Source organism: Phacochoerus africanus, chromosome 5 (genome assembly GCF_016906955.1).
Source record: "Phacochoerus africanus isolate WHEZ1 chromosome 5, ROS_Pafr_v1, whole genome shotgun sequence".
NCBI classification, from domain to species: Eukaryota; Metazoa; Chordata; class Mammalia; order Artiodactyla; family Suidae; genus Phacochoerus; species Phacochoerus africanus.
Window position 1 is genome coordinate 81,083,439 of NC_062548.1, and position 72,089 is coordinate 81,155,527.

General features: G+C 39.2%; 1 protein-coding gene across 2 annotated transcripts; it reads right to left on the minus strand.

Moving 5' to 3' along the window:
• Positions 1 to 203: 203 nt before the first annotated feature.
• ACTR2 (actin related protein 2) lies at positions 204 to 38,230 on the minus strand. Of its 2 annotated transcripts, XM_047781925.1 has the most exons (10): positions 38,067 to 38,230; positions 30,025 to 30,135; positions 27,647 to 27,661; positions 23,516 to 23,731; positions 20,345 to 20,417; positions 16,744 to 16,880; positions 14,848 to 14,997; positions 10,428 to 10,573; positions 6,481 to 6,613; positions 204 to 2,853 (listed from the first exon to the last, which is right to left on the minus strand). In XM_047781925.1, exons 1-10 carry the CDS (start codon positions 38,112 to 38,114, stop codon positions 2,683 to 2,685), a joined length of 1,200 nt encoding a protein of 399 aa, XP_047637881.1. In that variant the 5' UTR covers positions 38,115 to 38,230; the 3' UTR covers positions 204 to 2,682. The 2 variants fall into 2 exon arrangements, with proteins under 2 accessions (XP_047637881.1, XP_047637882.1); XM_047781926.1 differs by lacking the exon at positions 27,647 to 27,661 and having other exon boundaries at positions 38,067 to 38,228.
• Positions 38,231 to 72,089: the final 33,859 nt, after the last annotated feature.

The following is a 72,089-nucleotide window of genomic DNA, read 5'->3' on the forward strand; positions in this document are numbered from 1 at the left end:
ATCATATCAGAAAGAAAGGTCGTATCAAAAGCAAATTATTTTTGGTCAAATAGCAGAATGACACTGAACTGAACTTGGCCTAACAACTAGCATAAAATTGTTGATCCATTTTGCATTAGCAAAAATGAAAATATGGATAAAAATAAGCAAATGAAACCAAAGAGAAATACTATTAAGAGGAAAAACAAAGACAAAATTCAAAATTTACTTTGAAAAATCTGATTTTATTTTCTGAATCAAAAAGAAAGGTATTCATGTTAAATTTAGAATGTTTAACTTTCCATTGATCTTTCAAAACACTTTCCAGATATTAATGGTGCTCAGAACTGTGTAAAAGTTAACATCCAATACCATATTTTAATGAAAAAAGTTTAATTAAATGTAGGACGTATTTCTAAGAAATCCTTCTCAAAGGTCAAGGCATTGGCAATTCTAATTTTAAAAGAATTTTAATCATTATTGGAAACCAAGTGGCAATGGTTTTCAAGAGCTATAAATCAGATTTCTTTTAAAAGAGAGAAAATCGTAATTTCTAAGGGGCTCATATCTGTCAACTCCAGTTAAACATAATACTTTTCCACCCTACCCCCAAATTACTAAATGCATTATTTCACCTTGGAATAGGAAAACTATAAGATGTAATTTAAAATTATATTCTCTGTATATATTAATACACCATTTTGTCATGTTTGCCCACAGAATTATAAAATTAAAACCAAATTCTATATTCAAGGGACAGATGACAAATGCTTTATTTAAGAGTCTATCCCATTCTTTGTTGTCTGCAACTCTCATATTTTAAAATCATGACCAAAGGTCAGGAGTCGATCCGTTTACGTGAAATGAACAACCAACAGATACAGGTCCTCCATTGGTGTCCTTGAACAACTGTATTTAAAAGGCTGGGGGATTTACAAGAACATGATTTAGGAACACTTTAGAATTCCATAGTGGCTCTGACACCCAGGTCCCTAAAATCTAACAGACGTTATGTATAGGCTATTCACGTGTACTGAAGCATGTCCAGCATGCAGGCAAACTCCTTTTATTTGTTCAGATTGAGGTAAAAAAGACAAAAAATTTGTAATAACAACAGAAGCTACATAATTAAAACTAACTTCCTTTTGCGCTTACTTCACATGCACTGATTTTTAAGTTTTTTTCACAAAAAAGACGCTAGAGCCAATGTCTCCAATTTCAGTCGCCCCCAAAAGTAAGCTGCTTCTTTCAAAGAAAGTATTAGTAAAGAATGTTTTGAAATGAAGGAAAAGACTTCTCTCTAGAATTTGTATTTTGTACTTAGCGTGACACAATTTCTTACTACTTTATTTTTCAAATTTAGAAGGAATTCAAGTCTGGGTACTGTTTGCTTTCTTTGCTTGTTTTGCTTTTTTTCAGATACCAGAATTCATAAATACGATTTTCTAATAGGAAAGCCTGATATTTACAAAATACTAACGACTCTTCTTTCAAGCTTAAGGTGGCTGAGACTTAGGAGTTATGATTTGTTTTTCAGTACAAAACGCATTTAAATCTTCATTTTTGGGGAAACATTTTAAATAGTTAAATTTTACTCCACTTCTAGGTTTCAAATCACACCAACAAAAAAACTAGTGACAATTACCCAACTCACAGGTCCCCTATTTCAATGTTATTTTTTACCCAATAATTAAAACCTACTGCCAATAATTATTCATATATATCTGTGTGTTTTTGTTCAATAAGCACTGGTCAGTTGTATCAAAGAATCATTTGCAAGAATGGTACTTGGCACCGGGTGACCTTAATTAAACAGAGGCACTTAGAAAATACCAGCTCTTATGCACTTTTTGTCTGTAATTTGAATTTCTAAAAGCATTTTTTCAATGTTACTTTATCACTGATAGATTTTAGGGAGTCTAATCCCAACTGACATGGCTGATCTTGAAAAACAAATCCCTAAGCCACACGGTAATGGGACACTAACTACCCTTGCTTTACATGATGTGGAAACAGTTCCAGGCAGACCAACCTGCCAAATCCAAGCACTGTAAATAAAGTTCACTGACGTACCCCAGAGCAGAAATGCTCAAAAATCGAAAAATTAAAAGACTACCCCTTCCCTCCACACAAAAACCCACCCGAAACACTTAAGTTCTGAGCCTAACATTTCCCTAAAATGTTAATACCAGAAGCTTTCAGGTATTTAAAGCTGCAGCAGTAACTGTAGAAAGCGCCACAACAGAGGGAAACGCCTGAGTGGGTTCGGCAGCCGCCCACCCGGCCCTTACCACCCCCACCCCAATAATATGTAAAAGCTCCTGTTAAAGTTATTTTTCTTATGCTAATAAAGGCATACCACCTAGTGTGCTAAAGACTAAAACTAGCAGCAGTAGAGCAGTAAAGTGAAAAGAAGAAGCCTAAGGAATGATCTAAATGCCTACTTAGAAGAAACAAAGCAGCAGACAAGACCCTTGCCCTCTTGTCGTATTTGCAGGGAAGTGGTGGAATTAAGTAGTCAGATTTACCCACATTAACACAAATTTAACAAAGCTTCCCCCAGACACCAGAATAAAACCTGACCTTTCCAGTCATAAGGGCACAGAGAGGCCTCTTCCAAGTCCTGGCGTTGAAGGAGTTCAGAGATTGGCAATAAAGAAAAAGAGAAAGCAGTAGGGGTGTGATGGGAATGGGCCTCGCAGTTTATCGAACAGTCACCCCGAGTTTCTCCAGCACACGAACACCCTTTTCCTGGTATTCCTGTCGGGTCATCCAGAAGTTGTCTTTGTCCTTCATGATGTCCGCTAGAACGGCACCCCCCAGGAATACCATGTGCTTCCTGCGGGGTGGGTCTTCGATGCGGATCTTGAATTTCTAAAGGAGAGAGAGATGATAACATCACATGTGCACAGTGCTTTCTGCCTTAGGAAAATGACTTTTTCATATAGTCTTTTGTTGAATCCTCACAAAAGTCCTGTGATATAAGTAGAACAGCAGGGTTTGGCAGCTGAGGTAGAGAGAGACACTTGGTAATTTGCCCAAAGTTCACAGCCAGGAGATCACCCATATCCCAGTGTGCTTATGTAGTCCCCATTTACACCTGTGCCCCATCCTTCACTGCACCCCTCATCACCCTCAAAAGTCTAATTTGAACAAAGAATTCTGTGGTCACACTACCCAGGAGCCCAGGTACCAGAGCACCGACTGTGACAGGTTTCCCACCAGTGGAAACCACCTGGCCAGCTGCTAAATGAAGAGTCTCGATAAGAGGACTTCTAGAGTTTCTTCAAGGTCTAACGCTCCTGTGACAATAGTACAGAGCAAAAGAGTAAGACTGAGGTTCTTTTCTTATATGCAAAGAATTCAAATGAAATGTTCTCAAAGCCAAACATGGTCAAAGTAAATCATGGGGGATGCTGGAAAAAATGAACACAGTCACCAAAATTAAAGACAAGTGGGAAAATGTTTATATTCTGTAGCCACTATTAAGTGTCCAACAAGGACGGCCCTTCATCTGTATGGGCAGTCAACACCTGAAAGAGAAATCTTAAAATGAAGTAGCAGTTTTATTTACAAAGATACAAATCCTCCAAAAAGACTCAAAATAACTCTGCCGGTCTTAAATTGTCTTTACATCACATAAACGAAGCATCAGATCTCTCATTATATATGATACGGAAAAACACCAGTTGGCTTATTAATTCATTCTGAGGCTAACCTACTGTCTTAACTGTTCTAGTTACTTTTTTACTCTTCGGCAGGGAGGGGTCAGCAAACATTTCCTGCAAGGAACCAGAGAGTAAATACTCAAGGCTCTGTGGGGCTCTCTGGCAGTACCTAAACAGACAACATGTGACAACAGGTAACACTGTGTAGGTAAGAGAATGGGCCCGGCTGTGTTCCAAGAGACCTGGCGAGCCCCTGAGGACAGTGCTGGCCCGCAGCCCCCTCACCTGGCTGCTGGTTCTCTCTCACTACCTTCCTAACCCAGAGGCCAGGCAACAGCAACTTCTGTTCCTCACGGCTGTTGCTCTCTCCCTCCTCCCTGCAACGCCACGCTGTTCAGAAACTCATCGCCATCGGACTATGCCACCCAGCAGCCCTCTTTGCCCAGGTCATTTCTTCTCACACCTGCTCTGCTGGGCGTGGGCAGGATGCGCTCTCTCCACCCTGTCCTGACGTCATCCTTAGTGACCTTGTCCTTCTCCCCCTCACTCGGCAGGATACACAGCTGGGTGCCACTCTGCTCTACCCCTGCTCTCCAGCAACTGAATACGGTGTGAGAGGAACTCAACAGCTAGCTTGAGAAGGACCCTCACCACGACTGAGCCCCTGGGAACTGCAATCCCTTAACACTTCTCTCTTCCACTCTCCCGGAAACCATCTCAAGCCTCCCCCTCTAACGTGATAAACCCTGGCCACCTCCTCCCCCTCCCAATCCATCTTGCTACCTCCACCTCCTTCAACAATCCTCTCACCCACACAACCCTTAATGAGCCCTTAAACAAGTCAGATCCTACCATGTCTCTGCTCAGGACTCTCCTGAGACTTTCTTTCTCACTAAGAGCTAAGCCAAATTCTTTCCCACAGCTGAGCCAGACCTGCGTCCTGACAGCCGTTCTGAGCTCACCTCCCAGTCCCTCCCTGCACACTCTGCTCCTGCCACACCTGCACATCCCAACCAGAGCTGTTCCTGCCTGCAAGATTCTCCTCCCACAGAGTTGGGCTCCCTCGCTTGCTCCCTTCAGGCCTGTGCTCAGAAGTTACCTTGTCCCACCAGAGTCCTTCCCTGATGACACTGCACGAAGGAGCAGACCATCTCGCCCATCACCTCCACCTTCTCGCCCCTAACCTGACTTTCCTTCACAGTGCTCATTACTGCTAATACATTATTCACAGGCTAAAAACGGGGACTTATTTTTGCTCATCACTGTTTTGTTTCTCTCAGCACCTAGACAAGTGTTTGACACCCAAAAGTAGTTCAAGAAATATTTGCTGGGGAGTTCCCATTGTGGCTAAGCAGGTTAAGGACCCAACACTGGTTCTGTGAGAATGTGGGTTCGATCCCTGGCCTCACTCAGTAGGTTAAAGGATCCTGAGTTGCCACATGCTGCAGCATAGTTCGTAGTTCGCAGATATGGCTCAGATCTGGAGTCGCTGCAGCTGTGGTGTAGGCTGGCAGCTGCAACTCCGATTTGACCCCTAGCCTGGGAACCTCCGTATACCACAGGTGCAGCAGTAAAAAGGAAAAAAAATCACTCGAGACTGATTTTAAATTATATGTATAACTCAATAAAATCAGAAAAATGAGTGAAGTACTTAGACATTTTAATTTCAACAATGTGAGTCACAAATGAGATTTGTAACATTTGTATCTCCAATATATACATAGTGTCTCTGCAGGATATAATCTCATTATCTAAAACAACTGATCCAAGTTGGTGAGATGAACCTCAGAGTTTAACTCAAAATTAAATGACTCTTGGTGTTTAGTACGTATACCGTACTTAACACAGTCCAGGTTTAGAGGGAAAAAAAAGCCATATAACCATTAACTACTGCATACTAGTTTAAAATTTTCTTCCTACTCTACACATCAGCTACTACCAATTAAAGTCTGTTTCAAGGAGAGTTCCCTTGTGGTGTAGCAGGTTAAGGATCTGGCATTGTCACTTCAGCGGCTCAGGTTGCTGCCATGACATGAGTTCAGCCCCTGGCCTGGGAACTTCCACATGCTGCAGGTGAGGCCAAATAAATAAAGTCTGTTTCAAGAGCTGTAACAGTTGACAGGGATGCAAAAGAACTGGAGACATGGTGTTATACTACCAGACTGAGGAGATAAAACATGCAAGAAACAGCCAGAAAATAACAGAATCAGAAATATGAGACAGTCCAAGAGCAGCACGCTGATTACATAGTCAAAGAATAAGTTAAAAAATAAAAATAAAACCCAACGGAGGCATTTCTCACTGCATTTAAGGGCACTTTGGTTGCACCAGGCTGTTTTGTTACAGATGAACCAACATCTGGCCCTGAACCTAATCGCCTCTATCCACTGAAAACAGAGGTGACTCAACATTAGGACCACTCTGAGAAAAGCTCATCTTGGGGGGGTCCCGTCGTGGCGCAGCAGAAAAAAATACAGCTAGGAAACATAGGGTTGTAGGTTTGATCCCTGGCCTCACTCAGAGGGTTAAGTATCCAGCGTTGCTGTGAGCTGTGGTGTAGGTCACAGACTCGGCTTGGATCTGGTGTTGCTGTGGCTCTGGTGTAGCTCCAATTGGACTCCTAGCCTGGGAACCTCGATATGTTGCAGGTGTGGCCCTAAAAAAGCAAAAATAAAGGTTCATCTTGAGGGTTATCTACTTCCTTCTACCTGTTCCAGGCAGACTGAACTAGGAGTTTGTTTAGGAAGACCTCTTGCTCCCTCTGGTGGTTAAAAAGTATGTTAACAGTGTTTTAAAAGTACGTTAACAATTGGATTATTGACTTGATACTTACAGAGAGTTTTTCCACATCTCCCTTCAACACTCGTTCTAAGTAAAGCTGTTTAAGCTCTCGTTCCAAACGTGATGGCAGCCCAGGGTACATAGTAGATCCTCCAGAAAGCACAATGTGCTTATAGAATTCAGATCTAGAAAGACACAATAGGTGTTCATTACAGGTTTCAGATCAGTAAACAGTACCTCTGAGCTCCTTTATTTACATCAGCCTCAGGTGGGTGCTGGGAAAATTAAATAAAATTCAACATGTAAACCACAGGGCTGCATGTTTGCTACTACTACTGTTCACAGATAAACCCTTTTTATATATAAAGTATTTATTATCATTTATTATCACGTTGATGGCAATACTTCTAAAGCACATTATCTTCTTGCAAATGTAATTGAGTCTTTTAACAATGCAGTTTACACTACAAGCCTGTTGTGTTTGGACTGTGCTATCACAGTGCTTTCCTGGAGCCACAGAGGTGAGATTATTTACTACAATTAACCAGAGTCTGCCATGACTCCAGTTCTTGCTTTTGACTTTTCCCATTTGCCTTTTGCCATTTTTTGTTCCTTTGCCTTGAGGCTGTCAGCTATTATTTATGGTTAGATTGATGTGTTAGCTTCTTAGAGCAGTCCTCTCTTTCCTCCTTAAATATGATGTTGTTGGTCATGATACCAGATAATCAAAACTAAAATAATTGCATATGTAGAAAAAGTACTACAATCTGAGAGAGAGAGGAACTCTTCTCATAGTAAAGCTCAGGACCTGAGTCACATCTGTTTTGGTTTCACTCAAACTTGCCTCCAGGTTTTTACTTAGTTCCAGGTCCTCAAGGGCTCAAGCTATTGTAATTCTAGCTTCTAGAAGAAGTTTTGTATTATATTTAATTGTGGAAGTATGCAAATGAGTATAACATAAACTAAGTAGTTAAGGATCTGTATCCATGAACATTTTACATGTGTGCTTTCCACATGAAAAACAAAATCTGAGTTGTGCTACTTGCTAAACCTGATTCGAGTGCTTTGGGAATGCCAAAACGTTAATCACCACCAACAGGAATGCACATATAAATATAACTATTAATATGGCTATTAGTGATCATTAAATCAAGGGACTAAAAACATCTACCTATTCCCTACTGTGTGAATTTATTGAATTTATCATAATTATGAAGTCTAGACTAGATTTTTTTTACTATCTTCCATTAGATTTATAGCCTGTTGTAAGCCAAGAGCTACTTTTATTAATTTCCATTATTGTCCTGTCCCCCAGCCATCCCATAAAATTTTTGGCTATTTCACTCAAGGTTAAATAAACACTTGTTTAATAAAATGCTTCTGAGTGAATTTCTCAATAACATGATTATAAAAAACAGCTTTCTATCTATGACTCAACTCTAGATACAATAAAAGATTATACATCTTTTTATACAAATAAAACATTTTGTATGGCAAAAAAACATGAGACAAAAGAAAAATTACAAAATATCTGCAACAGGTATCACAAAGCTAATACAAAAAGAACTTCTTTGAAAACTGAGAGAAAAAAAATTACAAAAATTCTATAGAACAGACAAAAGGCACAAACAGGTAATTCACCAGGAAGACAGACAGAGAAAAATATGCTCAACTTCACACTTAAGGGAAACATAAGTTAAAACTACACCAAGATATCATTTCTCACTCATCAGACTGGCATCAAAGTATTTTTTGTCAGCTTTTTGGCTGACAAACTCTGAACAAGCTGTGGGGACGCACATGCCCTCGTACATTACTGGTGGGAAAGAAAAAGAGCACAGCCTTCACAGAAGGGAACTGAGCAATAACAAAACCACACACATTCACCCTTGGCCCCAACTACTCCCTCTCAGGACATTTTTTCAGAATACGCACATCCAACAGTACAAAGATAGTGTCCACAGGGTTATTAACTGCAGCATTACTTGCCAGCAGAAATATCAGAATCTACCTAAACAGGAATTCCTATGTGACTGAGCAGAAACGAATCTGACTAGTATATATGAGGACGCAGGTTTGATCCCTGGCCTCGCTCAGTGGGTTAAGGACCCGGCGTTGCCGTGAGCTGTGGTACAGGTCGAAGACATGGCTCAGATCCAGTGTTGCTATGGCTGCGGTGTAGGCTGGAAGCTGCAATTCCGATTCGACCCCTAGCCTGGGAACCTCCATATGCCAGGGGTGAGGCCCTAAAAGACAAAAAAAAAAAAAAAAAAAAAGAAAAAGAAAAAAAGAATCTACCTAAATAACCAAGATCCACTGAATAAATCATGGTATTATGTACACAGTAGAAAAAAGTATGCAACCAGAAAAAGAAATAAGGACAACCACTAGGAAGTGGCAAAGACCATTTAGGATAGACTAAATGAAAAAAAGCAGTGCTGAAGAGTATTTATAGTATACTACCTTTTGTATAAGAAAATAAGAAACACAGGGAGAAGATTAGGGTAGAAGACAAGGTGAGGGTTGAATAATATTTCTGAATATGCTTTTTTGAATAGTTGTGGGTTTTTTGGCTGCATCCACAGCATGTGACAGTTCCCAGGGCAGGACTCGAACCCACACCACAGCAGTGACCCAGGGCCAATGCAGTGACAATGCCAGATCCTAACCCACTGTGCCATGAGGGAACTCCACGTACAGTTTTGACTCTACTGTTAAATGTTCTGCCTATTCAAAAACCAAAATTAAAGATGAGTCAAGAATATCCTCTGTACTACAAAACAGAATGAAATCAAGTGTGCTCAAAAAGAGATGCGAGCACATCAAAGGACACGGGAGCCTGATTGAAGGGACTCTCATAGGCCAAATCAGGAACAATTTAGCACCAAAATAAAATAAGGCAGTAACAAATTATAATCCACTGAATAAAGTCATAAGTCCATACTGAAAACAAGGGAGAAGGAAAGCACTTCCTTATGCTAGAAAGCCCACTAATAAATGTAGAGGGAATAATGGAATTAGAAAAATCACCTTTTGCAACCACCATGTTAAAAATGGATTTAGACAAGAATTATCAAGAGATGCTGGGGGCGGGTGGGGGGGGGAAGAGTCTGATAAGAAACACGAGATTTAGAGTCTCAAAGCATTTTCCCACAAATTACTTACAAATCAGGAAAGAAAAAAAAAGAAAAGAAAATCTGTACAATGGAGCAAATAAGAAACTTCATCAAGAGCTTAACACTAATATCACCAATAAGGAACAAACATCACCTCTGGATATGATAACCTGAGAAGGACACATCCCATAAATAGTATTCTGGTAAAAAACGCATAGCCTAAATCTAATCATGAAAACATTCAAACCCAAACTGAAGACGTCAATGTCATGAAAGACAGGAATTACAGCAGATAAAAGGTGACTAAGAGACATGACGACTAAATACAATGTGTGGCCCTAGATTTGATCCTTTACTGGGGAAAAGAAAAACTGTGTAAAGGACATTCCTGGGACAGTGGACAAAACTGAAATATGGATGGGAGATAAAAGCATGTCAGTACTCAACCCCCTGAACTCAATAACTGCACCGTGGTTGTAAGAGAGCAGCCTCATTCCTAAGAAACACAAAGTGAATATTAAGGAGTAAAGAGGATTGATGCACTCAACCTACTCTCAAATAAATGGCTCAAGGGGAACAAAAGTGAAAGCATGACAGAGCAAACAGGCAGAACGTTAAAATCAGTAAAATGGGAAAACTAGACAAAGAGTATACAGGAGTTCTCTGTTTATTCTTGCAACTTTTAAATTTTAAATTACTTCAAATTAAGTTTATTTCAAAACAAGTTTAAAGAGGCATCTGAGACACAATATGTTGTTCACCATCCAGTGTCATCCTCTCAAAAACATGAGTGAGACAGGTGACAACATCCTGTCACCTGTCATCCTATTTATATTCCACCTATTTCTGATACATAACTTTGAAGCAGCCATTTCTAATGTACCTGGTATCAATGTCAGCCGCCTGGATTGTGTTAAAAAGCAATTCTGCAACACCTACTCCCTCAACATTGATCAAGTGAGGCTGAAACAAAGCTTCTGGTGCTTCAAATCGCTCTCCCCCAACTTTGATAATACGGCCATCTGGGAGCTAGAAACCAAGAACAACCAGATATTAGCAACAGGTTTTAAAAGTTCCCAGTGTTCTCTACACACTAGTACTTACAAACACACCTGTTCTATAACCAAAATTGTAATCAGTAATACATTTTGCCTAAAATACATTCTTGAAAAAAGACAAAAAAAAAGATAATAAAATACACTAACACAATTGTTTTTAGGATTTCTCTCGTGGCACAGCGAGTTAAGGATCCAGCCTTGTCCCTGCAGCAGCTTGGGCCACTGCTGTGGTACCAGTTCAATCACTAGCCTAGGAACTTAAATGCTGTGGGCTTGGCCAAAAAAAAAGAAGAAAAAAATGTTTTTATCATGTTCTGTTCCACCTTTTTTTATTTCTTTCCTTTTTTTTTTTTTTTTTTTAAGCCACACCCATGGCATATGGACATTCCCAGGCTAGGGATGGAATGTGAGCTGCAACCATGACCTATGCCACAAGCTGTGGCAATGCCGAATCTTTAACTCACTTTGCAGGGCCTTGCCTCAGCAGCGACCCAAGCCACTGCAGTCAGACAGTTAACACTGCACCACAGCAAGAGTTCCCTTTGTGGCTTAGTGGAAACGAACCCAACTAGTGTCCATGAGGATAAAGGTTTGATCCCTGGCCCCCTGATCAGTAGGTTAAGGATCTGGTGTTGCTGTGGCTGTGGTGTAGGTTGGCAGTGGCAGCTCTGATTCCACCCCTAGCTTGGGAACTTCCATGTGCTATGGGTTCAGCCCTAAATAAATAAAGTAGTTTCTTTCACCAAGTATTTACTCTAGAAAACTTATTTTGAGTTTCAAAACACTTTATATTGGGGTGAAACTTTGTTCAATCACTTAATCCAAAAAAATTCTAAGATCAAAAAAGCTTAAAGAATATTGATATAGAGTATTTTTTATTGGGGAATTCTGCCATATCCTACTTACTAGGTTCTATTAAAATAAGATTTGAACAAGTCAGATACTATCACAACATGACCTTGTGCAGAAAACTCCTTAAGTTACATGTTTACATTTAATTAAATGAGAGACGTTAAACAAAAACTCCCTCAAAATTCACTGGACTGATCCAAGTATAACAAACATGCTCATGTGTGGTATTTGACACATTTCTGTCAAATTAATTTTCTTTTTTTTTTTTTTTGTCTTTTTACCATTTCTTGGGCCGCTCCTGCGGCATATGGAGGTTCCCAGGCTAGGGGTCGAATTGGAGCTGTAGCCGCCGGCCTACGCCAGAGCCACAGCAATGCGGGATCCGAGCCGCATCTGCAACCTACACCACAGCTCACGGCAACGCCAGATCCTTAACCCACTGAGCAAGGGCAGGGATCGAACCCGCAACCTCATGGTTCCTAGTCGGATTCGTTAACCACTGTGCCACGATGGGAACTCCCAAATTAATTTTCATTAATATTTCTAACAGTATATTTAAACTAATATTATTATATTTAGATTCCAAAAATGACTTTCCAACATGACAAAGTATCACAGAGCAAGTTCCTCAATACATTTATTCTGTATTTGCTGTAATTGTTTACAATTATGTACAATCAGATTTTTCAAAAACTCTAGAATTATCTTTATAAATTCTATCAACTTTCTTTTAAAAAATTTACTCTTAAAAATAAACACAATCACCCTATGACTTTAAAAACCACATGAAATCACTCCAGATATATATACATGGAAAAACTTTACATGGCAGACTTACTTAGCAATACCTCTCCGTCGCCCTTCCAGCCTCTGATGCTGAGGCTCCTCTCAAAGCTCTGGCTCAGGCCAGCCTGGGGCCACCTGCCTAGGAACTACTCACCTCTTGGAACTGTTAAAACCCTATGTGCCCATTTCTTGTACCAAATCTTATCCTAGCCTTTGTCTGCTCTTACTCATCAGTTCACTGGGCTGGGTTTTTTTTTTTAATTGAAGTACAGTCTTTTTTTTAAATGTTGTGTTAGTTTCTGCTGTGCAGCAAAGTGATCCAGTTACATATACATTCTTTTTCATATTCTTTCCATTATGGTTTGTCAGAGGAGGATACTGACTATAGTTTTCTGTGCTATAAACTAGGACCTTGTTGTTTATCCATGCTAACCCCAAATTCCCAATCCAACACTGCTCCCCTCTGCCTTGGCAACCACAAGTCTATAGTTCACTTTTACTTATTGCATATTTTTTAACCTACCTCAAAACCTTTAAGGAGAGAGAGAAGAAATCAATACGTCTTTCATTTCTAGTTCCCTTATCCTTTGCCTCACGACACTTTCTTTCAAAGTCAGATAGATAACAAATTATAAATCTCCAGGAACTATCAAGAAGGCTTCAGGAAAGAATCCCAGGGAAAATATGAAGCTCATTAAATTCCAAAGTGTTAGCTTACTGACTATTTGGATGAGCATCTTCTAAAATTAAACAATGTAGCTTATAAAAATGTAAAATTATTCTGCATGGCCGAAATTGAAGGAACACTGTAAATCAATTATACTACAATAATTTTTTTTTTTAATTTATAATTATTTAGTTTTTTGGCCACACTGTGGCATGTGCAAGTTCCTGGGCCAGGGATCAAACCTCCGTTGGAGTTGCAACTTGCACCACAGCTGTGGCAATGCCAGATCTTCAACCTGTTGAACCACAGAGGAACTTCCTTTTTTAAAATTTTTTTTAAATTAAAAAAATTTTTTTTATTTTTTGTCTTTTTCTAGGGCTGCACAAGTGGCACATGGAGGTTCCCAGGCTAGAGGTCTAATCAGAGCTGTAGCCACCGGCCTACGCCAGAGCCACAGCAACGCAGGATCTGAGCAGCCTCTGCGACCTACACCACAGCTCACAGCAATGCCGGATCCTTAACCCACTGAGCAAGGCCAGGGATCGAACCTGCAACCTCATGGTTCCTAGTCAGATTCGTTAACCACTTATCTACGACGGGAACTCCCCTTTTTCTAAATGACTATTTTGTACATATCTGTGATATGCCAAACTTATATTAAATAGATGAACTTAAGACTACTTGCTTTTACTGCCTATTACTCAATATCATTTTAGTAAATACTGTATCAAAGATGCAATATGGAAAGAGTTTATACCCAGAAGAAAATGATAGACTTAAGATAGCAATACATTAAAAATTCAGGTAGGGAGTTCCTGCTGTAGCTCAGCAGTAATGAACCTGTCTAGGATCCATGGGGATATAGGTTCCATTCCTGGCCTCGCTCAGTCGGTTAAGGATCTGGCATTGCGTGAACTATGGTATATGTCGCAGATGTGGCTCAGACCCCACATTGCTGTGGCTGTGGAGGAAGCTGGCAGCTACAGCTCTGATTCGACCCCAGCCTAGGAACTTCCATATACCACAGGTGGGCCCCTCAAAAGACAAAAAAAAAAAGAGAGAGAAAAAAAAATCCAGGTAGGATTGGAGTTCCCACTGTGGTGCAGTGGGTTAAGGACCCAGTGTTGTCTCTGTGGGAGCTCAAGTCACTGCTAAGGCACAGGTTCAAGACCCGGCCCAACACAGTGGGTTAAGAATCTGGCAACTCTGCAACTATGGTACAGGTTGCAGCTATGGCTCAGATCCCTGGAGAGGAAACTTCCACATGCAGTGGGTGTGGCAAAAAAACAAAACAAAACAAAACAAAAAAACAATTTTCAGGCAGGACCAACTCCCCTGGTGTAAACTATAACTGGGTTATGTCTCTTTAGTTACAATTTCAAGTTAACATTTGTTTTGAATATTTCATTAAGAAAATACTGTCAGGAAGACTGCCACCTACTGAATTATTAAAGCAATCCTATAGGATGACTACTTCCCAAAGAATCTTAGAACAAAACACCAGCCCCATGAAATGCTGAAGAATACTGTAGTCATACGCAAATCAGTGTATATGAGAGGCCCTTCAGTAAAGTGAGACCGACTCTCTTCCAAACTTATCTGACAATGTAACTCCCATTTTGATTTTTGAGAAATAATATTACGTAAAACTCATACTGAAAATGCTATTCGAGATACTAGAATCTCAAAATAACATCTCATATCTAGTTGTATTTTAAGGTAGAAAAGCAGTATGATTCTTGCCTATGTTACATTATATGGTGTCCTAAAATATTTAAATCATAGAATCCTAATGTAGAAAGACATCAAAGGTTGCACATGTGTAACAACCCCAAACAAAAAAGCTGGATTCCAAGAAAACCTCTTTAAACACACTCCAATAATCATAGTTGTCCATTTTAAAACCACATATAAATTATGTGAATATTGGAAATACTCACCGTGTATGATTCAACTAATACTGTGGTTTCTAAGGCCAGTTTCTGTTCTTGCTCAATATTATACCCCACATAACACAATTTTTCTTTAATCATGCGAACCGTTTCAAAATCAGCAGAATGGTTGAAGGCATATCCTCGCAAGAGAAGTAGCTGGTACAAAAAAATAGCAGTAATTCACAATCGGAATGAGTTCAACTCTGCAAAAGTGACTAATACTCTCTAATATGTCATGTCGGTAACAAATGCAAAAGACAATGGATCCTTAGCTCTATTTCAGAAATGGGAATATTACTTACCATAAAAAGATGTATTTCAGTTTCACAGAGAATAACAAAATTAACAGTTCATGAATAATAAGTGAGCAAAAGGAGCACTTTGGCTTTAAAAATGAGTATAGAGTACCAATATTTAGATAGTTTTGATAAATAGGCAAGTCTATTAATAAACAATATTTTAGCACTGGATTCCTAAAATCTGCAATTTGTTCAAACAATGTCAAATTCATGAAAAACCCCCTTGGTCTTAAGAAGTTTTATCCCTAGCCTCTAGTATTATGTCTGACACATATTAGATGGGCAATAGCATTTGTTAAATAACTTATAAAGGAATTCAACATGCTGATGGAAAAAAATGTAGTATGCATCATAAACACACTGGACTTTTCATATATAAACTTAAAAAAAGTAATAAATCCCCTAATCTTTGTGTTTATGTTCAAAAGAAAATTTATGGGCACTCCTCTGGCAGTCACCCTCAGGAGAATTTGGGCTTAGAATGAGAGTATTACAATTCTCACTAACAACCTCATTATTGATATAAATGAGACTAAAGGAACTGAATGTCACAATTTACTGCATAGACATCACCTTAGAATAGTCTATCCACAGTAGCACCAATGACATAGGGACCTTACAATTCTTTTTTTTGGGAAATCTGTGGCAAGAAATAGATTTATTTATTTATTTTTTGCTTTTTAGGGCCACGTCCACGGCATATGGAGGTTCCCAGGCTAGGGGTCTAATTGGAGCTACAGCTGCCACCCTACCCCACAGCCATAGCAACTCAGGATCTGAGCCTCGTCTGGGACCTATACCACAGCTCAAGACAATGCCAGATCCTTAACCCACTGAGTGAGGCCAGGGATCGAACCTGCAACCGCATGGTTCCTAGTCGGATTCGTTTCTGCTGCGCCACCATGGGAACTCCAAGAAATAGATTTATTAAGATGCTTGTGAGAGATGCAAGTGGGCAGGCAAGTAGGCTCTGCCTGGACCTTATAATTCTTTGTTATGGGGGCTGCCCTGTTCATTGTAAGATGTTCAGGAGCCTTCCGACAAAGTTGTAACAACTAAAAAAAGTGTCTTCAGACACTGCAAAATGTCCCTGAGAGCCACTGACCTGGAGAGAATACACCAACTATAGAACTGGTACAAACAATATTCTAAACTTTCTTTTCTCTTCATATTACAAAAAACCCCACAGGTTTCCAAATGGTGGCCTTAAATACTTTCTCCAGCAATGTTTTAAAGAAAATTATAACTAATCATATTCAGAAGTAAACTTCAACATATACTTGTTCGAAGGAAGGTTTTATGGCAGAAAGGCTGCCTGAGTTGTGCAAGGAAGTTTTGGTCTCCCTCCATCTTTGACTACCTCTCAACTCATTCCTCGGGAAAAGCAAATATAATTATGCAATGATCGACTCGCGTTAGTATACAAGAGACCACATGTGTGCGTCTCATATGGATTTTTACATGAATAATGGGTAACCGCACCACTTCTCTAGTGATGCAGATTATCTAGAATCTAGAATCCTAGAATGATACATTCAATTTTGTGTTAAATTGGTAAACACAAACTACAAACTCTAATTCTGTGAGATTTTCTTCTTCTTACCTTGATAAGATATCTGGTAATATCCCTCCCAGCAATATCCAGTCTCCTGGTGAGGTGAGGGAGAGAAAAGCCTTCATACACTGGGCAAATGTGAGTCACACCATCTCCAGAGTCCACCACTACTCCGGTTAACAAACCTGTGTAATAACCATGAAGTTATAAATAAAAAGCCAACTCAGAAAAATCAAAGCCAGTAGATTTCAAACATTAGCAAAGAAGTTGAACTAGAAATGTCACCAACCAGAAAAGTCTAAGAGCCAACATTTCTTTATTATTTACTTACCATGCAGTTTACTTCTCAAACACAGACACTAAAGTCAGTGTTCTTTCTCTCATAGGCCTGCTGGAAGATTTTAGTCTAATCATGTGCTACCCCTGGAGCTGGGAAGAAAGAGACCCTTAGACCTGTGACTAAAAACTACAACATTGTCCTTATTTTCCTTTTCGACTTCATCTTGAACCTTGAATTCCCTTAAAGTAAAATTTTCTAAAGTATCATAGATAACTTCTATGAAAACCACTGTGAAAGGTAGTATTACACAAGTGAACCTGCTGAAATAATCTAGCTCTTTATTATTTTCATCATATAGTAGGTTCAAAATTATGTTGCTTGGAAAACTCCAGTTGATACTAGATAGCTAGAAATCTGAGAACAATTCATCTTGACTAGGCAAAGGACCATTTTAATTATTTACCAGAAACCAAAAAGACAATGTCAGTTAAACTGTTAAATGGCAAAGAAACTGCCCTGCTTCCCATATGTGCTATCTGAAAGTATAAATGGCTGCAAATTAGTGTTTCACCTTTTGTGCCAGGGTTAATTCAGGAAAAACAAAACAAAACTTTTTCTAACTCACACTTTCTAGTAGTTTTAAATACTCTAATAATAGGGTTTTTTGTTTTGTTTTGTTTTGTTTATCTTTTAGGGTCGCACCCTCGGCATATAGAAGTTCCCAGGATAGGGGTTGAATCGGGGCTGCAGCTGCCAGCCTATGCCTCAGCCACAGCAACACAGGATCTGAGCTGCATTTTCAACCTACACTACAGCTCACGGCAATGCCGGATCCTTAATCCACTAAGCAAAGCCAGGGATCAAATCCATGTTCTCATGGATCCTAGTGCTGTTCGTTACCACTGAGCTGACGATGGGAACTCCAATAATTTTATTTTTAATTTTTTTAACATTTATTTATTCTTGGTGGCCACTCCCACAGCATGCGTAAGTTCCTGGGTCAGAAATTAAACCCTTGCTGCAGCAGCAAGCCAAGCCCCTGGAGTGACAATGCCCAGTCCTTAATCTGTTGCACTGACAATGCCAGATTCTTAACCTGCAGCACTCCCTTTGCATACTTTTAAACAAGAGATTTTCTATTGCAAATAAGAGGATTCCATAATATCATTAATTCAAAAAATACTCCCAGTAATATCAACTAAAGCAAGAATTTACATATTTTATTTTCTAAGCAGACCTTCCCATCCAGCCTCACCTTATTTTCCACCACTCCCACCAGCTTATATACTGGCCTTGCCCTGTACATGTCTGACCCGTTTCCAGTGCCACATCCTTTTGTCACCAAATTATCTATTCTTTCCACTTCGATTCCTAAGGACTCTTTAAAGCTCAATCTAGTTCTTACCTTTCCATTGATACCTTCCTGACCACTCTAACCTCCAGCTCAGCCTTCATTATTCCAGCTATTCCCCGCAATCCTGTCTGCAAAATGCAGTCACACACACCTTCCTGAATCACTGTGTCACTTCTTATTCAAAAACATTTCCTCGCTCCGAATGCTCCTACCTTTCTTTTTTTTGGTTTAACTGGTAGTACTAGCCGCCTTGTTTAAGAACAATTTTCCACAGCTTAGAGTTCTTTTGATTAATATCACTGGACTACCATCTCTCGAAATTAAGAATTCAACAATTAAACAAAAATAGCTAAATATCAGGGGTTAAGAGAGGATATCTTCTTGGACAGAAATAAATTTATGAATGTTTGCTAGAAAAATCTGTTAAGGCCATTTTATTCAAATACAGTTAAAACAAAAATTCATTTCAGTAGAAATCCTACCCCCTAAATGGAACTATTATCTCCAGTATCAAAGCTTAGATTCAAAAAATTTTAGTATCTATTTTACAAAGTATTTTCAAAAAAAATTTCTAAAATCTATTTAAAAAAATGAAACAAAATTACCTAGATGCTGACAAGTACTAATTACTCACAGCGGACTGTAACTGCCATAAGGGCAAGAAGACCACATGTGGTTTACTGACTAGCTTACTCACTGCCATATCCTCTCCACGAAACAGAAAGCAAGCCATATGCCACACTTGGTGAATGAAATAGAGGTTCTTTAAAAATTTAATTCTCCCAAGTAAGTATTTTCTTAGTATCTATACGTAGTACTAAAGACAGTTTAAAAACCTAGTATGTATTTTGGCAGAGTGATTTTCACTAATCCATGTGCAGAATCAGATGGATCACCACAATGTTAAGGCTGGTTTCCTAAGTACAAATGACCCTTGAACATGAAAGTTATGAATCTGCATATAACTCATAGTTGGCCCTCTGCATCCCCAACCACAGACCATGTAGTACTGCAGTATTTACTACTGAATATCCATGCATAAATGGACTCGCATAGTTCAAACCTGCATTGTTGACGGGCCAACTGTACTGCCATACATACTGCTTAAGTGCTAAGGCCTGAGACTTAATTCAGTTGTCACCTCCTTCAGAAACCTCGGACATGCTGAATCAATTTCTGTATCTTTTTTCTTATTAGACGAAGTCCTTAAGGGCATCTTTACATTTTCAGTGCCTAACAGACTCTGTGGCACATATCTGATGACCCCTTACGTTCTTCATAAGACCATCAGGATATAAGGAGTTTTCCTTACATGGCTAATGTTTTATTCCCAATGGCAGTAGAAGAGAAGAGAATAGGCCTCCTCCATGAAATTCACTTTAAAAGTCAGGAAGGCACTCCCAAATGTCTGCCTTTTCTTTTGTATTTACTCCATTATGTATTTGACAAACATGATTTTATACTAACCTTTGTGACTCTTTTTTTTTTTGCTTTTTTTAGGACTGCACTCATAGCATATGGAAGTTCCCAGGCTAGGGGTCAAATCGGAGCTGTAGCTGCTGGTCTACATCACAGCCATAGCAATGCCAGATTCAAGCCACGTCTGTGACCTACATCACAGCTCACAGGAATGCCAGATCCTTACCCCTATGAGCAAGGCCAGGGATGGAACCTGTATGCCAATTCATTCTCCACATGCTTTTTTTTTTGTTTTTTGTTTTTTTACATTAAGTAGCCTAAAAGAAAGAACCTCCTACTTTTAAAAAAGTTGAGTAGTCTCTTTTTACCTTAAGTCCTTCACCGTTCAGTAAAGAAAATTAAATTGTGTATATATTACTTGACAAGTTTTACGAAGTGTGGAAATATGTGAATATATATTTGAAAACATTTGGATATATAAATATTATGCTTTTCTGGGATTTACAACTTACAGAAAAAATAAAATCACTCTGACATAAAACATATTTAATAAATGTTTGCTAAACTGGTTATTCTAGAAGATAAGTCTCACCTACCTTGAGCGTACAAAGTCAGAACTGCCTGGATGGCTACATATACACCAGAAAACTGATAAGTTTCAAACATTACCTGAAAATGAAAAAAAGGGGGGGGATTGGTATTTAGATATTTAGATATTATATAATAAATATTTATATGCTTTCTTGATGTTCAGAGTGGATTAGTTGCCCAAAATAGAATCAAAGGACCCAAGTGTCCTCCACTCTCTTCAGTTCTTCTTGCCTCTGTTTTAAGTTCTGCTGTCACAGAGCTCCAACCTTGGGGACATTTATGAAATGCTTGGGGACAGACTTCTGAATGTACACTGAGTCCCCAAGTATTTCATAAATGCTACAAAACAAAGATTTCTGAGTGTTTTAGTTAATGGTTGATTAGAGTAAAAGAAATCTTTGCACTTTTGAACAAACCTTTCTCAAATGACGTCCCTTAAGGAAAATAACTCTTAATTCAAAGACAAACTATAGAAATTGCTAACTGCTGGCCCTTCCCATCGCCCTCCCTCAAACTGGGCCAAGCAAGACTATGGCTCTACCTACAGCAACTTAAGAAAAAAAAAAAGTAAGTGGTAAAACAGCAGGGCAGGAAAACAAAAATAAGCACAGTCATTCCTGAATGTTGGCAATAGAGAAGCCGCTCAGCTGCTGAGCCCACCCTCCTTATTGGTGCCAAGGCTGCAGCTCCCCTCAGCCAAGGTACAGGGCAAGGAGGAGTTTCCTCACGCCCTCTCTGCTCACAACCCTGCTCTTTCGCTGTAGTGCAGGTGGGATGGGAACATCCTGCAAGATTTTTTTCTGTCATCTATAGTGAGCACTCCTTGCTGGCAGTGCTGATGACCACTTTGAATATCTAGATATTTATAAGTTTTGCAACTGACCACACGACAATTATACAGAATTTAAATCTTACAACTCTGAAATACTCATCAATTAAGCAAGTAGATTTTGTTTGTTTGTTTGTTTCAGGGCCAAACCCACGGCATGTGGAAGTTCCCAGGCTAGGGACTCAATCAGAGCAGTAGCTGCCGGCCTATACCACAGCCACAGCAACTCAGGATCCAAGCTGTGACTGTGACCTATACTTACACAGCTCATGGCAACACTGGATCCTTAACCCACTGAGGCCAGGGATCAAACCCACGTGCTCAGGTTCGTTACCGCTGCACCACGGCAGGAACTCCAGCAACTAGATGTTCTAACTACTATTCTATTCCATCATCCTTATTTCCCCTCCACAGGGATGAAAATGGAAGAGTGATGCTATCCAGCTGACCCCTGAACAACTCAGGTTTGACCTGCACAGGTACATCTAATTGCAGATTTTTTTTCAATAAATAAATACTACACCACCATGTGATCTGAGGTTGGGTGAATCCAGGGATGGAGAACTTTGAATACAAAGGGCCAACTATAAAGTTATACGTAAATCTTCACTGAGAGGGGTTGGCACTTCTAAATGCTTTGCTGTTCAGGGTTCAACTGTATTTGCATTTATTAACTTGACAGCCTGTTAGAATTTGTTTTTATAAAACCATTCGAAAGTATTTGTAGTTCTAAAATGACTTTCTGGATGAGATTAAAGTAGGGCATTATGAATCATAGCCAAGTTTGCACTCACAAGTAAAAGGAGTATTAAACAAATACGAGACCTTAGAGTGAGGAAAGACGAAGTCCTGTCATTTTCGCAGATTAAAACAGTATGTGTTCTAGTCAAATGCTAGTTAGTGGAAAAGGCACTCAGGCATAATGTCATCTGCCTAACCTTTTGTTTGAAAGAGAACTTGATTTTCATCCTGGTACTGTGTTACCTTCCTAAAGAGGTTTCCTTGTGTAGTAATTTTTTAGTTTAATGAAAAAAAAAAAAATCTCTGCCATCTGATTCTGTAATGTGCTACTAAAAATAAATAGCAATTACAATGATTACTTATCCATCACAAAGTATTAGTGATTGTAAATCACTTAGAAAGTTCTAAAATTAAATTAAAATATAAACTAATACAATAAAGCCCATCTTTCATAGTTTAAGGGGTTGCTAGAAAAAAATATATAAATCATAAGGAATGATATATATTATATAGCTAAAAACACTTTTTTGGGGAACCATATTATCTATATCCTCATGATTCTCAAAATTTTTATCTTGTTTCAGACTTTACTCCTGAACATGATAGGTAACCATCCACTTGACACTTTTGCTAAGATGACTAATGAAGACCTAACATGCCCAAAACTGACTACCTGACCCATCTGCCTTCCAAATTCTGTTCTACAATCTTTCCCCATCCTCCAGCTGCTCAAGCTGAAACCTTTGGAGTTATCCCTCTGTTACCCATATCTAAGGAATCAGAATATTTTTTGGTCCTACCTTCAAAATACAGCCACAATCTGGCCACTTCCCACTACCTTCTGTGCTATTACCCCTAATCCTAACCATCATTATCTTTTGCCTAGATAATTGAAAAAGTCTCCAAACTGGTCTCTCTTCTACTCTCACTTCCTTATGTTCTACACTCAACACAGCAGTCAACAGGAACCTAAATCTGAACGTGCCCCTTCCTTGTAAGAGCCCTCCATTCTTCTGTAAGAGGCCACAAGCCCCAGGTCATCTGACCCATTATTCCTTCCACCTCATCTCCTGTTGCTCTCCCACACTGGCTTCCTTGCTGACTCTCTAATATGCCAGGCTTGTTCCCATTTCAAGACCTTTACACTAGGTACTCCCTTTGCCTGGAGTGCTCTGGCTAACTCCCTTACTCTGTCTTTACTTAAACATCACCTTCTCACAGACTTGTACCATCACATCCTATGAAAAACACAACCTCCCCACATTCCCTATCTGCCCCTTAACCTACATTTTTTTAAAACGCTTTTGCATCTATTATCTTCTAACAAACCATTCAATTAACCCTCTGTGTGTGTGTGTGGTCTGTTTTCCCTTGCTAGAAGGAAAGCTCCATGGCAGCAGGATTTTGTTTTGTTTACTGATATATTCTACTTGTAAATAATGACTAGCATATAGTTAGGTGCTCAGTAAATAGGATCTGGGAGAAAATAACAATTATTTTTATCCTTTCCATTCTCAACAACAATGGTAAGATGAAAGAAAAAAACAATTGGCTTTACCATCACACCACAGAAACACATATATGCACAACTCATCTAAAAACTTACCTCTACAATCTTCTCTCTGTTTTTGGTTGGGTTCATAGGAGGTTCTGTGAGTAAGATTTTACAATTCCTGGTATCTATGTTAAGTTTCTCTGGTCCAAATGTATAGTCCCACAGGTGTTTCATGTCATCCCAATTTCGTACTATGCCATTTTCCATAGGGTAATTAACTTCTAACATTGAGCGTAATTCACTTGCCTCATCACCAACCATAAGGTCCTAGAAAACCATATCAAAGCTTTAGACCAAATTTTTGTATAAAATGCCTTCAGAAAATTATCCTCCCATGATATTTCGGAAGACTTGGGAATAATTAATTTTAATCTTTCTGGCACTTTCAGATAAAGTTCTTCATTCCACAAGTTAAAGAGATCTTTTCTTTCATGAACAATGCTTTGCAAAGCTTAATTATGAAAAATATATTTTATGTACAACGTGGTTTAAAGCAATAAATTGACCTTACCTTTAACACACATGTTTCCAAAAGAAGAGCATTAGCACAAATAAACCCCACATTTTCATATTTTGGAGGGTTTTGTATGAGGTTTCAGCTGTTTCTTTTGCTCAAATGTTCAAAAAATAAGGCCTGTGATATGTGAGATAGCACATCAGGGAAAAAAAAAAACTTGTAGAAAAATGCTCAATGCATGCAGCACACTTCTTTGTACTAAATATCAAAATGATAAGTGTAGGTACTATAAAGCACAATGAGAAGCAAAAAACAAAATGATTTTTATTACACTATAATAATGGATATATGTACCACATAACTTGTAAATTTCACAAACTCCTATCTATATGTCTAAATTAGAACTGAAATTAAGTTTCTATACATGCCTCACAAAGATGAATGATAATTTGTATAGATACAAAAAATTAAGACAGAGAAACAGCTGTTCTTTGAAATTATCTCAGCAACACTTTCAATCTTAAATACTGCGAAGCTATGCTATCACACATAAAGCAGAATACTCACAAGTCTTGTCTCCAATGAGAGCGTACTTAAGATGACCCACATTTGAAAAGTCGTATTTTGTATGTATAGTAAAGCTAATGAGGACTCAGAATTTAAACTTATTTTAGAAATCAGTTATTCAAAATATTAAACAATCCTGATTTCTACATATATGGATGAATCCAACTTAAGAAAAAAATCCTTGTATCAGAAATAGCTACTATTTGCTGCGAGACTTTAAGATGTTTTAAAACAGAGGTTTAATATATATGACTTGAAAACTTTAAAAAAGAACAACTCAAAAAAAAAAAAGATAAGAGCTAAACCAGGACTCTAAAAAAACAAAACAAAAAACCCCAAAACCAGATCTCTGGAAAATCCACTGAAGGCAACAGCGAAAAGCAAAAACAAAGTTAAAGCAGATGCTAGAAATGTTCACTAAGACTTCTCTGTTGCAACAGTTTTCTTATAAATTTAATTTACTGCAACTTAATACCCAAATTTCTTAAATATTAACTTTTTAGAATCATCTGATAAAAAAATGCAAAACTAAAAATCTGTATTTGTGAACTCTAGTTAATTACATGCATTTGTTGAATTACTTAGCGAGACGTATACTGATAACTTCAAATACATCAAAAAATGAGATACATTGATGGACTGATGATGGATAAATGGATAGATATGTGATGTATAAGTATAGTAAATATTAATGTCAGAATCTGCGAGTTTCACTGTAAAACTCCCTCAGTTTTGCTGTATATTTATTTTATTTTAAATCTGTTTTTTTTCTTTTTTATGGCCACACCCACAGCATATGGAAGTTCCCAGGCTAGGGGGGTCGAATCGGAGCTGCAGCTGCTAGCCTACACCACGGTCACAGCAAAGCAGGAGTTGAGACTCGTCTGTGACCTACACCACAGCTTGAGGCAACACCAGATCCTTAACCCATCAAGCAAGGTCAGGGACTGATCCTGAATCCTCATGGATCCTAGACGGGTTCGTTACTGCTGAGCCATGACGGGAACTCCTGCTGTATATTTTAAATACTTCTTAATAAAATGTTAGGGGGAGTTATCTATACCTCCAAGTACATATGACCATTAATATAATTTAATATACAATTTTGTTACTTTCTTTTAGAATGTATCTTTCTTTGTTATACAAGGTTATAACAGATTAGATAATTAGATGGTTTATATCATCGATATACATTCTTATATCAACAAATTTAGCAAGTCTGGTCTGATTTCATCAGAATATTTAGTTTTTATTCCATGCAAGAATAGGGGCTTGCATATATCTGATCCAATGCCAACTCAAAATAAAAGCCTTTTGTATCTACTTTTAGGACATATACTCTAAAGAATTAACTGAAAGAAACATCTGGCATTAAATTATCTTACCATCCCTCTGAACAAAGACGACAGTTAAAATGGAAGAAAATAAGTATTAACTTATCAGATTTGTGCAAATATTCTTGAGTAACTCAAGCTACCTAATTCAAAAGTTTATCCATATCTAAAATTTTAATCCAAAAAATCCTAAAACATAGTTTCCCCTAGAACATTTCAACTTCCAAAATTCCCAAATGCTAAGAGCTTTATGTAACTTGCCCTCACTGCTAAGAATAAAATTAAGAGGCAATCAAATCAGGCCTTAGTTTTTTACCACCCACCTCATCACTGGACCTTAAGCCTAAACCATCACTTATTACCTGAAAGAATGAAAAATTAGAGTAACTGTCTGAAATGCTGTTTTAAACACATTTATATTTTACGAAAAGTAGGCAATGTAGATGAGATTTGCCAAGAATCATTTTGAACAATGTCACCTCAAAAAGGAAAATAGATCAAATATACTTTAAAACCACAATTCCTAGAACGAAATTTCATAAAAAACATTAATTAAGCCTACACTGTTCTCTACAAGTACACTTTTTTCCTAATCTCCTTAGGATTTTAAAACAAATGCATGATCTTTTATTTAGGATAAATACAGAAATTTCCACTTGTAAATGTTTTTGTTTATTCAAAAGAAAACTTCACAAAAGGTTGCTACTACTAGTTAAAATATTTCATTTTGGAGTTCCCGTCCTGGCACAGCAGAAACAAATCCAACTAGGAACCATGAGGTTTCGGGTTCGATCCCTGGCCTCGCTCAGTGGGTTAAGGATCAGGCGTTACCGTGAGCTGTGGTGTAGGTTTGGATCCTGAGTTGCTGTGGCTGTGGTGTAGGCCTTCGGCTGTAGCTCCAGCTGGACCCCTTGCCTGGCAACCTCCATATGTTGTGGGTGCGGCCCTAAAAAGCAAAAAAAAAAAAAAAATATATATATATATATATCACTTGAAACACCTGATATTCGTCTTTGTCAAAGCTGTTTACAAATAACATTAAAAACAAAGTTGAAAATATTTATTATAGATGCACTTAGACTATCATAGAAAAATATAATAAAAGAGTCAATTGCCTGAGATGCGCCTAATAAGCTTCTAGCTCAAAAGAAAAAGGTGCCACACAATGGTATTTATTTAGAGGGAAAATCAGTTGTCTTAGAAAACTTTCCCCTTTTTCTTATTTATACTCAGATAATGTTGTAAAATCTGCTCATCAATAAGGATAATGCAGCAAACAAGTCAGTCTCTTTTTCTCCTCCTTTCCTATCCACAGTTCATTTGCACATTAAAATTTTACTCAGTTTATTAAATACACAAATATATAATAATATATGTGTGTGTATATATATGTATATATATAGGCTATGACAGGCAATGTTCAATTTAACATCGGCCAATAAAATGGACTTATCCAAATGCAAGACTTCATCCCAATTTTTTGGATCACACATATCCTAAATAAAGCTACTTAATTTCTAAGATAATGCACACCACATTCCATTTTAATTGTAACATTCATCTACAAAAAACACAAGAAAAACAATTCAAAACTATGTTAGTAATTAGTTCTGGTTTGGTCCATTGTATGCAATCAGGAAAGTATAGGATTTAATTAGTTGCTACCAAATTGAAGCAATGGAAAAGGTTAAAAATCAAAGTACTTAAAATTAAAATATGGAATTACCCCCCCTCCCCAATACTAAAGGGACACAAAACAACAACTACTGTCCCACCAAGCAAAAGTGGAAAACAAACAGAGAGCATGTGTGTAACCTCACTTACCATCTTTTTGTTATTCTACTTCAACAGGTCAAGAAAGGTGAAGAGAGAGAAGGTAGAAGTAAGAGTCAGAAAAGGCCTAAATAAAATCCTCACTGAAATTTTTAAACATACAAGCAATAGAGACAAATTAGGTTGAAGTCAGATGCAGTACTACTATAGTTTACGGAGTTAATAATTAGGGCCAAATTAACATGGACAGTTATCACTCCTGAACGAATATTAACTCATTAAACAATTTAAATTTCCAGTTTTCAGTCTACCACATTTTAGCTAACAAGACACAAAAAGTATAAGTCAATCCACTAGGCATAGGAATTCCAAAAAGTCAAATTTCTTTAATTCATTACTGAATTTAAGAACCTTAATTAAGGAAAATAAATAGCAGAAAAGGTCTGGCTGAATAAGTAAAAGGTGTTTAAGAGTTGATTTTCCAGCCTCTAGCAGTCAAGTTAAATCTGACACAGGTCTCTTTTCTTTCACCATTATCTACTGGAAGAACAAATTAACTTGAAAGACTTAAAAGATTAAGCAGATTGAACAGAAGTGAGCCAACCAAACACAGAATGACAAATCATACAAGCAAATGCTACTGGGGAATTCCTTAGCAAAAATGTCTTCTTAGGGTATCGTCTAGTTTCATTTCTATCACTTGGCCTTAAAAAGCAAGAAAAGCGAGAGTGAAAAAGAAAGGTAATTATTTGACTATGTTGGACAATAAAAATGGCTACATGTGATGTATCTTAATACCTCAAAAAAGTTATTATCCATAAACTATATAAAAAGCCATTCTTTAAAATCCTGATACTGAATAAAAGTGTAACTAATTTAAAAAGTTTATCCTTATCACCATTATGAGCTAAATTTTAAGTTGAAATTCATTTAAGATTGAATTCAATCAGCATGAAAGGAGTTCATAAAAAGAGGATATGGAATTGCATAAAATTCCCAAAAAACCCTTAAAAAAAACTTCAAAACTCTCAATATTGAGTGTCCCTTCTGATTGTAACAAAACAAAACAGAGGCCAGAATCATTTTTTCCTTTAATTTTTAAAAAAATTAGCACAGAACCTAAATTTCAATTTATATTTTTATTCATTATGGTGTAACTCAATTCTCTAGTCCCAACAGCAGAGCTACCAAGTAGCAAGTCTCTACCGCCTATTACCACCTTCCTAGACATCTCAAAACAAATGTTCACAGAGGTGCACCCTAATTCATAATCTAACAATTTAGCGAGGTCTTGCTGAGGACTGTCCAGATAGGACCAACAGTGCTAGCTTGTTCACAGATAATTCAGTAAAAGGGCCCCTAATTTCTTTTCTTTTTTTTTTTTCCTGTTCTTTTTTTTTTTTTGGCTTTTCTAGGGCCACATCCACAGCATATGGAGGTTCCCAGGCTAGGGGTCTAATCTGAGCTATAGCTGCTGGCCTATGCCACAGCCATAGCAACGCAGGATGTGAGCCACGTCTGCGACCTACACCACAGCTCACAGCAATGCCAGATCCCTAACCCACTGAGCAAGGCCAGGGATGGAACCCACAACCTCACAGTTCCTAGTCGGATTCATTAACCACTGAGCCATGACAGGAACTCCAAAGGCCCCTGATTTCTACTGCATTTTGTATAACCTGCTCCCTAGGCCACCTGAAGAATTTAAGTCAACTGGTGACCACTGTTCTTTATAATTCTTTCCCTTTTTTTCTCCTAAAATATTTTTAACTCCCACTTGATTTCCAATTCCTTTAATAGAAGAGAAAAATCTATGCTTAATGTCTAGTCTCACATGTTAAGTACACTGAGCAGGTAAGGACAACGCTCCCTCCCCGCTCCTTGTGGTAAGATAAATAATGCAAGGCCAAAGAAAGACTTGCACGGCTTCCTCCTGCACACTATGGAAATCAACTATACTGGTGAAAAAGGAACCAATAAAATTTACATCCTGTGTTTTCCAGACTAATTATATAAAATTGTAGGGGATCAGGCCATGAGAACATGGAAAGAAAAAGTCTTAGGTCCCAAAGAGACACTAACATAGAATGGCAAATATATGGAGTTGAAAGACATAAAAATACCAGGCTGATTTCTTTTAAAAATTATATTATGAAATATGACTTTTAAGTCACTAGTACAGTATTCACATCAACATAAAAATCCTAAGTATTTACTCCGTTCAGAGAGTAATGGCATCAAGCCATACTTAAAAGTCAGATGAAATTAACTTCAGTTTTTGTGTCTTTCTTCAGATGTTGATAAAAATTAAAATATAAGAAATTCTGCCTCCCCTCCTTTGCTTTTCAAGGCATCACATTTTAAAACTAGTTAATTCAAAGAACACCTCACAGGTTTTGATCCTCATTTATCAATAAATAAAATATTACCTTGATTTCAATGTTTCCCACTTTGGTGGTTGATCTGATAATAGGTCTTCCAACCAAAGCTGGGAAGATGTGTTCTGGAAAGTTAGAGCCTGCATATCCACACTTCACAAACTGGAAAAGAACAGTAAAAGGGGTTAGTGTCAAGGTATCTACTATATCCATTTAAAAACAGTGTCTGAAAAATACCCATTTTGCATTTTTAACTTTTAGTGCTTTCAAATTACCCCAAGCAGTCACCCAGTCTATCATATCCTCACTTACTTCCGTTACGGCACTACTACCAGAAGAGTTTCTATGTCTTTCCTGGTTAACTGCTTATTTAGTGCCTAGGTCTCCTCACTACGGGGAAAGCCTCAAGAGAGCAGGGAGCTAAGCTGAGCAGCTCATGCCAGAGCCCGGTGCCTTGACCCACAATGTGAGGAAGGGACAAATTCGTTCAACAAATGCTAAGCATTTTTTTAAAAGAAATGCTAGACAATAAGAACTAAAGCTTCACTTCTAAAGCAGGCTTTCATTCATGTCTGGCAATTCACTTAAGCAACCTCATTATCCAAAATGGAAAAATCAAGTGGCAAAATAAACATTTATTAGGCATCTGGGGCTATTTACATTTGTATATTTAAACAAATGTATGTAGTAATACCAGGTGACATAATTACACATTCAGATAGTGCACTTCTCCAATGAGGACACACTACTGATTCTGACAACACTTCCATTTTAGGGTAAGAAACTGATATACTAGGAGATTTAATGACTACAGTGAAACTGAAAATAGAACCAAGAGTTTTTTATTCTTACACCAATAATACACTCTATTTAGTTTTATTTTCAAGAGCAGCTATTATAAGAAAAAGGCAATTTAAAAACTTCAGGGTGGGAAGAAGAAGCTACACAAGAAAGGAAATGTAATCAGTCTCTGCCCTCTCTCTTAACAAGCCTTTATTCAACGTAAGTTACACTGTGCAAGGCCTTTTCTGCCTACTGATGAATCTCAAGCACCTACAACAGTGGCTGACGTGTACCAGGCACATATTAAATAACTGATCAATAAATATTAAAGTTTTGGGAGTTCCCGTTGTGGTGCAGCAGAAACCATGGAACCATGAGGTTGTGGGCTTGATCCCTGGCCTCGCTCAGGGGGTTAAGGATCCTGTGTTGCTGTGAGCTGTGGTGTAGGTCGCAGACACAGCTCAGATTTGGCATTGCAGTAGCTGTGGCTCTGATTAGACCCCTAGCCTGGGAACCTCCACATGCTGCTGGTGCGGCCCTAAAAGGACAAAAGACAAAAAAATAAATAAATAAAGTTTTGTTGTTGAGAGTATGACACTATGATTATTTTTATATAAAGAGTGTGTTTAATATTGAGAAAGTCTATTATTCCATGGCTTCAGGCACTGTATTCTCGTAGAAGAATTGAGAGAAAGAGTATCTGAATGTGACGCATGACACTGAAAACACAAAAATGGACAGAAACCCATTTCTTGACAGAAGGCTGCTTTACACATGGCACTGTTTTGTTTGATAGTGATAAAAGTTAGCAATAACCTTAAACTCACTGACTTCTGACTAACCCTCCAAAATATAAATTTTTTATATTTCGAAAGCAACCTTGTTGGAAGTGATGTTGATGAACCACACTTATAAATAGCCTAGAACATTCTGCCATGCATAATTTCAAGTCTTTTATAAATATAGCTTTTAAAAATGTTAGTCTTCAGCACACTGAAACTACTAGCATGAAAAATCTGTCTAAAATTTTAAAATTTCATATTTCTAATTACGACCCGAATTCCTATCTTCTCAGTTCAAGTTTACATTTCAAAACCTACATAAAACATATGGTTCAGATATGTTTTCTTCCAAACCCACAAAACCTAGTCCTGGTCAGTTTAACACAGAGCCAACATATGTTTCTAAAACTGTAATACAATTCTAACTGGATTCCCTTACAGGGCAGAAGTTAGCATGGTATGATAGCATACACAGCACAAAACCTGCTTGCTCATATCTACCTCTCTATTTGAATAATAGTTGACAGTAAACAACTACAATATACTTCCCACCCTAAAAAGTGTTTAACAGAATTCAGAAGTGCCAGTGCAATTCTCTACAACCTCTCCCCAAATAATTTATCATTGTGACCCAGAAAGAGCTGGAGAGACAATTGCCATATAGGAAAAGAATAACACCTAGTATTTTCCAGTCTATTCAAATTAAAAGAAAAACTCTCTCACACTCTTCCCTTCTAAATCAAACTCTCTTTTGTCCTTAAGTCAAAAGCCAGCTCACTGGATGTGAACTGAAATCATATGCAAGAACAGTAAATCTCTTCTCATTATTCCAACCATGTCCAAATTTCCACAAAAATAAGATCTGTCAGGATCATCAGCCTCATATCAGCATTAGTTAAAACTTACACATATATTCCAATAGAGAAAGCAAATACTATGTAAGGCATTAAATTCTTAGGTTTACCTTAAAGTAATGAACAGATAATGACACTTCAAGAATCAAAAGTGTCCATTCACCAGGCTGAAATGCTCACGTGGGTGTAAATGTTCTTAAAATTATAGGATGAATCAATAAAAAAAAAGAATCTACAAGTTTGTAAGGGCATCTCTGCATATTAAATGCAGACAAATGACTTAAGTGAGAAATCATAACAGAAGATGAAGGTGGGAAAAGGAGCCTGGGATGGGGCACAAGCCCTGGTACAGGGAGGAGGCTGTGACGTACCTCCCCTCATTCTGAGCCACACACACTAGGAAACACACAGCCTGGCAAATCCATTATCATATCACAGAAGGTTTACTTATTATAATTGTTGAGTTCGTATCTTTAAAATCTTTTTCTTCTTCTTTTTTCTTTTTTTTTTTCATTGTCTCAGCTTTTATTATTATTTTCTAAATAGTTATTTCTCCAATACAATTTTTTTTCTACTGTACAGCATGGTGACCCAGTTACACATACATGTACACATTCTATTTTTGCACATTATCATGCTCCATCATAAGTGACTAGACATAGTTCCTCTTTTTTCTTTTTTGACCACCCCAAGGCATAGGGAGTTGCTGGGCTATCAGACTAGCCACAGCTACAGCAATGCTGGACTTTAACCCACTGTGCTGGGCCAGGAATCAAACCTGTGTCCTGGAGCTACAGATGCCACCCATCCTATTGCACTACAACAGGAACTCTTGTATCCTAAAAGCCTTGTTTCAGGGAGTTCCCATCGTGGCTCATCGATTAACGAACCAGACAATATCCATGAAGATGCAGGTTCAATCCCCGGCCTTGTTCAGGGGGTTAAGAATCTGGTGTTGCTGTGAGCTATGGTGTAGGTCGCAGACATGGCTCAGATCCTGCATTGCTGTGGCTGTGGTATAGGCTGGCAGCTGTAGCTTCTATTCAATCGCAAGCCTGGGAACTTCCATAGGCTGTGGGTACAGCCCTAAGAAAAACAAAAATGAAAACAAAATTCTTGTTTAAGCATATTTTTTTTGCCAAGCCCACTGCATGTGGAAATTCCCAGGCCGGGGACTGAACCCAAGCCACAGCAGTAAACAGACCCATAGTGGTGACAACACTGATGAGCCACCAGGGAACTCCTTGTTTGAGCAGATTTTAAGGGACAAAACATTTGCTAAGTGCCTAAGGTAAGAAGACAAAAATTAAGAACACCTTAAACTATGAAAATAATTGTAAACTACTATTCCTGTGCTTTATTAAAAAATTAAAATTTGGCTTTTAGTTCAAATCAAAAGATCAATCACTTATTAATAAAATTATTTATTCCATTCAAGCAGAAGCTTATTGGAAGCAGACTTGCCATAGTAATCCAGTGCTAGCATTCCTACAGGATACTAGATATTTGGTCAAATGGCAAGAGCTGCACTATTTCACATTATTTCAAATGTGAAAGCATTAATAGCTACAATAACAATATAATTATAATTATCTATTTCTCAATAGTATATAACTAATAGAAAATCTGGCAGTTCCTTTCTTGCAAAAAGTCAGTTTTTTTTAAAAGATCTAAACAATGATATAATAAAATACAAAGAAAATACTATTTTCTAAACTACTCATTTGGTATCATTTTAATCCCTGAACTACCTCCCTCCACTCTAATCAACTAAGACTTGGTAACTTAGTTCTCTCACTGTATGCAATAAGGCTGTGTTTAAGAAATAGATTTTACCATATATAGTTTCCTCTTCACAGCACTGTGGTTTAAACTGGTTCCCTTACTTCCCACTGAGTCATCAAATGGTAAGAACATGAACAGTATAATGTTCTTTTAAGCAAAAATGAAGAAAAATTCCATCTACATTTGCTCTGAAGGTATCTTTCTCCCCTCAAAAAATAAACTGGGATTTATACAGACTCGTTTAAGCTTATTTAATTTGTATTTTTTTGTTTATAATTTAACCTGATGGTATTGATATATTAATTTAATTGCCTAGTGACTATTCTGATCTTAGATTATCAAAATATTTATTCTGCTTATCCCAAAGCATTTTGCACAGTAAAACCAAATTTCTGTTTGGTATGTTTCTACTTCAAACACTCCTGAATTCAACATAAAAATTTGTATAAGCCAGATAAAGCAAGCCATAATCAACTGCAAAAGTGAACAATAAATTAGTAATTCTCCTAACACTATAAGCTACTTTGTATCACTAAACCCCCAAAATTATACCAGTCACACTCCAAAAGTCTCCACTGTTGGTGAACTAACTCAATGCTGATGAAATCACCCAAGTTTGGTAAAAGAACACAACACCAGGGGCCTGGGCTCAACTTTTGGAAGACATCTACACCTATGCAGATCTCCACATTTTCACCTATCTGGCCACTTTCAGCAGATCTTAGGTGGAGGTTTAGAGGAAGGCTCCATTTTAGCAATGGTCTTTTGAATGGCTATGAGGATGGTGTGCATAAAGTGTTGGAATCAGATGAGTTTTCTTCCTCTCGGAGGCCCTAAGGAGACACTGGTTTGGCTGGGACCTAGTTAGGAAAAAGAGTAGGACTTAACATCTGGCAAGTGATCATAAGAACTGACCTACTCTTAGAGAGCATTCCATTTAGGGCCAAAAGGAAGGTTTTTTTGTGGTTTTTTGCTTTTTTAAATTAACACATTCTCAAATAGCCTATAACTTAAAAACCTAAAATATGTAACAGGTGAGTTGCTTCAGAGTAACAACTATTCCCACAAGTTTTAGAAATCAATTTCTAATATCTTCTTTATTTAATCAAGATGAATCATTAGACCTTCAGGTACCTAAATAAAACCAAGATGACTATGAAGTATAAGCTGTAAGAAATATAGAATCTTAAGTGGTTCCTAATCTTCTAAAATTTCAGAAATATCACATACTACATCAGAGCTGTTTCTTCATTTGAAGTCAACCATGTCTACAGAAAATCTGGATAAAATTTTAAAGTAACTAGAAACATAACACCAAATACATGAGTTTTTTTGTTTGAATTAACTACATTTTTTCCTATTTATGTCATAGTAACTGACCTTTCATCTTAAGGAACAAGATTCTTAAACTATATGGATTAGACATAAGACTAATCAATAATAGAGTTCTAACACAGATAAACTAATGAAATAGGAACATAAAAAAGAGCTCATGATTAACATTCCCATTGTTAACAAATATTATGGAAAAAAACCTCATATATACTACAAAAACCGGGTTCACTGCCCTTCAAAGAGGAGGTGTCCATTCAAATATAACCATGTTCAATTTCTAAAGAGAAAAGCTGACATATTAACAAGACAAAATATTTTAAACTCAGTTTTTGAAGATTTACATTTATTTACTTATTGCCACATATGCTACATGTCGAAGTTCCCAGGCCAGGGACTGAAACCTTGCCAAAGCCATGACCCAAACCACAGCAGTGACAATGTAGGATCCTTAACCCACTGCGCCACCAGGGAAGTCCCAATTTACATTTATTTAGAGGTCAATCTGAGACTACAATGGGCACCAGGCTAATATTTTTTAAATATTGCACCTTTAACTGAATTTGAACTGTAAAAGTAATACCTGATTCTAGTTAATTACATTTAAAGATAGTTAGCAATATATGTTTTGTTAAAAAAAACAAGGACAGGAGTTCCCGTCGTGACTCAGTGGTTGGCGAATCCGACTGTGAACCATGAGGTTTCGGGTTCAATCCCTGGCCTTGCTCAGCGGGCTGGGGATCCAGCGTTGCCATGAGCTGTGGTGTAGGATGCAGACGCGGCTCGGATTCCGCCTTGCAGTGGCTCTGGCGTAGGCCGGCGGCTACGGCTCCGATTAAATCCTTAGCCTGAGAACCTCCATGTGCCGCGGGGAGTGGCCCTTAAAATGGCAAAAAAAAAAAAAAAAAAAAACCACCACCAAGAACATTTTTCCAATAATTCAGAAGTCATGAAGTCCTTCCCACCTTACCTCACCCTCATTCCTAGTCTCCACAGGTAACCGCTATGAACATAAATTTCTTATGAATCCCTTCAAAATTTTCATATACACATACACATTTGAGGACACATAAATATTTTAATAAAGAGCACATAAATGGAATTGTGGTAAATTTTTTTTTTTTTTAAGAGCTGCCCCTGCAGCATATGGAAGCTCCCAGGTTAGGGGTTGAATTAAGAGTTCTGGCTGCCCCTCTACACCACAGCAGTGCTGGATCCAAGGCGAGTGTATGTACCTACTCTGCAGCTCACGGCAACACGGGATCCTTAACCCACTGAGCAAGGCCAAGGATCAAACCCACATCCTCATAGATACATACTAGTCAGGTTTGTTACTGCTGGGCCAGGACGGGAAGTCTCTCTTATCTGTTTTTTAACTCAGTTCAGATAAAGTTGGTATAATTATTGCTTGTAAAAGACTGTAACAAATTCAATCAAGGTCAGTATTACTGCAGTGAATATCAGCTTTTTTCTCCTCAACAATCCAGTTTTCAAACTGCTTTAAATTTGAAATAAAATCGATTTTAACTCACAATGTTACATTTATCGAAGGAAGGGGATAAGAGTCACAAAACATTGCAACTCCAAAATGGTTAGAAATTTTTGTAATGTAGAGGGAAGTGATCACTACAGAACTCATCTAAAGTAAGTGACATTTGTCTTCTAATTTGCTAGTTTTGCTGCCCAAATACAATTTTTTAAATAAAGAAGAGGGCGATTGAATGAGACAACTTTCAAATTACTCGTCAGTGTTCCTCTCAGATTTTTACAATGATTTTCCTTTTAGAATCTTAAATACTAACATTATCTCATCCTTCAAGTAAGGAAAGAGAGGAGGAGGGGTACCCAAACTGATTAACTTCCCCTAAGGTTAGTGGAATTAATACTCGGGCCTTCAGGGGTTTAAGACCATCCACTGAAACATGCTGGTCTCTGCGATGCTGCACCTGGGCCAAATTTCCAGCATGCAGAACAAAAAGTAAATGATTCGCTGCTGATCTGGCTTCCCCTACCCTCAGAAATCAAAATCCAAAAACCCAAAAGCTTCAAACACTACCAAAGGACTGGGGTTCATTGCATGACAGCACTTCCCTTTTTTCTTTAAACTCGTTTCCTGCCTCCCGTTCCGTATCTTCAACTACACAGGAAGAGGAAGGCCTCTTGGTCGTTCTCCTTTTTACATACCGGCGACCCTGGGGACAGGAGCCCTTCTGCAGCACACAAACCCAGCCTTTTACCCCCTCCGGCCCTTCAGCCAAATCGCCGCGGCTCAAGCGCAGAGCCGACCCCGGTGGGGCGGCAGGTGGGAACCCCATCCATCCCCCGCCAGCCTGGCCCGCCGTCTCGACCCCGAGATGCTGGAGTGGTGGGCTCGGGGACCCAAACGGCCCCGCCCGCTCGCGCCCCACACCGCGGAGGCAGGAAGTGCTGTCCCGCGCCCCTGGGCTCCGGCTGCCGGGGGCCCAAAGGTGCCGCCCCCGGCGCCAAGGGCCGGCGAGCCGCCAGCACATCCCCGCCCGGGCCTGTGGCCGCCGTACCCTCCCCGCCGAGCGCTTACCCCAGTGCCGTTGTCACACACCACCACCTTCCTGCCCTGGCTGTCCATCGTCCACCGGAAAGAGCGCCTAAGCAGCCGCCGCCGCTGAACAACCTACAGCCGCCTCCGTCCGCCGGGTTCCTCTTCCTCCTCCGCCCTCTTCCCGGCCCCTCCTTCGTCCCAACTTTCTTCCCCCAACCGGAAGTGGCCGCCCGGCCCCGCCCGCCACCTAACAGACTGCCTGTGCGGAAGAGGTGGGGATGGGAGGGAGGAGGCAGATACTGGCAATGGCGAGCTCCAATAAGAAACAAAGAAGCCCGAGGCCCCGCCCACGTCGCCGGCTCCTGCTCTGGCTCCAGCTCCGCCTTCACGGTCGCCGCCCGACCAGGTTCTTCCTGTCCTCGTCTTGTTACCGGCGCCTCGCGGGGCCGTAATGATACCCTCAGGCTTCGCATGAGTTAAGGGCGCCGCTTACCCGGCTGCAGAAGGAGCAGGCAGACGAAGGACACCGGGTCCGTCGAGGGACGGCAGCGGGTTGTGATAGAGAAGCTTGCCAGGAGGGCGGGAGGCGGGAGTAAACCTAGACATTTTTACTAACCCACCTTTGAACAAGGCTTGGTGTGTCATTGCTTTCTAGACCTTTTCAGTGGACAGAGCCGGGGTGGGTATACACACGTGAAATCATGCATTTATGCCAATTCCAACCCAACTCATATTTGCTCGATTTGCCTTTAGTAAAATGAGCGAAAGTGAGTGGTTACGTTTCCAGCCTCATTGATCACCACTTCCCTCCCAACAGCACCATGTTGCTTCGTACCTCTTCTGTGTCTGTACGTCTTTGAACCCAGAGTTTCTGCTTTGACATCACACAATCCCATTTTCAAATATGGCCCTGCCACTCAAGAATTATGTGATTTGGGCATAGCCTTGTAAATGCATGGGGATAATAACATTTACTTCCATCAGTTGTGGAGATAAAATTCTGAGCAGAGAGTAAGCATGTTCTACACTCTTAAACGTGAAGTTCTCTCTATAGTGTCCCTACTTTTTGCTTTTTAATCCATCAGAAGACTTCTCATGCTCTCAAACCCAGTAGTCACATCTTTGAAGACTTTACAGATAATCTTCGAGATGTTCTTTACTCTTTGCTGTTATTTTTCCATGAATGTATTTATTGGACAAACGACATTACAATTCATCTAGAAAAAAGTAATCATTTTTGAGAGGTGAGGACTAGAATTGTGCCTTTCACTCGCTGTAAAGATATAATAAGACTAAAACTTGGATCATGAATCCCCAGTTCAGTATTACACTACTAGACTGCCTTTCAGTTTCACTTTGTTCTTTTATTAGCTAGCGGTTTTCAAAACTTACAAAGGCATAGAATGTTTCATTCAAATTTAATCTTATATGGAAACCCAACATATAAAAATAGATCAGAATAAAGCTATCACAGTTGTTGGAAGTTTGAGAAATTAAGATGGGTAGGAGGGGAATATGTGTCACTGCTTCTGTTTCAGTAGTCTTGGAGGTACTGGAGAGTGCTAAACAGTGCATTCCTTCGTAAGTTATACATTTTACTTCTTTGGGCTCAGTGCCTAGCACTGTGCAGTTTTTCTGGAAGTGTTTTGTTTGTTTGTTTGTTTTTCCTTTTTAGGGCCACACCCGTGGCATATGGAGATTCCCAGGCTAGGGGTCAGATCCGAGCCACATCTGCAACCTACACCACAGCACACAGCAGCAGTGGATCCCTGACCCACTGAATGAAGCCAGGGATGGAACCCACATCCTCAGGGATACTAGTCAGATTCATTTCTGCTGTGCCATGACAGGAACACCTGGAAGTATATTTAATTGGTCTCAGCAAATCGTACCCAGGACATTTCTAGCTCCTTTTACTTTTCCTCTTTATGAAATTACATGGATTCCTAACTTTTAATTTTTAAGAAGTAATATTTGTTGTACCCTTCTGATTATAAAATCAGGATACATGGATGATAGACGATAGCAACAAATTTGCTACACAAATGGACTCCTTGTTACACAAAACTCTGCATTATCTGCATTCAAATATAATGTTCTTGGTGACTGGCTCCTGCCTTCTACAGCAGACTCATCCTGATCATTTCACTTTCCTCCAAATAATGTGATCTCACATTTTATTTTATTTTTTTGATTTGTTAGACTACTTTTTGTGTTTTTTAAAATGATTTTTGTTTTTTCCTTTGTAGTTGGTTTACAGCACTCTGTTAATTTTCTATCATAAAGCAGTGACCCAGTCACACACACACACATATATATATATACATTCTTTTTCTCACATTATCCTCCATCTGTTTCTTCATAAGTGACTAGATATAGTTCCCTGTGCTATACAGCAGAATCTCAGTGCTTATCTACTTCAAATGCAATAGTTTGTATCTATTAACCCCAAGCTCCCAGTCCACCCTACTCCCTCCACACCCCCTCCCCATGACCTCACAGTTTTAGGTTCTTAAATTTTTTTGGGTCATTGGAGGGCTTCATTTCTAGCCTTCTACTGATATTTAATGTATATTTTTCCACACAAAATCTTGTCAGGCTGATACTCCCTTTTTACACATGACAAAATGGGAGCTTTAATAAACTTAGTCACCAAGATCTACATACAGAAATCAATATATTTATATATGCCATCAGTGAACAATCTGAAACTTAAATAAGAAAAACAATTCTATTTACAAGAGTATCAGAAAATCCAAATAAATGTAATGAAAGTAAAGCAAGACCTGTACATTAAAAACTACAAAACATTTCTGAGAGAAATCAGATTGAGGTAAATAAACATAGTATGGTTATGGATTGAATACCTGTTGAGGTGATAGTTCTTTCCAAAGTGATCTATTGATTCAATATAATCTCTATCAAAACTTCAGCAGCCCTTTTTAGAAATTTACAAGTTTGATTCTAAAATTTATATGGACTTACACTACCTGATTTCAAAACTTATTATAAAGTTACAGTAATAAATACAGTATGGTACTGGAACAAGGATAGACATAGCTCAATGGAACAGAATAGACTGCTCAGAAATAAACCCTCACATTTATCGTCATTCGATTTTCAACAAATGTGGTAAAACAACTCAATGGGGAAAGAGGTTTTTGTTTAAAAAAAAAATCAAACAAAAAAACTGCAAATAGTGCTAGGGTAATTGGACATCTGTGTCAGGGGCAGCGGGGGAAGAAAAGAAATTTGCCCCTTACTTCACTCTATACATAAAAATTTATTCAAGGATTTCCTGTGGTGGCTCAGCAGAAATGAACCTGACTAGTATCCATGAGGATGTGGGTTTGGCCCTGGCCTTGCTCAGTGAGTTAAGGATCCAGCATTGCCGTGACTGTGGTATAGGTCTCAGATGCGGCTCAGACCCTGAGTTGCTGTGGCTGTGGCATAGGCTGGCAGCTACAGCTCCAATTCAACCCCTAGGCCAGGAACTTCCATGTTCTGCACACATGGTCCTTAAAAAAAAAAAAAAAAAATTCAAATGGATCATAGACCTAAATGTCAAAGAGCTAAAACTCCATAAATTCTGGAAGAAAACAGGAGAAAAATCTTTTGATGTTGAGTTAAAGATTGCTTAGATATGACACCAAAAATCATGACCTGTACAAGAAAAAATTGATAAATTATGCTTAATAGAAATTTAAAACTTTTAACTAGGGTATTAAGAAAAAAGACAAGCCACAGACTAGAAGGAAATATTTGCAAATTATATAACCCACAAGGGACTTGTACCAGAATAAATTAAGTACATTTATAACAATAAGACACATTACCTAATTTTTGTTTTTGACCACAGCATGCAGGTGCTTGGTATGGGAGCTCAGTAGTTCCCAGACCAGGGACTGAACCCAGGCCACAGTGGTGAAAGTGCAGAGTCCTAACTACTAGACCACCAGGGAACTCCCTTACCTAATTTAAAAGTGGGCCAAGAGTTCCTGCTGTGACACTATGGGATTGGCAGCATCTTGGAAGTGCTGAGATTGAGGTTCAATCCCTGGCACAGTGGGTTGAGGAATCCAGCGTTGCGACAGCTTTGGCTTAGGCCACGACTGTGGCTCAGATCTGGTCCCTAGCCTGAGAGCTCCATACGCTGAGAGGTGGCCCAAAATGGGGGGAAAAAGTGGGCAAAAGATTTGAATAGACATTTCATCAAAGAAAGTTTATGAATGGCTAATAAGCATGAACCTTGGAAAGCAGTTTGGCAGTTTTTCACAAAGTGAAACATAAAATTACCACATCCAGGAGTTTCCCACTGTGGTGCAGTGGGTAAAGAATCCAGCGTTGCTAAAGCTGTGGTGTAGGTTGCAGCTGCAGCTCAGGTTCTGTCCCTGGCTGGGGAACTTCCGTATGCCTCAAGTGCAGCTGAAAAAGAAAAAAAAATTACCGTACTCAGCAATTCCACTCCTAAGTATATACCCAAGAGAAATGAAAACATATCCACAGACTTATACACAAATATTCGTAGTGGCATTATTCACAATAGGCAAAGAGTGGAAACAATCCAAATAGCCTTCAATTTGTGGATGAGTAAACTATGTAGTATATACATATGACGCAGTACTGTTTAGAAATAAAAGGGAATCTACACACTGTAATAGGTTTGAAACTTAAAGACACTCCAGCTGCAAAAGACTATATGGTTATATGGTTCCATTTATATGAAGTTTCCAGAAAAAGCAGATTTGTAGATACAGAATACATATCAGTGATCACTCAGACTTAGAGCCAGGTTTGGCTGAATACAGGCATGAGAGAACTTTATAGAGTGATGGAAATTTAAAACTAGACTTTGGTGATGGTTGCACAGTGGTATAAATTTACTAAAATTATGAAACTGTAAGATGTGTAAATTGTATATCGTAAATGAAAAAAAAAGTTGTTTTTTAAAATTGTTACCTGGAGTTCCCATAGTGGCTCAGTGGGTTAGGAATCCAAAGCTGTCTTTCTGAGGATACAAGTTTGATCCTAGCTCAGTGGGTTAAGGATTCATCACTGCCACAAGTATTGTGACATAGGTTGAAGATGTGGCTTGGATCCAGGGTTGCTGTGGCTGTGACGCAGGCCTCAGCTGCAGCTCTAATTCAACCTAGCCCAGGAACTTCCATTTGTTGCAGGGGTGGCCATAAAAAGAAAAAAAAATAAAATTATTACCTGGAGTTCCTGCAGTGGCTCAACAGGATCTCTGCAGTGCCAGGACGCAGGCTCCATCTCTCACCCAGCACATCAGGTAAAAAGATCTGGTGTTGCCACAGTTATGAGACAGGTTTGAAACTATGGCTCAGATCTGATCCCTGGCCCGGGAATTCCACATGATGTGGGGTGGCCAAAAAAAAAAAAAAAAAATTGTTAAATGCCCAAATCCACCAAACTAGGATTAGTTACAGGTAGGCATGACCCCAAAGTCAGTTCAGTTTACTTAGGATTTTTGGAAAGTCTGAGTCTGTTATGAATACATGAAACTCCAGTTGGCATACCAGTTGGAAATGACTTTCCAGGAGTGATTCTACCCTTTCACTTGGACCTGATTTACCTTCTGTGCTTAAGAAGAAATGGGTCCGTATGTTTTTATGGCTGTAGAGTACATGGCTGTTAAAATATACACCTATTCATAGATATGTATCCTACTTGAGTAGAAAAACAGTATCTACCAGTAATTGAAGTTAAATAATAAAAATATAATTAACTCTTTTCTCTCCAGAATTTGCAGATGAGGATGATTTCTTTGGATTCCCTTAAAAATGCAGTTATTTTTCGGTCCACAGTTTCTAATTTAATGAGCACAAAGCCACCTTGGGAATTTTCTGAGTAAAACTTTAATTCACTCCAAAGGTGTTCACTTATTTTAGAAACTGATAGTGTTACCAGTATATTTACACCTTATTCTGTACCTGAAGAACTCAGGAAGAGAACACTCACGTCATTTATTTGGTTGATATGTCTTTTAAGACTATTTTAGTCTATAACACTTCCCTGTCTATTTTTTATACTATATTTTGTGTGAAGAAACGGAATCATTGGTTCTCCAGAATTTCCCACATTCTGGATTTGGCTGGCCGCATCCACTTAGTGCTGTTTTTCCTGTTCCACTAGTCTCCATATTTTTTTTGTAAACTGGTAGTTAGATCTAGAAGCTTGATTAGATTAATGTTCAATTATTTTTGGCAAAAGTATTTCATAGGCAGTTGTATATACTTCCTATTGCATCACATTTGAAGAATCATAGTGTCTGGGTGTCCCATATTTAGTGATATTAAGATTATTCACTGGATTTTGGTGTTACCAAATGATCTGTTGCAGAGTTCCTCATGAACTTGTCACTTAGGAATTTAAGCAGTCATCAATGATTGTTGCCAGATTGGACCAAAAAATGATCAAGCACAGTTTGCCTAACCCACCATTTCTCATTTCCAAAGCTAATAGGTTTTGACCTAATTAGCCACTGCAGTTGCAGTTATAGTTTTGAAACTAGGCTAGTTAAATGATTTTTAAAATCAAAAAAACAAATCTCATGGGTATTTAGTGTATATAAGCTATAGATTAGACGACATTTTAGTTTGGACAGACCTCATTTGAAAGGTTGGTCTCCCCTACCCCCACCTTACCATGGGTAAAAATTCACTTGAAATGAATCAAAGATGTAAGCTGAAGAGAAAAACTATAAACCTCATAAAAGAAAACATAGGAGGTAAATCTTCATAACATCTCCACTTTCTCCCTAATTTCATTAAAATAATTCAAAAAAGTTTTTTCATTTCTTTCTTTTTATTTATTTATTTACTTTTACTTTTAGGGCTGCACACAAGGCATATGGAAGTTCCCAGGCTAGGGGGCAAATTGGAGCTGCAGCCGACAGCCTGCACTACAGCCACAGCAATGCTAGATCCGTGCTGCATTTGTGACCTACACCACAGCTCAGGACAATGCCAAATTCTTAACCCACTGAGGCCAGGGATCAGACCTGCATCCTCAATGACACTGTGTTGAGTTCTTAACTTGCTGATCTACAACAGAAACTCCTTTGGTTTTTTTTTTGTTGTTGTTGTTGTTTTTTGTTGTTGTTTTTTTTTTGTCTTTTTGCTATTTCTTCGGCCTCTCTCGCGGCATATGGAGATTCCCAGGCTAGGGGTCTAATTGGAGCTGTAGCCACCGGCCTACACCAGAGCCACAGCAACGCAAGATCCGAGCCATGTCTGCAACCTACACCACAGCTTACGGCAACGCCGGATCGTTAACCCACTGAGCAAGGGCAGGGACCGAACCCGCAACCTTATGGTTCCTAGTCAGATTCGTTAACCACTGCGCCACGACGGGAACTCCAGAAACTCCTTTGTTTTTCAATCATAAAAACCACAAGACAAGAAATGTGGAAAAGAGATAAAAGACGGATATCAACAAATATTTGTAAGCAGGAAAAAACAGATGGAGGAATGATAGGTACAAAGCAAAGCCTAAGAAAGCAGAAAACTGAATGCCTGAGGTAGAAATGGGGGAAAAGGAGTTCCCGTCGTGGCTCAGTGGTTAACAAATCCAACTAGGAACCATGAGGTTGCGGGTCTGATCCCTGGCCTCGCTCAGTGGGTTAAGGATCCGGCATTGCCGTGAGCCGTGGTGTAGGTTGCAGATGCAGCTTGGATCCCGCGTTGCTGTGGCTCTGGGGTAGGCCGGCGGCTATAGCTCCGATTATACCCCTAGCCTGGGAACCTCCATATGCCGGGGGTACAGCCCTAGAAAAGGCAGAAAGACAAAAAAAGAAAAAAAGAAATGGGGGGGGAAAAGAAGCGAGACTATTCATGAGGCAGAAACTTGAAAAGGAATTGACTGAAAATAGGTATAAATCGGTTGGATTCCTAACTCTCCTCCTTCAGCCCTTCCAGACAGGTGTCCACTGCCCTGCCCAAATACCTCTCTGTCTCCCACTTCTGCCATAGAATGAAGTAGCTTTTCTCTAGAGTGGGTTAAAGCCAAAGGGTCTCTGTTCTCAGGGACAGGTACCACAGAGGATAACAGGGAGATGACGGGGAAGTTTACATGCAAAAGGGTGAGAAACTCAGCCTCCTTCCCATCCAACCCGAGATGCACCGGGACTCAGTTTTGCACGTCTGCCCTACTCAGCGCTCCACTCCACTCTTCTTACTCTCTTGGGAAAAGCAAAGCAAGACCTATCTAGAGGTGAGACCTACAGATCCTGTCAGCTGGGGATCCCCGATCAAAAACAGTCAACCTCTGCGAGATCACACTATGGTAAAACCCACCCATTGGCAAGACTTTGCCCACATAAAGCTTCCAATTGGTTTTTAGTGCTTCACTCTTAAATATCATTGGACAGTCTAGGATCATCAGACACTTGAAGAAAATCCCTAACAGTAACAATGTAGAAAATAGAAGAGAAAAATCCAAACAGTAACAATGTAGAAAATAGAAGAGAATTTTAAAAAATAATAATTATAATTAATATCTTCGTGTCCTCAGAGAGTTTCAATAGAAAAGCTGGACTGTAAAGTTCAAGTTTTCCAGAAAGTACAGTGAAAAGACAACAGAATGGGGAAAAGAAAGAAAAAATTTAAAAATTAGAAGAACAGGGAGTTTCCACTATGGCACAATAGGATCAGTGGTGTCTCTGGAGCACTGGGACGCAGGTTCTATCCCCTGCCTGACACAGTGGGTTAAGGATCTGGTGTTGCCACAGCTGCAGCATGGGTCACAACTGTAGCTTAGGTCTGATCTCTGGCCCAGGAACTCCATATACCATGGGGCAGCCAAAAAAAAAAAAGAAAAAAAAATCAGGACAGGAAGTTTAATGTCAGAAAATAGTGGGGGAAATTGAGAGACAAAACAAAATTATTTCCAAGAACTAAGAAAAAAATTTCTAGACATGCTCTATTTCTCAGAGGGTCACTAAAGGATATACTCCTGGAAAAAGAGGGAGTTATTCAAGAAGTAAGAAATCCTGAGAACTAGGAGACCAGGGATTTGAGACATGAGAAAAATAAGAATTTCATGAATGTTGGTGGGACAAAAATCCCAAGGAACAGGATAAAGTTCTTAAGGAGGGAAATCTCTGTCTCTCTTTCTCTCTCTTTGTCACACACACACACACAATTAGACTAGACTTTCTGATGTATTTTACATGTTTGAGAGATATATACTTGTTTTGGAGAGTTTGGTAATGAATTAGTCATAACTTCTTTTTTTTTTTTTTTTTTTTTTGCTTTTTAGGGCCACACCTGCAGGATATGGAGATTCCCAGGCTAGGGGTCGAATCAGAGCTACAGCTGCTGGCCTACAGCCACAGCCACAGGAACCCAGGATTTGAGCCGCATCTGCAACCTACACCACAGCTCACAGCAACTCTGGATTCTTAACCCACTGAGCGAGGCCAAGGATCAAACTGCAACCTCATGGTTACTAGTTGGATTCATTTCTGCTGTACCACAATGGGAACTCCAGTCATAACTTCTTAAACAAAGGAAACCTAAGCAGTGATTAAATCCAGGGAAATTTTTTATAATTGTAATACAAAAGGAGTTCCTTTGTGACTTAGCAGGTTAAAGGACCCAACTAGCATCCATAAGGACACAGGAGGTTTGATCTGTGGCCTTGCTCATGGGTTAAGGATCCCTCGTTGCTGTGAGCTGTGGTATAGATGTGGCTTGGATCCTGAGTTGCTGTGGCTGTGGTGTAGGCCAGTGGCTACAGCTCCGATTAGACCCCTAGCCTGGGAACCTCCATATGCACTGGAGCAGCCCTAGAAAAGGCAAAAAGACAATAAATAAATAAATAAATAAATAAATAAATAAATAAATAAATAAATAAATAAAGTGAGAAGGTCAAGAAATAACTGAAGAAGCATGTTCAGAAATAAGGAGTTAAATATCAGAAGAAACAACTAAAAGCGTTGAAGGTAATTACCTTGAGGAGACAAAAATTGGGAGTAGAAATTAAAAGCTTTGTTAAACCAGTTGTCCTTTTCAGACAGAGACAAATGTTGTATGATATCGATTCTATGTGGGATCTAAAAAACAAAAAATTAGTGAATATAACAAAAAATAATTAGGCTCATAGATATAGAGGACAAACTAGTGGCTACCAGCGGGGTGAGAGAGGAGGGGAAAGGCAATGCAGAGGTACAGGATTAAGAAGTACAAACTATTAGGTATAAAATAAGCTACCAGAGTATATTGTACAAATGAGGAAAAGAGCAAATATTTTTAATAATTACAAACAGACTATAAGCTTTAAAAATTGTGAATCACTACATTGTATCCCTGTAGTTTATATATTATACATGAGCTGTATTTAAGTTTAAAATAAATAAATATTTTTTAAAAAATATTTGACTTTTTAACATGTGTGTGTGTGTTGACGTGGTTGGAACACTTGGTACTAAATAAACAATGGCTGATTATTTGGCTTTTTTGACTTTATTTTTATCAAATCTTTTTTACCCGATGCTATATAAACTGCAAGCTCATAGTGCATCCTGCTTAAATTAAATTTTAATCCTGGATTTGGGAGCTTCCTTGGGTTTCTAGATAAAATATGAAAGACATTCTAGGATAATCTCATGGGCAGCACTTTTACAAACATTTGCAACTTTGTTATGTATGTTGCTACTAAACTCAACCTCCTACTTTTTTTTTTTTTTTGTCTTTTTAAGGCCACATGTGTGGCATGAGGAAGTTCCAGGGCTATGAGTTGAATTTGAGCAGTAGCTGCCAGCCTATGCCACAACCACAGCAACACTAGATCCTTAACCCACTGAGCAAGTGTAAGGATCAAACTACTGAGCCACAATGGGAATTCCTAGCCACTTACTGTTGTTTCTTTTTTTTTTTTTGCTTTTAGGGGTCCAATCGGAGCTACAGCTGCCGGCCCAGGCCACAGCCACAGCAACACAGGATCCAAGCCACGTCTGCAACTTACACCACAGCTCTCGGCAACGCCGGATCCTTAACCCACTGAGCAAGGTCGTGGATGGAACCAGAAACCTCATGGTTCCTAGTCAGATTCATTTCCCCTGCACCAGGACAGGAATTCCTACTGTTGATTCTTACAGACTTCTGTCTCCAGATTTAATTCTCTGTCCTCGAGGATTGCTAATTAACAGGTACACAATGACTTTTTTTGTATAAGTTTTATTACAAGTTGTTTAGTAGAACTATGCTATAATAAAATGTATATGACACATATAAAAAGTAAACATATATCCAATATACTATGTATGTGATAAAACTTATGTCTATAATGTGTATAACCAAATAATATATAATTTTAGTAAAGATTATTAAAGGTTTCTTAGGGAAAGGTATTGTTAATACCCTGCATTACTGAAATAAGCAATGCAAAATCTATTTATCCAGTTTTTTAAAAAAAGCACAGAACTTAAAATACACACACACATAATGATACTACATATATTTTTATATGTCTTTACTTAGATATGTAAATATATGTAAAAAGGATAAATCGATGCCCTCTTTGGAGAGTACAAAATTTGAAAGGGATCAAAAAGGATTCACTCTTACTAAACTATTCCAGTTTTCTTTTCTTTTCTTTTTTTTTCTTTTTTTGCAGAAGGAATACTTTCATGTATTTCCCATGTAATTAAAAATTAATGTTTAGAAGCTCCCATTGTGGCTCAGTGGAAGTGAATCTGACTAGTATCGGTGAGGACACAGCTTTGATCCCTGGCCTTGCTCAGTGGGTTAAGGATCTGGCAGTTCCGTGAGCTGTGGTGTAGGTCGCAGACATGGCTCAGATCCTATGTTGTTGTGGCTGCGGTGTAGACCAGCGGCTACAGCTCTGATTCAGCCCCTAGCCTGGGAAATTCCATATGCTGTGGGTGCGGCCCTAAAAAGCAAAATAAAATAAAATAAAATGTTTAAATAAATATATAGAATTTAAAATAAATTTTGAAGTAGAATATACATATAGAAAAGTGCACAAATAATACTTTTCTTGCTCAAGACACAATCACTAAGTGAAAACAGCTATGTAACTACACCCAGGTCAAGAATTACAATATTGTAAAAGCATCCTAAAGATGCCCCCATAGTTCCTCTCCATCATTGCCCCACCTCTCCACCCCAATGAACACATTATGCAACTCCTAACCACATAGATTAATTTTGCCTATTTTTAACTTTGTATAAACGGAATCATTACACTATTTATTCTTTTGTCTCATTGCTTTCACTCAAAATTGTGAGGTTCATTCATTCGTGCTGTTGTCTGAGGCTGTCACTGGCCTCAGAATTTAAGTATTAATAGACGACGTTTAAATAAGGGTACAGTATCCCTAAATAGTTTTTTTAAATAAGCAAGTAGTTTTGATTATCTTCTCACATAACTTAGGGGGAAAAGTGTGCCTCACAACATCAAAATACAAGTTCCTGACTTCAAAGTGATCTGTCATCAATGACAGAAAACTCTTAGAAGAGCAAAATTTCAATTTAAGAAAAAAAAATTGTAAATAAAATAAATAAATAAAAATTATAAAGGAGTTCCCTGATGGTTAGCAGGTTAAGGGTCTGGCACTGTCATTGTTGTGTCTCAGGTTGCTTCTGTGGTGTGGTTCCATCCCTGGCTAGGGAACTTCCACATGCCAACGAGGGTGACAGCCAAAAAAGAAAAAGTTTCAGAGTTCCCGTCATGACACAGCTGAAATGAATCCGACTAGGAACCATGAGGTTGCAGGTTCGATCCCTGGCCTCACTCAGTGGGTTAGGGATCCGGCATTGCAAGCTGTGGTGTAGGTCGAAAACTGAGCTCAGATCCTATGCTGCTATGGCCATGGTGTAGGCTGGCAGCTGTAGCTCTGATTAGACCCCTAGTCTGGGAACCTTCATATGCTGCAAGTGCGACCCTAAAAAGCAAAAAAGAAAAAGAAAAAAAAGTTTCAATTTAAGAATCATCTACATAAAATGTATACAATTTGATTAAATTCAGAATTGATATATTTAACCTGAATAAGATATGCTGTTACCTCAATATTGTGATTAAAATCTGAACACAAGGCTTGTGGGGATGGTGATACATTTAAATTTCCAATGAAAGATCAAAAAGGAATATGTTCCATGGCCATATCTCCCAACAGCAGCATGTGGGATAGCATGAGCTTTTGTCACAAGCTGTTCAGGTCTTGAAGTTTAAAAAAACTAGTCTAAAATAAAAATATGTGAGTTTAGGGAGATAAAAATAGAGCTTGATAAGACGCAGCCCAAGCCCTGCCTCTTCCATTGGCCTGGGGGCTGAAGGTCTGCTGCTTCTGTCCTCCCCATCAATTCTTATCTGTATCATGGTCTCTCTCGTTTTTTTTTGTTTGTTTGTTTGTTTGTTTGTTTGTTTTTTGGTATTTTTAGGGCTGAACCCGCAGCATATGGAAGTCCCCAGGCTAGGGGTCGAATCTGAGCTGTAGTCACCAGCCTATGCCACAGCACAGCCACAGCAATGCCAGATCCATGCTGCATCTGCAACCTACACCACAGTTCATAGCAACGCCAGACTGTTAACCCACTGAGTGAGACCAAGGATTGAACCCGTGTCCTCATGGATGCTAGTCAGATTTGTTTCCTCTGAGTCATGACAGGAATTCCTATCATGGTCTTTTTGAGTCCAGCTGAGCTCTTCACCTGCAATAGTCAGAGGAAGCTGAGAACCTTCTTCAAACTCTGACTCATCTCCTAGTCCTGGCTTTCAGAGAAAGTCAGACTCATCTCCTAGTCCTGGCTCTCAGAAGAACAAGCAGGGAGTTAACCCTCTGCCACTGCTAAAGCCACATAGCAGTCTAGTCCCATAGTTTCCAAACTTTCCAGCACAAGGACCCCATGGAGTACACTTTGCTGCTTCATTTTGCCTTTTGTTCTGAGCTGTTGCCTAGCAGAACTCATCATCTGTGTGTTCAGCATGGGCACACGACTGGCGTAGGCACCAATTACTGTCATGGCATACCCTGAAATAATCAGTATCACTGTTAGGAAATAACAGTATTGCTTTTTTTTTTTTTGCCAAATATTGACAAGAGCCCTCAGATGCCCATAACTACCTTCAGATTTGTAACCATCCCCTTCTTTTAAAGATGAGTAGACTGAGATGCAGAAAAGTTAAATGATGGACTAATGAGTATAGTTATATCATGGAATAACAAAGCTAGTGGAAAGCACACTGCACCATGAATTAAAGACTTGGGTTCCAGTCTTCACTTTGAGATTATTTAGCTGTGTGATCCTGACCAGACCTTTTTAAAATAATTTTTTATTGTGATTGATTTACAATGTCCTGTCAATTTCTGTTGTAAAGCGACCCAGTCATACATATACATATATATTCTTTTTCTCACATTATCCTCCAACATGTTCCATTACAAGTGATTAGCTATATGGTTCCCTGTGCTGGAACTCATTGCCTGTCCATTGCAAGAGTTTCCATCTACTAACCCCAGATTCCCAGTCCATCCCACCCCTCCCCCCTCCCCCATGGCAAACACGAGTCTGTCCACATGTCCATGATCTTTTCTGTTTTGTTGACAGATCATTTGCACCTTATTTTCGATTCCACATATAAGTGGTATCATATGGTGTTGGTCTTTTTCTTTCTGAATTCTTCACTCAGTATGAGAGTCTCTAGTTCCATCCATGTTGCTGCAAATGGCATTATTTTTTCTTTTTTATGGCTGAGTAGTATTCCATTGCATATAGGTACCACATCTTCCTAATCCATTAATCTGTCAATGGGCATTTAGGTTGTTTCCTTGTTTTGGTTATTGTGAATAATGCTGCAATGAATGTACTAAAAACATACTAAAAGTGTATGTATTTTTTTCAATGAAAGTTTTGCTGGATATATGCTCAGGAGTGGGATTGCTGGGTCATATGGTAGTTCTATATTTAGTTTTCTGAGGAACCTCCATACTGTTTTCCTTAGTGGTTCTAATTTACATTCCCACCAACAGTGTAGGAGGGTTCCCTTTTCTCCACACCCTCTCCAGCATTTGTTATTTTCTGATTTGTTAATTATGGCCACTCTAACTGCTGACCAGACTTTTTTCTCCCCTAAATCTTTGTAATACTCATATCTTTTTCTTTTTTCTTTTTTTAATTTTATTGAAGTATAATTGATTTACAGTGTTGTGTTACTTTCTGCTGTACAGCAAAGTATCTCAGTTATACTTATCTAAATTTTTCTCATTATGGTTTATCACACAATATTGAATATAATTCCCTGTGTTATATAGTAGGACCTTATTGTCTGACCTGACTTTTTAAGCTTTTCTCATTTTATCCAATTCAGTTTGGTTTTTGCCCCCAATAGATGCATTACTCTTTTACTATATAAAAGGTATTATTATTATAATTATTTATTATTACTATTTTACAAATCACCGTTGTAACATGGAAATTCATGTTCACTTTTATTTTTTCATTGGCTGAGCATTAAGATAATCAGATAGGGGAGTTCCCATTATGGCTTAGGGGTAACGAACCCTACTAGTATCCATGACGATGTGGGTTCGATCCCTGGCCTCACTCAGTGGGTTATGGTGAGCTATGGTGTAGGCTGGCAGCTGCAGCTCTGATTTGACCCCTAGCCTGGGAACTTCCACATGCTGTGGGTGCAGCTCTAAAAAACCAACCAACCAACCAAAGAAAAATGATCAGATAGGCTCACCTCATATACTGGTCCCTTATTATTCCCATGTTTCCTTTTCTCCTTAATTATCAGAATTAGATTCACCACATTCACCCCTATGACCTCTATTAACATAAAGAAATGCGGTCACTTCTTTATGCGTATTCATTATACCTGAATAGAATTCCCACTGTGAACGAGAAAAGCAATGTGGTAGTACCTAGAAGGATGTTGTCATTGATGACCGCCTGGTCATCAACAAAAGCAGAGAAACCTAAGTGTGCTAAAGTGGACTAACTCACATTGGAAACCTGTCACTTAATTTGGTGCCATGGCAACTTATTTATCACATAGTGTAGAGAGCTTGAGTTTCTCTTGAATATCTGGATAAGATTTCATCTTGGAATGCAAAGTTGCCTCAGGGAAACAGATCTGTTCAAACCCGTTTGGAGCATTCTCAAGGATAAATGATTCCTCTTTTTGGTTAAGACTACGGGGCAGAGATACTTTTCATTATTGATCCGGTCTTATAATTACGCTGATGTAGAAAAAGGTTTCTTAGGCATTATATTTTCGTAAATTCATAGGAAAAGAGTTTACTAGGAATTTGCTAGTGTAAACTACCTCAAGGAAAAGAGTTTACGAGGATTTGCTAGTATCAACTTTGTACAACCTAAAAGCCTAACCTATTACTCATTCAGGAAGCATACAATGAGATCAAGAAGCATGTTACAGCATGATACTATTCCTGAAAATGAACACTAGTCCATTTACTGGGGGTTAAGAGGAGTTGAAGGTCTAAATAAATTAAACAGTAACAAAGTCTCATTCTTAGTAGGAACAGCAGCTTACTGCTATTTATTAAGCGGCTCTTTTTCTGCCACACACTATACTAAGCCATTTTATTATCGATTTATGCATGTATTTATTTAATTTTTTTGGCCACAACTCCCAGCATGTGGAAGTTCCCAGGTCAGGGATCAAACCCACAACGACAGCAGTGACTAGGCCACCATGGAATTCCCCTAAACCCTTTAAATATTATCGAATTTAACCAAATTCTCACAACAATCCTAGGAGGTGGGTACTATTATCACTATTTTACAGCCAAAAGAAGTGAGACTGGGGGAGGTTAAAGTTAATTAAAGTCTCACACTTGGGAGGAAGATCACAATTCAAATCCAAGTCTGTCTGATTTGAAGTTTGAGTTCTTTCCATGATAAAATACGCTTCTTCTTCTTTTTTTTTCTTTTTTTTTTTTAGGGCCGCACCTGAGGCATCTGGAAGTTCCTGGGCTAGAGGTCAAATAAGAGCTGTAGCTGCTGGCCTATACCACAGCCACAGACATAGAAACAGGATCCGAGCCGCCTCTGCAGCCTATACCACAACTCACAGCAACACCCGATCCTTAACCCCTAACTGAGTGAGGCCAGGGATCGAACCTGCATCCTAATGGATACCAGTTGGGTTTGTTACCGCTGAACCACAATGAGAACTGTAATGCATATTCTTGCATGTGACTTGTGCATGTGTGTGAAAGTTTTTCTGGTGTAGTATTTACCATACATAGTGGTAGTAAAAATACTAGCTTGTGAATATTTTTTGAGTACTGGCTATAATTATGACTGGTGAGGTCACTGAGAAGTTAACCAATTTACCAAAAGGTGCACAGCCATTAAAGCAGCAGAGCCAGAATACAAACCCTTCCTGTCCAGCTCTGACATCCACTCTCTTTACTACAATGTAGCTCTGCCTCTGGCCCCGCTCAGTGGAAAGCTTCTGGTTTTTCTTCCCTGAATGCTTATTATCCAGGTGTTCTCAACCTACACCTTGCAATTTAATCTTTCACCCTAATAGGGCATTTTTAAATTTATTCTAATTAATTACATCATCTTCATTGGAGACCATTTCACCATGTTAAAATGAATGTATATTTCAAACACAGGTTTTGGGGCTTTTTTGTCTTTTGTCTTTTTAGGACTGCATGTGTGCCATATGGAGGTTCCCAGGCTAGGGGTTGAATGTGGCTGCCCTATGCCACAGCCACAGCAATGCAAGATCCAAGCCACATCTGTAACCTATACCACAGCTAACGGCAATGCCAGATCCTTAACCCACTGAGTGAGGCCAGGGATCAAACCCGAGGCCTTGTGGATACTAGTCAGGTCCATTAACCACTGAATAGGAACTGCCTATTTATTTATTTATTTATTTATTACAGCTCCATATGGAAGTTCCCAGGCTAAGGGTTGAATTGGAGCTGCAGCTGCCTGCCTACACCACAGCCACAGCAATGCTGGACCTGAGCTGCATCTGTGACTTTTACCACAGCTTAAAGGCAGTGCCAAATCCTTAACCCACTGAGTGAGGGTTAACCTGCATCTCATGGAGATTATGTAGGTTCTCAACCCAATGAGCCACAACGAGAAATCCCTAATGTTTTTTTTTTTACTGTCTATAAAGTATTCCTGATTTAAAAATGTTGAATTTAATTGGGCTTCTAGAGTCAGCAAGTTCCATTTAGAGGCAATTCAAGGAGTAGAGAAATAGTTAAATGATACCACAGGGAAACAAAGGGACGTATCCATAATGGAGAATATTCTATAGGACAAGAATTTTTGCAACAGATCAATGACATGAAAAAAATATGTGTGTGTGTACACATGTGCACAGATAGGGGGATTTCTCTAAATTAGAAGATATTTAGTAGACAAAACAACCAGTTGTAATGTGTTGTCTTTTTTTTATTACTCAATGAATTTATTACATTTATAGTTGTACAATGATCATCACAATCCAGTTTTATAGCATTTCCATCCCACAACCCCAGTGCATCTCCCTACACCCCAACTGTCTCCTTTGGAGACCATAAGTTTTTCAAAGTCTGTGAGTCAGTATCTGTTCTGCAAAGAAATTCATTGTGTCCTTTCTTCAGATTCCACATATCAGTGAAAGCATTTGATGTTGGTGTCTCATTCTATGGCTGACTTCACTTAGCATGATAATTTCTAGGCCCATCCATGTTGCTAAAAATGCCAGTATTTCATTCCTTTTAATGGCTGAGTAATATTCCATTGTGTGTATATACCACATCTTCTTGATCCACTCCTCTGTCAATGGACATTTAGGTTGATTCCATGTCTTGGCTGTTGAAAATAGCGCTGCAGTGAACACTGGAGTACCCATGTCTTTGCGAGTCATGGTTTTCTCTGGATAGATGCCCAGGAGTGGGATTGCTGGATCAAATGGTAATTCTATTGTGAGTTTTCTGAGGAATTGCCATACTGTTTTCCACAGTGGTTGCACCAATTTACAATCCCACCAACAGTATACTAGGGTTCCTTTTTCTCCACACCCTCTCCAGCACTGTTTGTAGATTTTTTGATGATGGTCATTCTGGCTGGTATAAGGTGGTACCTCATAGTGGTTTTGATTTGCATTTGTCTAATAATGAGTGACGTTGAACATATTTTCATGTTTTTTTTTGGCCATCCGTATGTCTTTTTTGGAGAATCATCTGCTTAGATCTTCTGCCCATTTTTTGATGGGGTCGTTTGTTTTTTGGTATTGTGCTGCAGAAGATGTTTATAAATTTTGGAGATTAATCCCTTGTCAGTCGATTCATTTGCAAAGATTTTCTCCCATTCTGTGGGTTGTCTTTTCATTTTGTTTAGGATTTCCTTTGCTGTGCAGAAACTTTTATGTTTAATTAGGTCCCATTTGTTATTTTTGTTTTTACTGTCATGACTCTAAGAGGTGGATCTGAGAAGATGTTGCCATCCTTTATGCTGGAGAGTGTTTGGCCTATGTTTTCCTCTAAGAGTTTTATAGTGTCTGGTCTTATATCTAGGTCTTTAATCCATTTTGAGTTTATTTCTGTGTATGGTGTTAGGGAGTATTCTAATTTCATTCTTATCCATGTGGCTGTCCAGTTTTCCCAGCATCACTTATTGCACAGGCTGTCTTTTCTTCGTTATATATTCTTGCCTCCTTTGTCATAGATGAGGTGATTGTAGCTGCATGGGTTTAATTCTGGGCTTTCTATCCTGTTCCACAGATCTATATTTATGTCTTTATGCCAGTACCATACAGTTTTAATGACTGTTGCTTTGTAGTATAATCTGAAGTCAGGGAGCCTGATTCCTCCAGCTCCATTTTTCTTTTTCAGGATGTCTTTGGCTATTTTGTTTTGTTTTGTTTTGTTTTGGTGCTTCCAAACAAACTTTAAAATATTTTGTTCGAGTTCTGTGAAAAATGTCCTTGGTAATTTGATCAGGGTTGCATTGAATCTGTATATTGCCTTGGGTAGTATAGTCATTTTGATAATATTAACTCTTCCAATCCATGAGCATGGTATATCTTTCCATCTATTTGTGTCATCTTAGATTTTTTTCATCAGCGTTTTATAGCTTTCAGAGTACAGGTCTTTTGTCTCTTTAGGTAGGTTTACTCCTGGGTATTTTATTATTTGGATGTGATGGTAAATGGGATTGTTTCCCTAATTTCTCTTTCTGATCTTTCATTGTTAGTGTATAGAAATGCCATCACTTTCTGCATATTAATTTTGTATCTTGCAACTTTGCCAAATTCGTGGATGAGCTCTAACAGTTTTCTGGTAGAGTCTTTAGGATTCTCCAGGTATAGTATCATGTCATCTGCAAAGAGTGATAGTTTTACTTCTTCCTTTCCAATTTGGATTCCTTTTATTTCTTTTGCTTCTCTGATTGCCGTGGCTAGGACTTCCAAAACTATGTTGAAGAGTAGTGGCGAGAGTGGACATCCTTGTCTTGTTCCTGATCTCAGTGGGAATTCTTTCAGCTTTTCACCATTGAGAATGATGTGTGCTGTGGGTTTGTCATATATGGCCTTTATCATGTTGAGGTAAGTTCCCGTTATGCCCACTTTCTGAAGGGTTTTTATCAGAAATGGGTGTTGGATTTTGTCAAAGGCTTTTTCCGCGTCTATTGAGAGGATCATATGGTTTTTATTCTTCAGTTTGTTAATGTGGTGTATCACACTGATGGATTTGCGGATATTGAAGAGCCCTTGCATCCCTGGGATAAATCCCACTTGATCATGATGTACAATCCTTTTAATGTATTGTTGGATGCAGTTTGCTAGTATTTTGTTGAGGATTTTTACATCGATGTTCATCAGTGATATTGGCCTGTAGTTTTCTTTTTTTGTGGAATCTTTGTCTGGTTTTGGTACCAGGGTGACGGTGGCCTCATAGAATGAGTTTGGGAGTATCCCTTCTTCTGCAATTTTTTGAAATCGTTTCAGAAGGAGAGGTGTTAGCTCTTCTCTAAGTGTTTGATGGAATTCGCCTGTGATGCCATCTGGTCCTGGACTTTTGTTTGTTGAAGGTTTTTAATCACAGTTTCAATTTCAGTTCTTATGATTGGTCCATTCATCTTTTCTATTTCATCTTGTTTTAGTCTTGGAATATTGTACCTTTCTAAGAATTTGTCCATTTCTTCTAGGTTTTCCGTTTTATTGGCATATAGTTGCATATAGTAGTCTCTTATGGTCCTTTGTATTTCTGTGATGTCCATTGTTACTTCTCCTTTTTCATTTCTAATTTTACTGATTTGAGTCCTCTCTTTTTTTCTTGATAAGTCTGGCTAGGGGTTTATCAATTTTGTTCATTTTTCAAAGAACAAGCTCTTCATTTCATTGACCTTTTCTATGGTTTTCTTTGTTTCTATTTCATTGATTTCTGCTCTGATCTTTATGATTTCTTTCCTTCAATTAACTTTAGGTCTTGTCTGTTCATCTCTCTTGGGCTGCTTTAGATGTAAAGGTAGCTTGTTTATTTCAACTTTTTCTTGTTTCCTGAGGTGGGCTTGTATTGCTATAAACTTTCCTCTTGGAATGGCTTTTACTGCATCCCATAGGTTTTGGAGTGTCGTATCTTTGGTGTCATTTGCTTCTAGGTATTTTCTAATTTCCTCTTTGATTTCTTCAGTGATCCACTGGTTGTTTAGTAGCATGTTGTTTAGTCTCCATGTGTTTGTGTTTTTTGCAGTTTTTTCCTTGTTGTTGATTTCCAGTTGTATAGTGTTGTGGTCGGAAAAGATGCTTGACATGATTTCAATTTTCTTAAAGTTACCGAGGTTGGACTTGTAGCCCAGGATGTGATCAGTCTTAGAGAATGTTGCATGTGCACTTGAGAAGAATGTGTATTCTGTTGCTTTTGGATGGAATGTCCTATAGATATCTATTAAGTCCATCTGGTCTAATGTTTCATTCAGGGCCTGTGTTTCCTTATTGATTTTCTGTCTGGATGATCTGTCCATTGGTGTAAGTGGAGTGTTAAAGTCCCCCATTATTATTGTGTTATTGTCGATTTGTCCTTTTAAGGTTGTTCGCAGTTGCCTTACATATTGTGGTGAACCTATGTTGGGTGCGTAGATATTTAAAATTGTTATATCTTCTTCTTGGATTGACCCTTTGACCATTAGGTAGTGACCTTCCTTGTCCATTAAAATAGTCTTCATTTTAAAGTCTATTTCGTCTGATATGAGTATTGCTACTCCAGCTTTTTTTGATTCCCATTTGCATGAAATATTTTCTTCTATCCTCTCACTTTCAATTTGTGTGTGTCCCTAGAAGTGAAGTGGGTCTCTTGAAGACAGCATATATTTGGGTCTTGTTTTTGTATCCATTCAGCCAGTCTACGTCTTTTGGTTGGGGCATTTAGTCCACTAACATTTAAGGTAATTATTGATATGTATGTTCTTACTGTCATTTTATTAATTACTTTGGATTTGTTTTTGTTGCTCTTTTTTCTTCCCTTCTTCTCTTGTTCTCTCTTCTTGTGGTTTGATGACTATCTTTAGTGTGGTATTTGAGTTGATTTTTCTTATTTGTTTGTGTATCAACTGTAGATTTTTGGTTTGTATTTATTCTGAAGTTTTGATGTAAGAGTCTATATATATAAGAGATTGTTTTAAGTTGTTGTTCTCTTAATTGAAAGTGCATCTTCAGTGTCCTGCATCTGTACCCACCTCTTCTCACCATTTCTGATTTTGGTAGCATAATTGTGCATGGATGATTTCGTATCTTTACTATATATATAACTACTGGTGAGCCTTGTCATTTGTGGAATTTTTGTTTCCTATTGCTGTCTTTTCTTTTCTGCCTAGAGAAGTTCCTTTAGCATTTATTGTAAAGCTGGTTTAGTGTTGCTGAATTCTCTTAGCTTTTGCTTATCTGTGAAGCTTTTGATTTCTCCTTCAAATCTGAATGAGAGCCTTGCTGGGTAATCTTGATGAGGTTTTTTCCTCTCATCACATTAAGTATATCATGCCATTCCCTTCTGGCTTGCAGAGTTTCTGCTGAAAAACCTGCTGATAACCTTATTGGGGTTCCCTTGTATGTTACTTGTTTCTTTTCCCTAGCTGCTTTCAAGATTTTCTCTTTGTCTTTAATTTTGGTCAGTTTGATGAATATGTGTCTCGGTGTATTCCTCCTTGGGTTTATTTTATATGGTACTTGTTGAACTTCCTGGATTTGAGTGAGTGGTTCCTTTCCCATGTGAGGGAAGTTTTCGGCTATTATCTCTTGGAATATTTTTTCTATCCCCTTCTCTCTCTCTTCTCCTGGCATCCCTATAATACGGATGTTGGTGTGTTTAACGTTGTCCTGGAGTTCTCTGAAACTCTCTTCATTTGTTTCCAATCTTCTTTCTCTTTTCTGTTCTGCATCTGTAATTTCCACTAATCTGTCCTCCACCTCACTTATTCGTTCTTCTGCCTCCTGTATTCTGCTGTTGGCTGCTTCTAATGAATTTTTTATTTCAGTTATTGTATTTTGCATCTCTTCTTAAGTTTTATATCTTGTATCTCTTTGGCCAGTGTTTCCTGTAAGTTATCCATCTTTGCCTCCAGTTTACTTCCAATGTCTTGTTTCATCATCAGCATCAACGGTCTAAAGTCTTTTTCCTGGAGGCTGAGAATCTCCTGATCACTTAGCCATTTTTCTGGGGTTTTTTCTTTCTCCTTCATCTGAGTTATAGTTCTCTGTCTTTTCATTTTTATAGGTTTTTGGTGTGGTGACCTTTTTACAGATAATAGAGTTGTAGCCTCTCTTACTTTTTTTTTTGTCTTTCTTTTTGCCTTTTCTAGGGCCGCTCCCATGGCATATGGAGGTTCCCAGGCTAGAGGTCTAATCAGAGCTGTAGCGACCAGCCTACCCAAAGCCACAGCAATGTGGAATCTGAATTGCATCTGCGACCTACACCACAACTCATGGCAACGCCGGATCCTTAGCCCACTGAGCAAGGCCAGGGATCAAACCCTCAACCTCATGGTTCCTAGTCAGATTTGTTAACCACTGAGCCACGAAAGGAAATCCCAGCCTCTCCTACTTCTGGTGTCTGCCCCCCTTGTGGCTGAGGTTGGTATGGGGGCTTGCTGTAGGCTTCCTGATGGGAGGGACTGATGCCTGCCCACAGATAGGTGGAGCTGATTCCTATCCCTCTGGTAGGTGGGGATTTGTCTCTGGATGGGATTAGAGGTGGTTGTGTGCCTGGGGGGGAGGCCTTTAGGCAGCCTGTTTACTGAGGGGCAGGGCTGTGATCCCACCTGGATTGTTGTTTGCCCTGGGGCTTCTCAGTGCTGACTGAGGGGTGGGGCTAGATTTTCCAAAAATGACCACCTCCAGAGAAAGGCACGCTGATGAATATTCCCGAGAGCTTTGCTTCCAATATCCTTCCCCCACAACAAGCCACCTTCACCCTTGTTTTCCCAGGAGGTCCTCCAAGAACTGCAGTCAGGTTTGACCCAGATTCCTATGGAGACTTTGCTTTGCTCTGGGACCCAGTGCACATGAACGTCTGTGTGCACCTTTTAAGAATGGGGTCTCCGTTTCCAGTCCCGTGAAGCTCCTGTGCACAAGCCTCACTGGCTTTCAATGCCAGATGCTCCAGGGGCTCTTTCTCCCAGTGCCAGATCCCCACACATGGGAGTTTGATGTGGGGCTCAGAACTCTCACTCCTGTAGGTGAGACTCTGTGAACCAGTTAGTTTCCAGTCCATGGGGCTTCCCACCTGGGAGGTATAGGGTTGCTTATATCACACATAATTGCCCCTCCCACCTCTTGATGTGGCCTCCTCTTTGTCTTCTGGGGTAGGATATCTTTTTGAAAGTTTCTGGTCCATTTGGTTGAAGATTGCTCAGTATTTGGTTATAAATTTTGTTGTTTTTAGGAGAGAAGTTGAGCTCCAGTCCTTCTATTCCACCATCTTAACCTGAAGTCCCTGTAATGTGTTGTCCTTATTTTTACTTGAATTTAAATAACTTTATTTATTTATTTATTTGGACTTAACTGTACCCAGAGCATGTGGAAGATGCTGGGCTAGGGATCCAACCCATGACACAGCAGCAACCCAAGCTGCTGCAGTAACAGCATTGGATCCTTAACCCTCTGCACCACAGCAGAACTCCTAAACCAACTTTTTAAATACTTCTTTTTTTTTTTGTCTTTCTAGAGCCACATCTGCAACATATGGAGGTTCCCAGGCTAGGGGTCTAATTGGAGGTACAGCTGCCAGCCCATACCACAGCCACAGCAATGCCAAATCCTTAACCCACTAAGTGAGGCCAGGGATCAAACCCACACCTCATGATTCCTAGTCGGATTCATTTTTACTGCGCCATGATGGGAACTCCAAAAGACATTTTTGAGACAATTGAGGAAATAAGAGTTTCTGTTACTAGATGGTATAAGAGTTTACCAAAGGATTATTGTTAATTTTGCTAAGTGCTATGAAGGCATTGCAGTTTTGTTTAAAAAAAAAAATTATCTTGGAGTTCCCATTGTGACTCAGCAGTTAACGAACCTGACTAGTATCCATGAGGATGTGGGTTTAATCCCTGGCCTTGCTCAGTGTGTTAAGGATCCAGCGTTGCCCTGAGCTGTGGCTGTGGTGCAGGTCACAGATGCTGCTTGGATCCTGCGTTTCTGTGGCTGTGGCATAGGCTGGTGGCTACAGCTCTGATTGTACCCCTAGCCTGGGAACCTCCATATGCCATGGGTGCAGCCCTAAAAAGACAAAACAAACAAACAAACAAACAAGAAAACAAAGAGAGAGAGAGAGAGAAAGAGAGAGATTCTAACCAAATTATCTACAGGTGAAATGATATGATATCTGGGATTTTCTTTAAAATACCCTGGCGAAAAAATAAACATGCAGCAAACGGGAAAAAACTTGATAATCATCGAATCTAGGAGTTCATTATATTCTTGTATCTACCTATTACTATTTTAACAAACTTTATAATACATTTTAAAGTGTTTTATTACAAAAGTAATAGAAAATATGGCAGAGAAGGATAAAGCTTAGAATAGTAAGAGAAAACATAGAATAGAGCTCATACATAACCCACCCATTATCCAGAGACAACCACTCTTAAAATTTAGGTTCATTTTTTCTAGTATTTTTCCTATGTGAATTAGGCTTTCATAATTAAGATGAAAGTTTGTATATAAATTTGTGTTCCACATTTTCCCTTTACACATATAAGCATTTTCAATACTATCATGAATTTTCTTCAGCATTGTATTTAAAGATGGCACAATATTCCATTAAGTAGTTATAGCCAGGCTATATTTGCTATCTCTCCTTTGGGTTTGCATATGGTTCTATTAAAATTCTAACAAGATGTTTTTTCTGTATCATGTTTTGCTGGGGAGAGCCGCAGTCTCCTCCTGTATACCAAACCTAATACAGTGATTGATACATACTAGATTTTTTTTCCTTTTTTGGCTGCTCCCACATCATACAGCAGTTCCTGGGCCCAGGATCAGATCTGAGCCACAGGTGCTACCTATGCTGTAGCTGCAGCAATGCTGGATCCTTTTACCCACTGTGCCTGGAACAGGGAGAGAACTTGCATCACAGCGCTCCAGAGCCACTGCCAGTCCCATTGCACCACAATGGGAACTCTATCTATGAGATACTTAATAAATGTTTATGTAAATTAAATAAAAAAATTGATACCTTGGGGAGATTATTCAATTAGCTGCACACACAGTTACCCATGTTACTTCTTTATTTTACAATCAAAATATCAGGAAAGACCATGCTGGACTCCTTATTTGAATTAGAAATTTTACTGTAATATTTACAGAATATTAGCCCAATCATAAATTAAAATGACTTTTCTTAATAAACCTCTACTGGTTCTTACTGCCTATCACCTGACCTTAGAAGAATTTACAAAGCATTCACATAGTAGCCTATTCTACAGTTGGACTGGGGATCAAGACCATTCCTGGTTGTCTGGCAGCAAACTGGTCTTCCATGAATCCTTCACAAGAGTGCCACAAAATTTTAACTAATGTGAAAACTTAATATTTCCATAACTGAGTATACACAGGGTCATGGTGATGCCTGTCTGCCATGACCTGGGGCTGAGAAGGTGACGTGATACAGCACAAATCGGCATTTCAGTTGCTTTGAGCTAACTGCCTTATAATGTGACAAAAAGCAGGCAAAGAAAGTTTGCTTGTTCCTAGGACGTTAATAAATTAGCTTTGGGAGAATAAGATTGTCAGAAAAATCAAAGAACAATTCAAAGAGTTATTAGGATTTTTAAATTTGTATATAAGAAACAAACTGACAGAGGGGTTCTATCTAAAAGAAAGAGAGAACAGCAATCATAAAAGAAAAATGGGAAAGAGGTGAGAAAAACAGTTTGGAAACAAAGAGATTTGTTTTCCATTTCTTTTCTTTTCTTTTCTTTTCTTTTTTTTGGTCTTTTTGCCTTTTCTAGGAACACTCCCATGGCATATGGAGGTTCCCAGGCTAGGAGTTGAATAGGAGCTGTAGAAGCTTGTCTACACCACAGCCACAACAACACCGGATCCCCAACCCACTGAGCAAGGCCAGGGATTGAACCCACAACCTCATGGTTCCTAGTCGGATTCGTTAACCACTGCGCCACGACGGGAACTCCTGTTTTCCATTTCTGAATCAGGTGCAGCTAGCAACTTAAATATTGTTCATAGATTCTCTAGAAAACCTTGAGAGGTTAGCTGTGGAATATTTATGATGGACCATTGCACAGAGACGAACAAAACTGACTTGGTATTAGATCTATTCCTTTAGCTCTAACCTTTGTGCTCTGTTGCCTGTGCTTACTCATGCTGGTTCTGCACCTTTTGTAAAAGAATGTTGCCTATAGCTTGAAATATGTAGTATATCCCATTCTCAAGGCTCTGATCTTTAAAAAGTAAAGCACTTTTCCATTCTCATGGAGCTAAAACCTGTAGAACAAAGAATAACATTTGTTTTGGAGGTTATAGAAACATTGTGACCAGACCTACCTAGACAGCTGCAAGAACAAAGGGTTCTAGCACCAAGATGTTTGCAACAATGAGCCACATCCCCTCCCCTTTTAGTATAAAAGAAGCCTGAATTCTAACTGGGGAAATGTAGTTCTTAGGATACTAGTCCCCAGCTTCTCAGTCTGCTGGCTTTCCAAAGACAGTGGCTAACCTTGCCCTAGCACCTCGTCTCTGCATTTATTGGTCTGCTGTGCAGTGAGCAGTAAGAGCTTGGACTCAGTGACATAGTCTGTGTAAAGTCTATCTGTGTCCTTTGTTAGTGCATTTTGTTCATTTTAGCCCAGGTCTGCACATCAAAATTTCTCCGGGGTTTACATGTCAGAAGAGTAAATGGTTCTACTCAAACAAGCCATAGTACTGAAGAGTGACCAAGTTAAAATTTCATAAGAGGATTCTAACAAGTAATTGCCTTAATTAAATTAAGCTGGCTTAACCAGAACATGGAATTAGTTGACTCATGTAACTGAGAAAAGTAGGTGTGGACTTCAGGCATACTGTGATCAGGAACTCAAATTCTGACATCAGGACTCAATTTCTCCTTCTCCATCTCTTGGTTACATTTCGATTTTGTTGGCTTAATCTCTCGCAGATTTTTACTTGAGGTGGTAAGATGGTGACAGCAGCTCTCCATTCTGTATCATTCTGCATCCAAAGTCAGTTGAAAAGAAGTTTTTCCCCTGATTCATTGTGATTAGGCAAATTTGGTCAATGACCTCCCCTGAACCAATCCCTGTGAACAGGAGTCCTGGTTACATGCTCAACTCTTCCTTCTTCTTCTTCTTCTTTTTTTTTCTTTTTGCTTCCCATATCATATGGAAGTTCCTGGGCCAGGGATCAAATCTGAGCCACAGCTGCAACCTATATCACAGCCATGGTAATCCTTAACCCACTGTGCTGGGCTGGGGATCAAACCCATGCCACCACAGAGACAACACCAGATCCTTAACTTGCTGAGCTGCAATGGGAACTCCCCATGCTCAACTCCTGTTGTATGGAAGTTACCCTCTTGCTGCACATATTAGGAAGAATTCTTAACAGGACACCAGAGTGATGTTACCAAAAAAGGGGAATTGGATGTGTGCTAGACAGCCAAAAAGTCACGAAGGCCACTGTGGTGCAATAATTATATGTATCAGTTAGGACTTTTTCTGACACAGTGATAAAGTGTAATCATAAACTTTTCTATGGCAGGACACTCAAACTAAATACAGAAAGAAAAATAAACAAATAAGATGCCCCCTTGTGGCAGGCCTTTCCCAATGAGCAACGGTGCATCTCTATTACACATTAACCAGACCCCCTCAAAGCTGGACGATGTAATCAACCTTTGAGACAAACAGTCTCTTTCTTCAGACACCAGCATTATAATTTTCAAATTAGTGTTTCTTTTTTCATCCCACACAGGGCATCGCATGGACCAAAGCCTTGCTCCGTACATGCACAACTGACCAAAAACATCTTTGATGTATTTACACACAGTGTCAATATGATACTTTAATTCTTTGGTTCAAAAATGTATGAAATCCGTGCTCGCTTTGGCAGCACATATACTAAAAAAAAAAAAAAAAAAAGTATGAAATTGCATATCTAACTGCTAACGAGTGGAACAGTTCTGAGTTTCTAAGTTATAATCCACAGTTTGGTTTGAATAAAATTCTCGTTTTTTCTTCTTCGCTTGACTGTTATCTGATTTTCTATCAACACTTACAACAACAACATCTAACTTGAATTGTCTTTTAAAAAGATAAGAAAGGAATGTATTGGCTTCTGTTAAAAAATGTACCCAGGATTTGTTTTAATCGGGTATGGTAAGACATGCCCACGTGGAAATGATTGTCATGAAGAAAGAAGTTTATACTCAGGGATCCTTAGAAACAGGAGGCCCAACACAGGGCCACATGGGGAAGGACCAGGGTTCGTCAGGGGGCAGGGAGGAGCAGGAGGGGAGAACATGGCCCAGAGGGTTTTGGTGGGAAAGAATGGATGAAACAGGGTAAATAGATATCTGAGTATGTTTAGGATGGGATAGTTTGATTAATTCCAGCTATTAGATGATCCTGGGTCCTGGTCCTGGATTAATGAAGGGCAGGGGAAATGTTAGCTTGTTGTATGAGCGTTTGATAAGAGATAATTAGAGAGATCGCTCTGGATTCTTTGGCACAGTCAAAGGCACACTCTGGGTGTGTTGGGTGTGTGTATGGGGGGAGGGGAACGAGGAGCCATTTGCTATACCCAAGAATGAGCTAGCTGTGGGATGGCAGTCTCTCCAGGATCAGGGACCCAAATGCCAAAGTATCAAGAACACAGAAGATAAGATATCGTCAACACAGCTCCTATAACTGAAAAGTTCAAGGAAGTAAATTTTCCAGCACCGCTGAATATGACACATAGGATGTTAGCTCTGCATCGAGCTCAGGCTCCACCTGGTGGCTTCAGGCAGTTCCAGACTCCACTGCTCCCTCCTCGACCCCCACCCTAGGATGCCTAAAAAAGGGCAGCGCAGCGGCTCTTTCCAATGTCCTTTCTGCTTCAAATCCAAAAGGAAAGAAGGAACTTCTTTCCTCCAATAGCCAAACAAAAACCCTGGTCCTCACCCTTACTGGCCAGATTTGGACCAATCACTGCAGCCAAGGGGAGGGGAATTACTTAATGACTCAGGGAGCCTCCCTAGTGCTCCAACAATGTGGCTTGAGGACAGAGGAGAGGGGGCTCTTCAGGGAAGTTCTCACCTGCTGTTTTCTGAAAAGAATGGGGAATGGATGCTGGGAAACCAAAGCGACAGCTGTCTACTACACAAGGAATGTCAGACTTGTTTGTCCTGGGGTAGCCAGTACCATGTATTACTGCCGACAGGCTTAGTATAACTCTTGAGTCTTTCAATCCAGTCACAGGTGCCATCAAGAACTGTAGATTTGATTTGATTTGATTATTTTATTTTATTTTTAGGGCCGAACCTGTGGCATATGGAAGTTCCCAGGCTAGGGGTTGAATCAGAGCTGCAACTGCCAGCTAACACCACAGCCACAGCAAGACGGGATCTGAGCCACATTTGTGACCTATGCCCTATGCTGCAGCTTGAGGCAATCCCAGATCCTTAACCCACTGAGTGATGTCAGGGCTCAAACCCGCATCCTTGTGGATACTAGTTGGATTCTTAACCCACTGAGCCACAGTGGAAACTCCAATCACGGTAGCATTTAAAAATGTCTCATTGAAGAGTTCCCGTTGTGGCGCAGTGGTTAACAAATCCGACTAGGAATCATGAGGTTGTGGGTTCGGTCCCTGCCCTTGCTCAGTGGGTTAACGATCCGGCGTTGCTATGAGCTGTGGTGTAGGTTGCAGACGTGGCTCGGATCCCAAGTTGCTGTGGCTCTGGCGTAGGCGGGTGGCTACAGCTCCGATTTGACCCCTAGCCTGGGAACCTCCATATGCCGTGGGAGCGGCCCAAAGAAATAGCAAATAGACAAAAAGACAAAAAAAAAAGTCTCATTGACACTCAGGAGTTGAGAACCACTGTCTTACAGTTAGTTTAATAGCTATATTAGTTGACAAGAGTTTATCTCCCAACTACTCCTCACTATCCCCCACCATTTTATAATACTGTCTACATAAGTCTAGTCTTTTCATATTTTATTTATTCTTCAAGATTTTTCAAATTGCTGTTAGCAGTTCTGTGATCATGCCTGCAAAGTCTTTATTGCCATAAAATGCAGTTTCTCTTGACATTTGAATTCTGCTGTCATAGGCTCCAATTTCATCTTTATGATATTCTACCAACATCCAGATAGTGCAGCCACTACAAAACCCGAGGGGTTGTATTGATGGATCCCCATCCCCAGCTTCTAGGGAGGGCTCCAGTGGGTTTAATTTGATCAGGTAATCCCCTTGCCCTTGCAGCATCATTGGTTGAGGTAATCTAAATAGGAGCCCGTTGTGTGGGATTGACTGATCACTGGAATTGGGTCAGAATTGGCCCAATGAAGGAAAAAAAATTTTCTATGAAGATTTTCAAAAATCCTATTTATTGGGAGTCCCCTGGTAGCCCACCAGTTAAGGATTCAGCATTGTCACTGCTATGACTCTAGTCTGATGCCTGGCCCGGGACATTCTGCACGGTGTGGGCACCACCAAAAAAATCTTATTTTATTGCTCATTTGGATGGTGTTATGTTTACTTTCATTGAGTTTACAGTGTAGTTTAGAGATGGGATATAGACATGAAAAGTTAGCTAACTGCCCTTGACATTCCCTTTGGAGGATTCTTGCCCTCTGAGCTGCCTGCCCTGCTCCCATGTCAGTTTAGGTGGTGGTCATGGAAGAAGCCTCTAAAATCTACAGAACTCTGTAATTCCCTCTCAATTCCAAAACCAGTATATTTGAGCAATACTTTGACACTTCTGTCTTAGGAGCTTATATAGCAGTGTGTGTATCTATATAGCTATATCTTTCTTAGTCATTTTAGTCTTGTGGATCTAAGAAAGATCATAATGATTTATTTTCATTAACAAAGTTGGAAATTTATTTTATTTTGTTTTTTCTTTTTAGGGATGCACCTGCAGCATATGGAAGTTCCCGGGCCAGGGGTCGACTGGAGCTACAGCTGGGGCCTACGCTACAGTCATGGCAACTCCAGATTTTTTTTTTTTTTCGGCTTTTTGCCATTTCTTGGGCCGCTCCCACAGCATATGGAGGTTCCCAGGCTAGGGGTCCAATTGGAGCTGAAGCTGCCTGCCTACACCACAGCCACATAGTATCCAAGCTGTGTCTGTAACCTACACCAGAGCTCACCACACTGCCAGATCCTTAACGCACTGAGGGAGGCCAGGGATCCAACCTGCAACCTCATGGTTCCTAGTCAGATTCATTAACTGCTGAGCCACAATGGGAACTCCAGAGATTTTTAATCTATAGACAGAACTTTATTAAATAATGAAGAATGTGTGTACAGATTTAGCTGCAAGAAGATGCTCTTTAAAGTGTTTTTACAAATATTTTATAAATGTTTTATTAGTATTTTGCAACCAGCATCTTTGGTAGTTAAATCTTTGTGTACATAATTATCTCCTTAGAATGCAAATGCCCAGAAGCTAAACTGTTTTATACACACTTCATTAAGGCCCTTGCTCCAAACTTAGCTTTCTAACTCATTTTCTTGCCTCTGATTTCTGCCTCCATTCTGTCTTCCCCTGAGAAATATCTTTCTAAAATGCCTGCTCACTATTTATTTATTTAGTCTTTTGTCTTTTTAGGGTAGCCCCCACGGCATATGGAGGTTCCCAGGGTCGAATCAGAGCTTCAGCTTCCAGCCTACACCACAGCAACAGCAACGCTGGATCTGAGCCGCCATCTGCAACCTACACCACAGCTCGCAGCAACGCCAGCTCCTTAACCCACTGAGCGAGGCCAGGGATTGAACCTGTAACCTCATGGTTACTAGTCGGGTTCGTTAACCACTGAGCCATGACGGGAACTCCACCTGCTCATTATTTTACTTCCTTGCTGAAAAGCCTTCCTTTCCGCTTGCTGGGACCAGTTCCTTGCCCTGACATCTGAAGACTTTCACAATCTACCTCTGCCCCAGATTTTTAGTTTTTTCCGCCCCTGTATGAATCTTCTGTTATAACTAAAGCCGTCTACTTCCTATCCCCCATTACACCTTGCAATTTCCTATCTTTGCACATCTGTTTATACTGTTCCCACCTCCTAACAAAGGAAATGTTAGAATTAGGAATGAGTAGTTCAGTCTGTCACAACCCTCTATACACCCTTCCCCACCCACTAATCCCCACTTCACCCAAAGTGTTGAGTTGTCCTGCCTTTGGTGCTAAAATCATCAAAGTATACACACAGATTCTCTCTTCCCTGCATCCTCATCAAAGCCCGGGGCTATTCCACCTGCTGTCTGGAGGTCCCACCTCTTTTCCTCTTCACCGGCTGTGTCTGGGCTTAACTTCCTCACCAGAAGGTTGATGATATTGTCTCCCAATTACCTCCCCGCTAATCAATCAGAAGAAGGTAC

Excerpts from the sequence above, each read along its gene's own strand:
- ACTR2 (XM_047781925.1), bottom strand. The coding sequence starts at position 38,114 with ATGGACAGCCAGGGCAGGAAGGTGGTGGTGTGTGACAACGGCACTGGG. Across the intron at positions 10,574-14,847 it reads TATTAGTTGAATCATACACG|CTCCCAGATGGCCGTATTAT; the intron begins GTGAGTATTTCC and ends CTTGGTTTCTAG. Across the intron at positions 2,854-6,480 it reads GAGATGTGGAAAAACTCTCT|AAATTCAAGATCCGCATCGA; the intron begins GTAAGTATCAAG and ends TCTCTCCTTTAG.